The sequence below is a fragment of the Chiloscyllium plagiosum genome, unplaced genomic scaffold (assembly GCF_037043375.1).
Source record: "Chiloscyllium plagiosum isolate Xiang-an unplaced genomic scaffold, Cpla_swu_hap1 HiC_scaffold_39, whole genome shotgun sequence".
Classification (NCBI taxonomy): domain Eukaryota; kingdom Metazoa; phylum Chordata; class Chondrichthyes; order Orectolobiformes; family Hemiscylliidae; genus Chiloscyllium; species Chiloscyllium plagiosum.
The window spans coordinates 49,213,942-49,286,030 of NW_028270177.1; the positions used below are offsets into that span (position 1 = coordinate 49,213,942).

The 72,089-nt window shown below is 45.5% G+C and overlaps 1 long non-coding RNA gene across 1 annotated transcript; it reads left to right on the forward strand.

Moving 5' to 3' along the window:
• Window positions 1-29,432: 29,432 nt before the first annotated feature.
• Window positions 29,433-53,263, forward strand: LOC148138680 (uncharacterized). Its single transcript, XR_015753823.1, has 3 exons — window positions 29,433-29,532; window positions 37,815-37,949; window positions 53,177-53,263. It is a non-coding gene; the product is annotated as an uncharacterized LOC148138680 (long non-coding RNA).
• Window positions 53,264-72,089: the final 18,826 nt, after the last annotated feature.

A 72,089-nucleotide genomic window follows, 5' to 3' on the forward strand; every position in this document is an offset into this window, starting at 1 on the left:
GCATTCTCTCACCCACAAACGCATTTTATCTCGTGCGCATTCTCTCTCTCAGGGACACAAGCATTTTTTCACGCACACACACACACACATTCTCTCTTGCACACATGCATTCTCTCTCTCTCTCACACACTCTTTCTTTCCCACACACATGCATTCTATCTCACACACAGGCATTCTCTGCCGCACGCATTCCCTCAGGGACACAAGCATTCTCTCTCACACACATGCACTCATTCTCTCTCTCGCACACGCTTTCTCTCGCACACACGCATTCTCTCTTCCTCTCGCACACACGCATTCTCTCCCTCACACTCTTTCTCTCTCGCACACGCATTCTCTCTCATTCGCACAGACGCATTCTCTCTCTCAATCACGCATTCTCTCACGCACACAAACACACATTCTCTCACACACACATGCATGCTCTCTCTCTCTCACACGCATTCTCCCTCGCACGCATTCTCTCAGGGACACAAGCATTCTCTCTCTCACACACACACACTCATTCTCTCTCTCGCACATGCTTTCTCTCACACACAGGCATTCTCTCTCTTGTACATAAGCATTCTCTCTCTAACTCACTCACACACGCATTCTCTCTCACACACACACTCATTGATTCTCTCACATACGCATTCTCTCACGCACAAAACACATTTTCTCTCACACGCATTCTCTCTGTCAGGGACACAAGCATTTTCTCGGTCACACACACGCACTCATTCTCTCTCTTGCACACACACATGCATTCTTTCTCACACACATGCATTCTCTGTTGCACGCATTCTCTCAGGGACACAAGTATTCTCTCTCACACACATGCACTCATTCTCTCTCTCGCACACGCTTTCTCACACACACACACATTCTCTCTCTCATACACAACCATTCTCTCTCACACACATGCATTCTCTCTCTCTCACACACACGCATTCTCTCCCTCACACACACTTTCTCTCTCGCACATGCATTCTCTCTCATTCGCACAGACGCATTCTCTCTCTCTCAATCACGCATTCTCTCTCGCACGCAGACACACATTCTCTCACACACACTTGCATTCTCTCTCTCTCAAACGCATTCTCCCTCGCACGCATTCTCTCAGGGACACAAGCATTCTCTCTCTCACACACACACACTCATTCTCTTTCTCGCACATGCTTTCTCTCACACACAGGCATTCTCTCTCTTGTACATAAGCATTCTCTCTCTATCTCACTCACACACGCATTCCCTCACACGCACACTCATTGATTCTCTCACATACGCATTCTCTCACGCACACACTCATTCTCTCACGCACACACGCATTCTCTCACGCACAAAACACATTTTCTCTCACACGCATTCTCTCTCTCAGGGACACAAGCATTTTCTCGGTCACACACACGCACTCATTCTCTCTCTTGCACACACACATTCTCTTTCTCACACACAATCTTTCTCTCTCACACACATGCATTCAATCTCACACACACGCATTCTCTGTCGCACACATTCTCTCAGGGACACAAGCATTCTCTCTCACACACATGCACTCATTCTCTCTCTTACACACGCTTTCTCTCACACACACGCATTCTCTTCTCATACACAAGCATTCTCTCTCTATCTCACACACGCACACATTCTCTCACACACACACTCATTGATTCTCTCACATACTCATTCTCTCACGCACACACTCATTCTCTCACGCACACACGCATTCTCTCACACACACACTCATTGATTCTCTCACATACTCATTCTCTCACGCACACACTCATTCTCTCACGCACACACGCATTCTCTCACACACAAACTCATTTTCTCTCGCACGCATTCTCTCTCAGGGACACAAGCATTTTCTCGCGCACACACACACACTCATTCTCTCTTGCAAACATGCATTCTCTCTCACACACACACTCTTTCTCTCCCACACACATGCATTCTATCTCACACACAGGCATTTTATCTCACAGCCATGCATTCTGTGCCGCACGCATTCTCTCAGGGACACAAGCATTCTCTCTCAGAATGATAATAATAATCCAGTGGCCTAAGGATAGTCAATACTGTGTGTGAATAAGGCTGTAGCCTGTGAATAGTCAATACCGTGTGTGAATAAGGCTTTCGCCTGTGAATGGTCAATACTGTTGTGAATAATCTTGTGGCCGGAGGATGGTTAATACAGTGTGTCAATAATCTTGTGGTCTGATGATGGTCAATACTGCATAATTCTGTGCCCTGAGGATGTTCAATGTTGTGTGTGAATAATCCTGTGGCCTGTGATGGTCAATACTGTGTGTGAATTATCCTTGGACAGTGAATGGTCAATACCACGTGTGAATAATCCTCTGGCCCGTGAATGGTCAATACTGTGTGTGAATAACCCTTGGCCTGAGGATGGTCAATAATGTGTGTGAGCAATCCTGTGGCCTGAGAATGGTCAAAACTATGTGCGATTAATCCTGTTGACTGGGGCTGTTCATTGCTCTGTGTGAATAATCCTGGATCTGTTAACAGTCTATGCTGTCTGTGAATAATGCTGTGAACTGTGAATGGTGAATACTGTGTGCGAATAATCCTGCGGCGTGAGGCTGGTCAATATTATTTGTGAACAATTCTGTGGCCTGAGGATGGCTAACACTCTCTGGGAATTATCCCGTGGCCTGAAGATGGTCGGTTCTGTATGGGAATAATCCTTTGATCTGAGGAAGGTCAAAACTGTGTGTGAATAATCCTGTGCGCGGTGAATGCTGAATACTGTGTGTGAAGAACCCTTGGATGGTCATTACTGTGTGTGAACAATCCTGTGACCTGAGGGTAGTGAATGCTGTCTGTGAATAATCCTGCAGCCTGAGGGTGATCAATACACTGTGTGAACAATCCTGTAGCCTGAGAATGGTCAGAACTGTGTATGAATGAAACTGAGACCTGTAAATGGTCAATACTGTGTTTGAGTAATCCTGTGACCTGAGAATGTTTAATTTTTTTTTAGTATCCCTGTGTACTGAGGATGGTCAATAATGTGTGTAAATAATCCTGGGAACTATGAATGCTTAATACTGTTTATGAATACACCTGTGGCCTGAGGTTGGTCAATACTGTGAGTGAATAATCTTGTGGCTGGAGGCTGGTCAGTAATGTGTGAAAATAATCCTGTGGTCTGCGGACTGTGTGTGAATAATCCTGTGACATTAGAGTGGTCTATACTGTGTGAGAATAATTCTTTGCGTGAGGATGGTCAATATTGCGTGTGAATAATCCTGTTGCCTGAGGATGTTCAATAATGTGTAGGAATAATCCTGTGGCCTGTGAACGGTCAATACTGTGTGTGAATTATCCTTGGACAGTGAATGGTCAATACCACGTGTGAATAATCCTCTGGCCTGTGAATCATCAATACTGTGTGTGAATAACTCTTGACCTGAGGATGGTCAATACTGTGTGTGAACAATCCAATGGCCTGAGGATGGTCAAAACTATGTGATTAATCCTGTTGCCTGTGGTTGTTCAAAACTGTGGATGAAAAATCCTGTGGCCTGTGGATGGTCATTTCTGTTTGTTAATAATACTGTGGCCTGAGGATGGTCAATACTGTGTGTGAATAATCCTGTGCACTGTGACTGCTCAATACTCTGTATGAATAAACCTGTGGCCTGAGAGTAGTCAATAAAGTGTGGGAATAATCCAGTGGCCTAAGGATAGTCAATACTGTGTGTGAATAAGGCTGTAGCCTGTGAATGGTCAATACTGTGTGTTAATAATCTGTGGCCTGTGGATGGTCAATACTGTTGTGAATAATCTTGTGGCCGGAGGATGGTTAATACAGTGTGTGAATAATCTTGAGGTTGAGGTCTGATAATGGTCAATACCGTGAATAATCCTGTGCCCTGAGAATATTCAATATTGTGTGTGAATAAACCTGTGGCCTGTGATGGTCAATGCTGTGTGTGAATTATCCTTGGACAGTGAATGGTCAATACCACGTGTGAATAATCCTCTGGCCTGTGAATCGTCAATACTGTGTGTGAATAACCCTTGGCCTGAGGATGGTCAATACTGTGTGTGAACAATCCTGTGGCCTGAGGGTGGTCAAAACTGTGTGCGAATAATCCTGTGGCCTGTGAACCGTCAATACTGTTTGTTCGTAATAGTGTGGCCTGTGGATGGACTATACAAAGGGTTGAATAATCCTGTGCACTGTGAATGCTCAATACTGTATGTGAATAGTCCTGTGGCCTGAACATGGTCAATACTATGTGTGAATAATCCTGTGCATTGTGAATGTTCAATAATGTGTGTGAATAATACTGTGGATTGTGGATGGACAATACTGTGTGTGAATAATCTTGTTGCCTGAGGATAGTGAGTCCTGTCTGTGAATAATCCTGTGACCTGTATGTGTTCAAAAAGTGTGTCCATTAATCCTTTGGCCGGAGGATGATCAATACTATGTGTGATTAATCCTGTGGCATGTGAATCATTCTCCACTCCAGAGAGACGCAGCAGCACAGGCCAGGGATGGAAACTCAGATTTTCCAGATCTCTGTGGCACACAGTGCCATTTTCCATGTGTAACCCTCACAGCATCAGTCTATTCCCTCCTCAGGCGACTCTCTGTTTGGAGTTTGCACATTCTCCCCGTGTCTGCGTGGGTTTCCTCCGGGTGCTCCGGTTTCCTCCCACAATCCAAAAATGTGCAGGTTTGGTGAATTGGCCATGCTAAATGGCCCGTAGTGTTAGATGAAGGGGTAAATGTAGGAGTATGGGTCTGGGTGGTATACGCTTCGGCGGGTCGGTGTGGACTTGTTGGGCCGAAGGGCCCGTTTCCACTCTGTAAGTAATCTAATCCAATCTAATCTAATCTAATTTCCCATTCTGTCTATCTCTCTGTCTCCTACACGTACTCAGGAAAGTCCTGACTCAATCGACTTCCCAACTGCTGGGTTTCTCGTCAATCAACACATTGAAGATGTTTGGTCAGCCAGAGAGACAAAGGGCAGGGAGATCTGGAGCCTTCAATAAATCCTGGAATGAGGTAAGATTACTCACAGTGCACAGAGCAGAGAGCAATGAGTGGGCTCCAAACATCGGCCAACAGTACATGACATAGATACAGTGCTGGAGGGGGAGCACAATACAGACATACCCCAGGCTCAATCCCTGCCCATAATGTAAGGTCTGTTGGACTAAGACTAACCACACTGCAACACTGAATCTATGTCATATCTTGGTGACCAATGTCTTCAATATTTTTTTTAAAATCCTATAACAGTTGCTATCTTTGTAGCCTCCTCCCTTCCTTATAGTCACTTCACTAATTTGCAACGTACTTCATTCCAGCCTACCATCCTGATCGCTGTAGCTTGCTTCAGTGTCTACAACATGCCTTATCTCAGTAGTCTCCTCCTCTTTAACTGGATACAGAGTCATGTAGCACGGAAACAGAACCTTCACTCTAATCCATCAATGCTGACCATGATTCTGATACTAAACGTGTCGCATATGCCTGTGTTTGGCCCTTATCTCTTCAAACCTTCTCCTCTCCATGTATCTCCCCAAATGTCTTTTCCATGTTGTAATTGTACACGTTCCTCCCATTTCCTCTGGCGGCCCGTTCCGTCTATGCGCCATCCTCTGTGGCTAATGTTGCTGCTCAGCTCCCTCTTTAAATCCTTGCTCTCTCACCTCACGTTTATACCCTCTAGCTTTGGACTCACCTACCCTTGGCCTTTCACCTTACTGAGGCCCCGCATGGTTTTATAAACCTTTATAAGGTCAATCCGTAGCCTCCTCTGCCTAAGGCAAATATTTAGGACAATGTTACAAATGTCTCCAATTCATATCACAGCTCTGGACAATGAAGGAAAGTGTGTCAAATACTGCTTTCACCACCCTGTCCAACTGCAATGTCACTTCCAGGGAACAATGTAACTGCACCCCTTGGTCTCTCTCTGTTTGACAACACTGTCCAGGGCCAAACCATTAACTCTGTTAGTCCTCCTTGGTTTGTCTCAACAAAACCCAACACCATATGTCAACTGCATCTTTCATTCCTTGGCTCACTGACCCCGTTGTTCAAGAGTCTCTTTGATAACCATATTCACTGCACACGATGCTATTAATTTGATCATCTGCAAACTTACTAACAATGACTCCTATATTCTCAATCAAATCGTTTATGTCGATGATACATATCAGTGGATCCAGCCCCGATCACAGCTGGTCACAGGCCTCCAGTCTGAACAACAATCCCCTTCCACCACACTCTGTCTCCAACTGTCAAGCCAATTTTGTATCCAGTTGGCCAACTCTCCCTGATCCCATGTGATCTAACCTTCTGAACCAGTATATCATGCTGAACCCTGTCAAAGGTCCGGCTGACTTTAGTGGAGACAATGTATGGTCACCACTTCAACAAAAGCAATCAAGTTAGTGAGACCTGACTTTGTACGCACAATGTTAGTGAGACCTGATTTTGTGCTGACTAGCTTTCATCAATCCTTGCCTTTACAAATGCATACAACTCCTGCCTGGCAGAATCACTTCCACAACCTACTCATCACTGACATCTGGTTAATTGGTCTTTAGTTCCCTAGCATTCCATCATAATGTTTCTCAAAAAATGGACCAAAACTATATTCTTGTCATAGTTGTACAGCATGGAAGCAGACCCTACAGTTGGTAGAAAAGATAATCTCAAGCTAAACCCATCCCAGCTGCCTGTTGCTGGCCCATATCCTTCCAAACATTTCCTATTGACGTACTTATCAAAATGTCTGAAAAACGTTGTTATTGTACCGACATCCACCCCTTCCAGCACCACCTCTTCTATAACATGCATTCTTTTCAAGTCATAGAGATGTACAGCATGGAAACAGACCCTTCGGTCCCACTCGTCCATGCTGACCAGAAGATCTAAATACATCCATCCCATTTACCAGCATTTGGCCCATGTACCACTAAACTATTAAAATTCATATTCCCATCCAGATACCTTTTAAATGTTGTCATAGTATCAGTATCTGTTACATTCTCTCTCAGTTCGTTTTATACACGCATCACCTTATGCATGAAAAAAATGTTTCTTCGGTTCCTTTTAAATCTTTCCCCTCTAAACCTAAACTCATGCCCTCTAGGTTTAGACTACCTAATCCCTGGCAAAAGGCCTTGAATGTTACCCTATCCATACCCCTCATGTTTATATAAACGTCTGTCAGGTCACCCCTCAGTCTCCGATGCTCCAGGGAAAATAACCCCAGCTTATTCAGCAACAGCCATGGCAACGAATGTCAATCTTTTCTGAGCACTTTCCAGTTTCACAACGTCATTCCTAGAGCAGGGAGGCTGGAATTGCAGAGAACTCCAATTGTAGTCTAACGTATTACTCTTGTTCCCTGAGTTCCCCAGTCTTTGTCCACAGTAAGTTCTGGAGTGAAAAAGTTGTTTAGGGTCTGAGCAAATATCCTACAGTTCCACACATCAATTGCCTCATTGATCTTTAGGAGCCCTTATTTTGTCTCGAGTTACTCTTTTACTCAATATATTTATACAATCACTTTTGGATTCTCCTTATCCTTCTCTGCCGAGGCTATTTCATGTCCCCTTTCTGCATTCCTGATTTCCACCCACAGTGTATTCCTACAGCCCCTGTGATCCTCGTGGATTCCCTTGAGCCAGCTGGCTATACCTGACATGTGCCCCCTTTTCCTTGACCCTTGACCAGACACTCAATAGACAGCCAGTGTTTCCTAATGCTGTCAGCATTGAGCTGCACACAAACAGGAACATGCTGGCGCTGATCGCTCAATTTATAACACTTTTAAAATATTCTCACTTGCCAGACTTCCCTTTCCCTGCAAATAGACTCCACAGTCACCTTTTGAAAGTTCCTGGTTAAGACTATCAAGGTTGATCATGCCCCATTTTATAATTTGAAATTGTGGACCAGGCCTGTACTTTTCCATAGCTATTTTCAAACTATTAGAACTGTGGTCACTTTTGCTCAGTAAGCCTCAGTCCCTTTCCGTACCTTATTTCCCAAGGGGAGGTCAGGTTTTGCTGTTTCTCTTTTCAGGCCATTTACACATTGATTGGGAGTTTCTGGAACACAATTACCAAATTCCTCCCTTGCAAACACTGAACACTGACAATCCCAGTCTAGGTTTGGAAAGTTCAAAAACCTGTACCATAACATCCCGATCATTATGATTGGTATTTGAGATCTCCCGACATATAGAACATAGAACATAGAACATAGAACATAGAACAGTACAGCACAGATCAGCCCACGATGTTGTGCCGACCACTGATCCTCATGTATGCGCCCTCAAGTTTCTGTGACCATATGCATGTCCAGGAGTCTCTTAAATGTTCCCAATGATCTTGCTTCCACAACTGCTGCTGGCAACGCATTCCATGCTCTCACAACTCTCTGTGTCAAGAACCCGCCTCTGACAGCCCCTCTATACTAGCCTCCAACTGGCTTAAAACTATGACCCCTCGTGTTAGTCATTTCTGCCCTGGGATAAAGTCTCTGTCTATTGACTCTATTTATGCCTCTCATTATCTTGTATACCTCAATTAGGTCCCCTCTCCTCCTCCTTTTCTCCAATGAAAGGAGTCCGAGCTCAGTCAACCTCTCTTCATAAGATAAGCCCTCCAGTCCAGGAAGCATCCTGGTAAACCTCATCTGAACCCTCTCCAAAGCATCCACATCATTCCTATAATAGAGCGACCAGAACTGGACGCAGTATTCTAACTAACGTTTTATAGAGCTGCAGCAAGACCTCACGACTCTTACACTCAGTCCCCCTGTTAATGAAGTCCAAAACACCATATGCTTTCTTAACAACTCTGTCCACTTGGGTGCCCATTTTAAGGGATCTATGTACCTGCACCCCAAGATCCCTCTGTTTCTCCACACGACCAAGAATCCTATTCTTAATCCTGTACTCAGCTTTCAAATTCGACCTTCCAAAACGCATCACCTCGCATTTATCCAGGTTGAACTTCATCTGCCACCTCTTAGCCCATCTCTGCATCCGGTCAATGTCCCGCTGCAGCTACAACAGCCCTCTGTACTGTCAACGACACCTCCAACCTTCGTGTCGACTGCAAACTTGCTGACCCTTCTTTCAATCCCCTCATCCAAGTCATTAATAAAAACTACACACAGTAGAGGCTCTTGGACAGATCTCTATGGAACACCACTCACCACAGACTTCCAGGCAGAATATTGTCCTTCTACTACCACTCGCTGTCTTCTGTTGGCCAGCCAATTCTGTATCCAGACAGCTAAGTTCCCCTGTATCCCATTCCTCCTGACATTCTGAATGAGCTGACCATGGGGAACCTTATGAAATGCCTTGCTGAAGTCCATATACACCACATCCACAGCTCGACCCTCATCAACTTTTCTATTCACATCCTCAAAAAAACTCTTAGGTTTGTGAGGCATGACCTACCCCTCACAAAGCCGTGTTGACTGCATTTAATCAAGCCATGCTCTTCCAGATGGTCATAAATCCTATCCCTCAGAATCCTTTCTAACACCTTGCAGACGACAGACGTGAGACTTACTGGTCTGTCATTGTCGGGGATTTCCCTATTTCCTTTCTTGAAGAGAGGAATTACATTTGCCTCTCTCCAGTCCTCAGGTACGACTCCAGTGGAGAGCGAGGATGCAAAGATCTTCACAAGTGGCGAAGCAATTGCATTTCTCGTTTCCCAAAGCAGCCGAGGACAAATCTGGTCTGGTCCGGGCCTGGCAACTTGTCAATCTTAATGTTTGACAAAATTTTCAGCACATCAGCTTCTTCTATCTCTATCCATTCCAGCATGCACACCTGCTCTTCAAAGGTTTCATTCACTACAAAGTTCGTTTCTTTTGTAAAGACAGAAGCAAAAAACTCATTTAGGGCTTCCCCCTACCTCCTCAAACTCCACACACAAATTCCCTATGCTATCCCTGATCGACCCTACTCTTTCTTTGACCATTCTCTTATTCCTCACATAAGTGTAAAATGCCTTTGTGTTCTCTCTAATCTGTTCTGCAAGCCTTTCCTGTGCCCCCTCCTGGCTCTCCTCAGACCATCTTTGAGCTCCTCAGTTTCTCATATTTGTTCCTCAGTCTCCCACTGATTATTAGGCGTCAGCAGTGCGGTCCTGTCAAAGTGATGACCCATTCTTATTTCTCAGTTCGACTAACATAACTTCACTGGGCGATCCCACGGGAGTATTCTCTCTAAGTACTGCTGTGATGATTCATGCAATCAAAATCCACCACCATACATCCTCTCTTGCCTCCCCTTCGATGCTTCCTGCAGTCCCTCTACCTTGAAACAATGAGTTGCCAGTCCTGCCCCTTCCTCAGCTGTGTTTCTGTGATAACTATAATCTCCCAGTCTGATGTTCCAGTCCATGCCCTGAGTTCATCTTCCTTAGCTGTCAGGCCTCTTGCATTGAAATACATGTAGTTTAATAATCAGTTTTCCCCCATTCCCTGCTGTGTTCTTGCCTGCCTTGTCTTTTGAAATCACTCTCTTTAATTTGTGTACCAGCCTCAATCTTCTTTCTGGCCTTATGCCTGTTTAAGGTCCAACACCCTGCCAGACTAGGTTATATCCTCTCAAGCAGCTCTATCAACTCACCCCACCAGGATGTGGGTCCTTCTCCTGCTCCCAGTTGAGGTGCCTTTCCCACCCTGTCTCCCTGTGCTGACACCTTCAGGGATCTATGGACTTGTCCACCAAGATCCCTGTATTCCTCAGTACTCCGCAAGGACCTACTTTTCATTATGTCTGTTCTTCGTTTATCGTACCTCCCACAGAGTATTACCTCACTTCGATCAGAACTAAACTCTGCTGGGATTAACATCCGATTGACATCGGACTGCAGACTGAGACCATCCAACTCACGGTGAACAACACCCTCACCTTTCATGTCATCTGCAAACCAACTCTTGATACCTTCTGCTTTCACTTCAAAGTTACTATTTGACAGAATAAGCAGCAATGGTTCCTGCACAGATCCCTGTGGTACACCCGCTGGTGAAAGCATGCTATCCACCAATTTTACATCCAATTTGCGAACTTGCCTTGGAACCCAGTCCTTTTGGACGAGCCTTCCACGTTGGATCTTGTTTGAGGACTTATTCAAGTCCGTGTAAACCACATCATCTGCACTTCCCTCATCAATATACTTAATCACCATTTCAAAAAACCTGAACTGAATTCCTCAGACATTATCTTCCTCTGCCAAATCCGTGATGACTAAACCGAGTTGATCCTTACCTTTGCAAGTGTTGATTCATCCTCACAATTGTTTCCAATAATATCCCTTCCCCTGCTGTCAGACTATCTGCTCTGTAATTACCTGGCCTATCCCCTGCTAAACTTCTTGAACAAAGGAACCACATTAGCGATCCTCCAGTCATTCAGCACTTCACCTGTGGCCAGCAAAGTATTAAATATATCCAACAGGGCCCCAGCAATCTCTGGGTAATTAGCATGGGGTCAAAGAATGCTGGTCTAGGCAGTGACACCCACATCCCATGAAAGAATAAATAAAAATACGTCCGTCCCTCCTTACCTCTGACACACCTCACAGCTGCAGCAATCCTTACTGGCTTTGTAACACCGTTCAGGTCCTGACCACTCTCTGTAACACTCTCACCACCTCCAGCATCTTCACCTCTCCCTATTCCTATTGTGTCCTTAAACCCTGACAATGATTCCCCTTCCCACTGCCCTCCCCCTGCTAGCAGACCCTTTACAATCCCTTCAAAATTTACTCCTAAAACACTCTCTCATTTCAGGATTTTAAGTACTTTGTGGTGATCTTCTCAGCCTGATAATCTAATATGATCCATTTTGTCCTGAGTGAGGGACCGGTGGGGATTTCTTGCTGAGGTTTGGTCTGTTTCAGTGGAATGTCCTTTTGAGTGTTTTACACTGTTTCTTCAAATGTTTTCCACTGTTCATTTGCAGACACATGTTTCAGTCTGTTCAGCCTGTTTACCTTGGTCAGTTCTCCTCTCAAACTCATGTAATTGTCTATTTTTTGTTTCTAGTTGTAGTTTGTCCTTTCTGTGATTTACTTTAGAACTTTATATTTCTTTAAACTGCACTTTATCGCAAATTCCCAGAGGATTTCTCCAAGTGACATTATTCATTCACGAAGTGTCATCACACAACTGTCGCTCTGCGATAGTTATGTCTCTGGCCAGTTGCACAATGTATTAATCAAAGAAACACTGAAAAAAAGATTCTCCGAACTCCTCTTCCAATATCGCTCTTGTCAGTCTGATTGTCCCAGATTATGCGAATATTGATGTTTCACTAAATTTGCATAGTGCCTTTATTAAGAATTCTATTGAATTCCTGCTTACTGCAGTGATGGGCAATGAAATACTGTTTGGTGGTCTAAAACTGTTCTGCTGCTTGTGTCCCTGGCAAGTAATAGCCAGAATATACATTCAGTCTTACTCTACTTCATGATCTGAGACCAAATGCTTTCTCTGTAAGGCCTTTGTTATCCATTATTGTTAGCGTTGCCCATTTTGCCTGAGTTTCTGCAAAGTTGTGAACCATTGAATATTTATGTTCCACCTTTTGTTCGCCCTGTAACCACAATTCCCTGGTGATAAATCTCCTTTATCTCTGTCACAAATCCATCTACCTTAATGCAGAAACTTTGTCCATTAAAATAAAACATAATTTACTCTTTCCCACAATTTCCTGTCACAAATCGATTTACTGATGTACAGTTTTAGTTAAACTTTGTCCCATCTGTTCCTTTTTGTTGTCTTCGGTTACATTACCACGCTGCCCTGATGCTTCACCTTTTCTCTTGGGATTTGGAAAGCTCCTTTCACCTGAACCCTGTCCCTGCGTCCTCTCTGTCAGTTTAAAGCCCTGTCCATAAACCTACTGACGTGATTGGCCAGCACATTGGTCCCAGCACGGTTCCAGAGGAACAATCTGAATGGATTTTGTAAAGAAATCTGGTATGGGATGTGGGTGTCTCTGGCTGACCAGCCTTTATTTCCCATCCCTTGCTGCCCTTGAGCTAAGCAGCTGGCTCGCCCATTTCAGAGTGCAATTGAGAGGCAAGCACTTTGCTGTGGGTATGTCCTGCAGACCACGTGAGAGTGAACTGTTGTCTTTCTCTGAAGGTCAAGTGTTTGGATTTTTATCAATACTTATTTATGGATTGTTAATTCCAATTTTTAAAACATATATTCATTTAAAATTCCACCATTTGAAATGGTGGTATTCAAACCTGCCTCCCCTGAACATTAGCTGAGGTTTGGGATACATGCTCTAGCAATAATACCACTAGGCCATCACTTCGCCTGCTCACTGGTTGCTCATTCTTGACCAGTTATACCAGTGCATCATGAAGTAAAACCCATTCTTCCGACACAATTGTGCAATATTGCCATCTTCCTGCACTCTAGTGATATCACTCAGTCACTCTCCATGTGGTATCCTACACTGTGAGGGTCTAATTGCTGCCTCTGTCAGCGCCTCTCACTTTTGCAGCTACTGCAGATCCTGAGCCAACAGAATTCTCCACTCTAGAGTAACGCAGCATCACTAACCATAGATGGAGACTGGGATTTTCCAGATCTCTGTGGAACTCAGTGCCATTCTCCACATGTAACCCTGACTGCATCAGTCTAATTTCCCATTCTGTCTATCTCTCTATCCTGTAGCTACTCCGGAAGTTCCTGACTCAATAGACTTCCCAACTGCTGGGTGTCTCGTCCATCGCCACATTGAAGATGGTCGGTCAGCCAGAGAGGAAAACGTGTTGCTGGAAAAGCGCAGCAGGTCAGGCAGCATCCAGGGACCAGGAGAATCGACGTCGATTCTCCTGTTCACTGGATGCTGCCTGACCTGCTGCGCTTTTCCAGCAACACATTTTCAGCTCTGATCTCCAGCATCTGCAGACCTCACTTTCTCCTCAAAGAGGTCAGCCAGAGAGACAAAGGTAAGGGAGATCTGGAGCCTTCAATAAATCCTGCAGTGAGGTAAGATCATTCACAGTGCACAGAGCAGAGGGCAATGAGAGGGCTCCAAACATCAGCTAACAAGACATGACATGGATATAGTGCTGGAGGGGGAGCACAGTACAGACATACCCAGGCTCAGTCACTACCCCGACTAAGTTTTGTTGTCCTAAGTCGGCACCGAGGGTCTCACAGTTATCAATCCAGGCCTGTGCTGTCTTAGTAAGCATCAGTACAACAGAGGGGAAAGCAGGCTTCCCATGAGTTGGTTGTAATGCTGACTGGGAACGTTCTGTACTCTGCTGTCCCTCCACCACTGTACCTATGTCACGTCTTGTGGACCAAATATCTGACATCTCCCACATATCTGTTGCTCAAATTCCTGCTGACTGCTGAGGACCTGTAGTAGTCATATCTAACTGACGACACATTCTCATTTCTCAATTGCACTAATATAGCTTCACTGAGTGATCGCCAGGAATATCCTGTCTAAATTCTGCAGTGATATTTTCACTGATCAAAACATCCGGTCCTCTTCCTCTTCCTCCTCAAATGCCTCTCCTTCTCTTCTTCCTGTAGCATCTGTACCCCAGAACATTAAGTTGCTTGGCCTATCCTTGCCTCAGCTGTACCTCTGTAATTCCTGTATTATCCCAGTCCCATGTTCCTATCTATGCCATGCATTCATCTGCCTTTCCTGTCAGGAATTTTATATCAAAGTAAATGCAGCTTAATACATCAGTTTTCCCTCATCGCCTGCTGTGCTCTTGCCTGCCTTATCAATTGAAATGACTCTCTTGAAATTCTGATCCAGCCTCAAACTTCAGACCGCAGCCTGAGACCGTCCCCCTCACTGTGGACAACACCCTCACCTTTCATGTCATCTGCAAACCTGCTGATGATACCTTCTGCTTTCACATCCAACTCATTAATGTAGATAATAAACAGCAACGGTTGCTGCACAGATCCCTGTGGTATACCCGCTGGGCAAAGGCTTTCAATCACAAAACCAATCCTCCACCAATTTTGGATTCAATTTGCCAACTTGCTTTGGATCCCATGGGCTCTTCTCTTTTGGATGAGCCCTCCATGTGGGACCTTGTCAAAGACCTTAATGAACTCCATGGAACCCACATCATCTGCCCTACCCTCATCAATATTTTTAATTGTAATTTCAAAGAAAAATTAGCTGAATTCATCAGACAGGATCTTCTCCTACCAAATCCGTACTGAGTATCCTTAATCGATCCCTACCTTTCCAATTATTGATTCAAATTGACCCTCACAATTGTTTCCAATAATTTCCTTCACACTGATGTTGGGCTATACACTCTAAATACCTGGCCTATCCCTGCTGCCCTTCTTGAATTTCACCTGTGGCCAGCAAGGTATTAAATTTCTCTGCCAGGGCCCCAGCAATCTGCTCCCTTACCTTCCACAGCAGCCTGAGACACATTTCATTGGGCACTGAGGATTTCTCCACCTTTGTATGCCTGTGAAAACATTTAATACCTCCTCCTTAGTGATCTTAATATGTTGTGGGACCACACCATTCCACTTAAATCCCTGGCTACAATGTCTTTCTCCTGTGTGAATACAGATGGGAAGTACTCATTGAAGACCTCACCTACTTCCTCTGGCTCCATGTACCGATTGTCCCTTTGGTTTCTAATAGGCACCACTCTTTCCCCAGTAATCCACTTACTCTAACAAGCTGATAAAATACCTTGTGGTTTTTCCTCAATCATATCTGCTAAATATATTTCTTGTCTATTGGTTGCCTTTCATTTTCGACAATCCTCTTTCACTCACTGAAATTTTGAAGAGCTTCACCTGTTTTTATTGCACTGTACTTTCTTTATGAAACTCACAATATCGTTTAATCAGTGATTGCTGGACAGGTGGCCTTTACTATTCACTCGACAGGAATACGCTGGCCCTGAATTCTCACTGTATCACTTTAAAATACTCCCACTTTCCGAATATAGATCCAACTGCAGGTTGGTCTTCACAGTCTCTGTCTAATGATACTGATACTGATAGGTGACTATGTTGTTAGAGGGACAAGCAGGAGACTGTGTGGCTGAGAAGCGACTCCAGGATGGTCTACTCCCTCCCGGGTACCAGGGTCAAGAATATCTCTGAACAGTTGCAGAACATTTTGAAGGGGGAGCATGAACAGCCAGAGGTCATTGTGCAATTGGTACACATACCATCGTTAAACAAAGGGATGGGGTCTTGTGAAATGTGCACAGGTAGTTCGATTAGATTAGATTCGCTACATTATAGAAACAGGCCCTTTGGCCCAACAAGTCCACACCGAGCCACCAAAGAGTAACTCACCCAGACGCATTCCTCTCCCCTATATTTACCCTTGACTAATGCACCTGACACGATGGGCAATTTAGCATGGCCAATTCACCTAACCTGTACATCTTTGGATTTTGGGAGGAAACCGGAGCACCCCGAAGAACCCCACTCAGTTTGGTAAGAAGTTAAAAAGCAAGACCTCAGGAGCAGGGATCTCCGGATTACCCCCAATACCATGTGCCAGTGAGGATAGAAATAGAAAGATAGGCCAGATGGATATGTGATTGAGGAGCTGCTGTAGTGGGCAGGCTTGTCAGTTCTTGGATCATTGGGACCTCTTCTGAGGTAGAGATGACAGGTTAGACTTGAAGCAGAGGGGCACCAGCATCCCTGTGCGGTGATTTGTTCACGTTACCTGCGAGGGTTTAAACTAGTTTGGCAGGGGGTAGGGACTCTGTATAAGAGAGGGACCATCAGGGGAAAATACATCAGCCATCGAGAGCAAGTTTTCTATTCAGGATATCCAGGGACACAGTCAAGGCAGGGAAAAGACTTCTAGTTTAATGGGCATTTATTTCAACGCACGAGGCCTGACTGGTAAGGCAGATGGGCTCAGAGCATGGATTAGCTCTGAGGACTGGGATATTATAGTCATATCAGAAACATGGCTGAGAGAAGAGCAGGACTGGCAGCTCAGTGTTCCAGGATAAAGAAACTACAGGTGTGATAGAAGGACAAGTATGTGAGGGAGTGAAGAGGGAGATTTGTCCTTTTGATAAGGGAAGACATAACCACAGTGTTCAGAGAGGATACTCTTAAGTGGTCATCAAATGAGGTCACATGGTTAGAAGTTAGAAAGAAGAAAGGGGGGTCACTTTGTTGGACTGTATTGTAGACTGTTGTAGACCCAACAGATACCAGAGGAGCAGATGTGTAGAGAGATTACAGATAACTATAGGAATAATAGAGGAGTATTGGTTGGAGATTTTAATTTTCCCTGTATTGACTGGACCAGCCAGAGTATAAAAGACCTGGAAGGAGAGCAATTTTTCAAATGTGTCCAAGAAAGGTTCCTAAATCAATATGCAGAGGGCCCTACTCTACTCAGACAGGTGCAACACTGGACCTCCCCTCAGAAAGCAAAGTCGGGCAAGTGACTGAAGTGTCATTCGGAGAGCACTTTGGGTCCAGTGCCCACAACTGTCTTCATTTTAACATAGTTATGGAAAAAGATCAGCAGGTCCACAATTGAAGAGGAAAACTGGAACAGGGCCAGGTTTGGGGCCATTCTGCAGGATTTGGCCAGCGTCAATGCTGTGAATTTAAAATTGCACAACGCCCAGCTATAATCCAACTCGCTTTGGAAGTGCTGGTGATCACTGAAACAGATGAAAGGCTGAAACTAAATTTGTTTGATATTATATTCCCTGACACTGCCATCCTGTTGCTATAAATTCTGTACCTTAGGATTGTGCTCCACAACCACCTGATGAAGAAGCAGTGCTCTGAAAGCTAGTGCTTTCAAATAAACTGGTTGGACTGGAACCGAGTGTCGGGTGATTTTTAACTTTGTACATCCCCAGACCGACACCGGCACCTCCACATTATGATTCTAATGGATCGGGTGAGTCTGTTTGAAGGAAAAGGAGCAACTGGCAAATGGGAGGCTTTGCAAAGTGTGCTATCAAGAATCCAAGACAGTATGCTCCATTGGGATAAAGGGAAAAGCTGGCAGGTTTAGGGATCCTTGGCTGATGAGGGATAATAAGGCTCTGGTCTTGAAATGAAGACTGCATGCATTGGGTTTAAGATTTCCGTATCTACATAAACTCTTCTATTCTTAAAGACACGATCAATCTATGCAGACCCCACAATCCTCTCAGTCTCTGTAATACTCCCAATCTGCAGAAGACTCTTCCAATCCAGTTCCTACAAGACCCTCTATCTGTGTGATATCTTTTCATTGCCAGCACCCACCCTGTCAATGTAAACTCCTCCAGTGTCTCCATCCATCTACTCATTCCCATAATATTCTCCAGCTCTTGCTTGTGTAAACATCACCCTCCCCTACAACTCTTCCCACTTTGACCAAACTGGAGGAGGTTACTAATGCTCCCTAATCTGTGAAACTGTCTCCAACCAAAATTGCTGTCTTTATCACTTGGAAAATCTGCATGATTCCACACTTTCCATGTCTAAATAACCTGCAGAACCTAAGCCTTCCAGTATCTATACATATCTTCAGTCACGACTACCCTTCATATCTCTGTTTGTGGGTCTGTACAACCCACTCTATCTCTGTAATCTGCTCCATTCACCTGAAACATTCCTGTCTGTGTAAAACACCCCATCCTACCAATGTTCTTATCCTTGTCAACTGATCCATCCCTCCCAACCTCCCCAGCTCCATGAAACCCCTGTAGGCACTACAGCTCTCCACGTTTCTGTAACCTCCTGTGGCTCTATGCTCCTCCCTGTGAAACCACCACCAGTCCCCACAACCCTCTGTCCCTGTTACCTCATACAACCTTAGCAACGCCTCCTCTTTGTGTCTCTTCATTCAGACCCCATCCTCTCCAGCTTCCCGAAATCTCTTCCTGCCATCATAACCCTCGCTATTTAGAACAAGAATAGGACAGCCCAGTACAAGCCCTTCAGCCCTTGATATTGTGCTGACCTTTTATCCTACTCTGAAGACTAAACTAACCTACATACCCTACATTTTGCTAAAATCGCTGTGCCTATGCAAGAGTTGCTTAGATGTCCGTAATGTGTCTGAATCTACTATCACGGCTGGCAGTCCATTCTACGCACCCACCACACTCTGTGTAAATAACGTACCTCTGATATCTAAGCTAAATCTTCCGCCAATTACCTTAAAAATATGTCCCCTTTTGATAGCCATTTTGCCATGGGAAGGTGTCTCTGGTTATCCACGCGATCGATGCCTCTCATTATCTTGTACACATCTATCATGTCGCCATTCTTCCTTGTTCACTCTGATCTGAAAAGCCCGAGCTTTCACAACCTACCTTCAATGGGCATGCCTTCCAGTCCAGGCAACATCTTGCTAGGTATCCTCTGTCCTGTCTTTAAAGCTTCCACATCCTTCCTATAATGAGGTGAACAGAACTGTTCACAGTATTCCAAGTGTGGTGTAACTGGGGCTCTATCAAGCTGCAGCAAAACCCTGGATCTCTTATACTCAAACCCCGCTAATGAAAGCCAATGCACCATACGCCTTCTTAACACCCTCTCAACTTGAGTAGTAACTTCAGGGACACACTGTTCTTGCACACTGCTAAGTATCCTGCCTTTAACCATGTAATTTTTTTTTCTGCAGAATCCTCCAATCTGAAACCATCCCTATCCTTGTAACTTCCTCCAGTCCCTACAACACTCATAAACTGTGAAACCTCCTCAAGTCTCTATATTCCTAATGCCTGCAAAATGCTCCAGGCCCGATATCCCTCCCGAACTCTGTAAATGCCACCGGCCTCCAGCGCCCTTCTGGGGAACACTGCAGAGGAAGGAAGAGTTGTAGAGTCCGGGCCATGTGACAGAGGTAGGAAGGGCTGCAGAACCTGGAGAATGGTACAAACATAGGAAGGGACGTTGGTCCTGTAGGAGTGTAGAGGGAGCGGGATTCATAGAGCCTGCAAGATGGAACCAAGAATGGATTACGGAAACTGAAGGAAGTTCTGATTTGAACCACAGATCATTTTGATTGGACCATTCAGCCCCTCTTAGAGTCAAAGAGATGTACAGCATGGAAACAGACCCTTCAGTCCAACCCGTCCATGCCGACCAGGTATCCCAACCCAATCTAGTCCCACCTCCCAGCATCTGGCCCATATTCTTGCAAACCCTTCCTATTCATATACCCATCCAGATGCATTTGTATCAGCCTCCACCACTTACTCTGGCAGCTCATTCCATACACGTAGCACCCTCTGCAGGAATAAGAATGCTCCTTAAGTCTTTTCTATATCTTTCCCCTCTAACCATAAACCTATGGCCTCCAGTTCTGGACTGCCACATTGTAGGGTAAAGACTTTGCCTCTTTACCCTCTCCATGCCCCTTATGATTTTATAAACCTCTATAAGGTCATCCCTCATAATTTTGTAAACCTCTATAAGGTCACCCCTCAGCCTTGAGGCTCGGGGCAAAACAGCCCCAGCCTGTTCAACCTCTCTCTACAGCTCAACCCGTCCAATCCTGGCAACATCCTTGTAAATCTTTTCTGAACCCTTTCAAGTTTCACAACATCCTTCCGATAGGAAGGTCACCAGAATTGCACACAATATTCCAAAACTGACCTAACCAATGTCCTGTACAGCCACAACATGACCTCCCAACTCCTGTACTCAGTGCTCTGACCAATAAAAGAAAGCATACCAAATGCCTTCTTCACTAACCTATCTATCTGCGACTCTGCTTTCAAGGAGCTATGAACCTGCACTCCAATTTCCCTATGTTCAGCAACACTCTGTCAGACCTTACCATTAAGTGTATAAGACCAGCAAAGATTTGCTTTTGTAAAATGCAGCACCTCGCATTTATCTGAATTAATCTCCACCTGCCATTTCTCAGCCCATTGGCCCATCTGATCAAGATCCCATTGTAATCGGATGTAACCTCTTTCACTGACCACTACACCTCCAATTTTGTTGTCAACTCAACATTTACAAAATATATCTCTTATGCTCATATCCAAATCATTTATGTAAACATTGCAAAGTATTGGACCCAGCACCGATCCTTGTGGCACTCCACTGGTCACAGGCCTCCAGTTTGAAAACCAACCCTCGCCCACCAGCCTCTATCTTTGAGCCAGTTCTGTACCAGTTGGCTAGTTCTCCCTATATTCCGTGAGGTCTAACCTTACTAACCAGTCTCCCATGGGGAACCTTGTTGACCGGCTGACTGAAGTCCATATAGATCACATCCACTGCTCTGCTCTCATCAATCCTCTATGTTACTTCTTCAAAAATCTCAATCAAGTTTGAGAGACATGATTTCTCACTCACAAAGCAATGTTGACTATCCCTAATCAGTCCTTGTCTTTCCAAATACATGTACATCCTGCCCCTTACGATTCCCTCCAACAACTTGCCCACCGATGTCAGGCTCAACAGTCTATAGTTTCCTGGATTTTCTTTACTGCCTTCCTTCAATAGTAGCAACACGATAGCCAACCTCCAGTCTTCTGGCTCTGATGTCCTGTTTCTAGAGATCTTTACCGGAATGTGTGAGCACAGCTTCAAATTGCCAGGCTGTGAGATGTGAATTCCGTTGTGAATCTATTTGCCCGTTCTGTCTGTGTGCCTGACACTGACCTGGTGGTGCTCTGGTAGAAAGCACTCTCCGTAATATCCAGATCTATGTTACTGACCAGAGCTCACCTCATCAAAGCCTTCATTTAGAATGTTCTTTATTTTAATATTTTTAAATGGCAGGTTTGTGAGATGCAGGAATTGAGGAGTTGTCATTTTTGAAAGAATGAAACTTTTGTCATTGACCCTGGCCCATGCAATGGGGATTTGTGGATTCTGTTGTTCTCTGCAGACTGTCACTCAGAGGGTTGCATCACCAGGGAATCTTAGTGCAGATGGTCTTTGCCTGGAAAAGTGTGAATTTACCAGTTTATGTCGGCTAGGACACAGTGTTGCTGGAGAATGTATAACTGTGTAAATACTTCACCGACTGGTTCAGGAGTGAGTGCACTGGGCTCTGAGCACCAGGAACTGGGAAACCTCATGCTGTTTGTATGTGGAGCTTGGCACCAGACTGGGTGAGAGCAGCTCCCTGAGTAAATGACGGACACGGAGCTTGGGATCCTTCTGCTGTGTTTGACCTTGTGCCATTACGTTATCTCTCTCTCATGAGTGAGCATGACATGTTCTCCAGTCCTGACAATGTCCACTCCCTGTAAACCCTTCTTGCTGTTGAACATCTCCCTTCTCTCTCACTCCCTCCAGCCCTTCCAACCTGGCCCTCGTCTCAAAGCTCCTGCAGTCCCAAACAACCTTGCTCTTTGTTATCGCATTGCTCTCCTTTGAGCTGTGTGGGAACAAACCTGAAGTGGGTTTGGGCCATTGGAAGAAAAAGATCAGTGCCCATTCTTCGTCTTTGTCAAACAGAGTCTCGTTGTGTGCCTCTCTCCCATAAGGAGAAGGAAGCATCCTTTCAGCATCCACCCTGTCCATTCCCCTGAGGGTCTGTACATTTTAATGAGGAAGACTGTCGTCCTGATGACCCTCAGTGGCACAGCACCGAAGCGACATGTTTATGTTCTATAATTTTTGCGACCACTTCCTTTTGCTCGACCCCTCCATCATTCTGAAGCCTCCCCCAGTCTGGACAGTGCTCCAAACCAATAATTACTGAGAATGCTCCAACCCCCTATTTCTGTCAACTCCTCACATTCCTACAATCCTCCTTTTCTGTGAGAACACCTCCAGCTTCTGCAGTCCATCCAAATTGTTGCATCTCCTCCAGCCCTCACCATCTCCGTACGCTCCAGTCACTACATTTCTCCATGCATCTGTAAACCCCTCCAGCCCCTCCAAATCTACCTATCTTTCTAAAGTCCAACAGTTCCAAAAACTATCCCTCTACATGGAACTTCCACCAGAGACCACTGGCCACCATATCTCTGTAATCCCCTGCGCGTCTCTCTATCTCTGTTTCCAGCTTCAGTCCCTATAACTCTACTTCCATGTACAACATCATCAAGTCCCTGCAATCCTCCCGAACTGTGGAACCTCCAAAAGACCTTACAATTCTATCGGTCTTTAACTGCCTGCAGTGATTTGAAACTTCGGCAATTAAAGTCAGAGAATCATAGAGATGGTACAGCATGGAAACAAACCCTTTGGTCCAACTTGTCCATGACAATCCAGTCGCACCAAACAGCACCCAGCCAATCTCCCTCTAAACCCTTCCTATTGATGTACCCATCCATATGCCTTTTAAGTTTTGCAATTGTACTAGACTCCACCACTTCCTCTGGCAGCTCATTCCAAACACGTACCACCCCCTGTGTGAAAAGGTTGCCCCTTAGGTCTCTTTTATATATTTCCCCTCTCAGCCTAAACCTATGCCCTCTAGTTCTGGACACTTGACCCCAGGGAAAATACTTTGCTTATTTATCCTATACATGCCCCTCATGATTTTATAAACCTCTATAAGGTCACCCCTCAACCTCTGACACTCCAGGGAAAACAGCCCTAGCCCATTCAGCCTCTCCCTGTAGCTAAAATACTTCAACCCTGGCAACATCCTTGTAAATCTTTTCTGAACCCTTTCAAGTTTCATAACATCCTTCTGATAGGAAAGAGACCAGAATTGCACACGGTATTCCAAAAGTGGCCTAACCATGTCCTGTACAGCCGCAACATGACCTCCCAACTCCTGTGCTCAATATTCTGCCCAATAAAGGAATGCATACCAAGTGCCTTCTTTGCTATCATATCAACCTGTGACTACTTTCAAGAACCTCTGTACTTCATTTAAAAAATGGATAGACAGATGGAGTGGCCTGAGGTCTTGTGGGTAAAGCTAGTTCACTCTCAGCTGTTAGGCAGAGCCAGTGAGGTATTTGCAGCACTGTCTCATGAGTGGCCAGGAGATTATGCACATGTCAAACAGGCTATTCTAAGTGCTTATGGATTAGTACCAGAAGCGTATCGACAGCAGTTCAGAATCAAAAAGAAAGAAGCAGGACAGACTTATGTGGAGTTCTATACAATTAAACAGAGTAATCTTTCTGCAACATCTCCAGTCTCCATGAGTCTCTCTGTCATGGTGAGCTGCTCCAACCCCCATAACATTTCCTGCCTGTGTACACCATCAAGTTGATACAACCCTTCTGATTTCTGTCGTGTCCTGCAGACCCATTTTTGTGAATTCTGCCGACCACTAATACTCTCCGCATCTGTGTAAAAGCCCCCAGCCACTGCAATCCCCATTACTTTGCAGCCCCCACCAGACCCGCTGTATCCTCCACCGTGCTGAAACCCGCTCTCAGCATTGCAACCCCCATTATTTCCTAACGTTGTTGAGTCTCTAAAACAATCCCTATCAGTTTAATCTCCTCCACTACATACAACACTCCTAGTCTGTGTAATCTCTTCACATCCTTCAGTTCCTATATACCTATGTATAGGTGTGACTGCTTTGTGGCCATTGTATCCTCGTTTATGTCTGCAAAACGCTCCGCTCACTGTAGCACATCCTATGCTCATAAGTGAATCTGGTCTCTTACAAGCCTCTCTACGACTCTCTCCTCCCATCTCTACAAGCTGTTGTATCTTGCAGCATGAACACCACTCTCTGAAATACCTTTCAGTGCATAAAATCATCTCTCCTTCTAACTTTATCCAGTCTGCAACTTCCTCCCTATCCGTACAACATTCTCCAGTCGATATCATCTTCCATGTGCTTGCAACATTCTCCAGTCAATACCACCCTCCCTTTCCCTGTAATATTCTCCAGTGCATACCATCCTCCCTATCACTGTGATATTTTCCAGACTCCACAACTGTTGTTAAATGTACGGCGTTCTGGAATCCTGTGAATGTTTCTACACCCTGATCAACATTGACCATGTAACGATCCACAGCCCTCCACACATCCCTATCTCTGCAATCTAATCAAAGACGCTTTATCTCTCTAACTTCCTCCAAACAATAAAATGTTTTCTCCTGCGAACATTCTGTAGCAACTGTAACTATGTTTAACCCTGCAACATTGTCGCGCCCCCAAACGTCACTCCCACTCTGTGACCTCTATCCATCCCTCAAAGGCCCTCTCTCGGTGACACGCGCCATGCATTTGCAACAAGGCAGATGGAATGACAGTATTAACTGAAGAGAACAGATATGATCGAACTGTCATTGTGGAGGTGTGACTGCAGCATGACCATGACAGCAATGTGATTATTGAGGGGTTGTAGAGATTTAGGCAGGGTCAGCAACAAACCACACAAGGTCCTGTTTTGTTGTGAAGAAAGGATGCAGTCAGTGCATTAGTGAGACTGCCAAGTTAATCTGGGAATCAAAATATCGAGTCATTTTGAATGGACAGCTTCCAAATAGCAAGGGGTATCTGGAAGATCAAATCACAATCCATGCCCGTTGGTAAGTTGGATACAATATTTTCTTGGTGATAGTAGACAGAGGCATGTGGAGTGGTCAGTTTCTGATTGGACGTCTGTGGCCAATGCTATTTCACAAGGATCAGTGCTGCGGTGTCTGTGTGTAATTTATATCTGTGATTCAGATGAAAAGGTCAGCAGTTTGATTAGTATTTTGCAGACGACATTTGGAAAGGCATGTAATGATTAGGGATAGCTAGGGGAATTGTGGATAATGAGAAAGAGTGTTAAATTTTGCAGCACTATGTAGATCAGCTGGAACGCTGTGCAGAGAAATCGCAAATCGAATTTCATCGGGACAAATATGAAGTTAAATAGAAGAGAGAAGTACACTAATTGACTATATGGAATCATTGATAAACAGATGACCTTGGATGCAAATCCGTAGCTCCATCAAAATAACGACACAGTAGGATGTGGTGGTAAAGGAGGAGTATGGTAGGTTTCCCTTCATTGGTCACAGTATTGAGTACAGGCGTTTGCATGTCATGTTGTGACTGAATGAAACTTCATTCGGCCATGTTTGGAAGGTTGCATGTCATTCTCATCGCCACACTACAGGAAGGAGGTTGCAACAGAGGGTTGACAGAATGTTGCCTGGACGAGAATGTGTTTACTGTAATGAGGTTGGACGCAGTTGGATTGTTTTGCGAGAATATCGGAGACTGAGGGGTGTATAGCCTTAGGAGTGGCGTGAATAGTGTGGCTAGTTGGAATCCTTCTTCCAATGTAGAAATATCAAATATGAGTGTGCCTCAGTTTAAGGTGAGAGTGAGAGGTTTTAAGTGAGATGAAAGAGGCCAGTTTTCTTTACCGAGAGGGTGGAAGCTGCTCAGGAGGTGGGAGAGGTTGCAACGAGAGCAAAGTTTTGAAGTGGCATTTAGACAGAAACATGAACAGGCAGAGAATAGAGGGATATCATCCATGTGCAGGCAGATGGGATTAGTTTAGAATAGCATCATTATCAGCACAGCCATGGTGGGCCGAAGGGCCTATTACTGTGCTGTACTGTTCTAGTTTCTAACTTAACGACATCTAACATGTCAAAGCCCCTCAGAATCCTAGATGTTTCATTCAATTTCTCTCCCATTCTTCAAATCCCCAATGGGTTCAAGGTCTATCTACTCCACCTCTTCTCATTGGAATATCCCGCCATCTCCAAGTTCAGCCGAGTGAACCTTCCCTGGTCTGCCTCCAATAAAAGAATGTCTTTCCTTAGGGCACGCATACTGTTCATTATAATCTAGGTGTGATCTGACTTGTACCTTGCATCGTTTTAGCAAGACTTCCTTATTTTTAAACTCCGTTCCCTTTGTAATAAATGCCAGCATTTGATTTGCGTTCTCTATTACCTGCTGACCCTATTAGCTACCTTTTTCAGATTGGTAAACAAGAACTCCCTCAACCCTTTCTGCTGTCAGTCTGAAACCAAATAGTGTTACCCTGACAGTAAGTCGGGAACGTGCTGGAATGTGTTATAAAGGATATGACAATAAATGGTAACTGGATGCTTAGAAACAATGGGAGACGCATGATTTTATAAAAGGGGAATATTTTTCAATCTGTTGGATTCTATATTTTGGTGTGACCATAAATGCAGAATAGATAAGGGTGGGGGAGGCTAGTTCCGGTAGAGGGATATTTGAAATTTCAGAAGCATTTTGACAAGTTTCAACAAGGGCTAAAAATTAGCTTGGGAGAGAATAGGGCCCCTGAAAGGTCAATGAGGCTGTCTGTGTGGAATCACTGCTGATGGGTGAGATACTGAACAAATATTTTGTGTTAGGATTTCCTGTGGAGAAAGATATGGAAGCTCGGGAACTTGGAAAATACATAGTGATGTCTTGAAAATAATGCACATTGGAGAACAGGTGGAGCTGGATGTCTTAAAATGCAAAAAAGTTAGATAAAACCTTGGGACATGATCAGATGTACCCCAGCGCCTTGTGAGAAGTGAGGGAGGAAATTACAGTGCCCCTCCCAGAGATATCTGTATCATCAACAGCCACTACAGCCCAGTGAGACTGATGGCAGTGGTGGTAAGTTTTGGAGGAGATTCTGAGAGAAACCATCATCATGCATTTGGAAAAACAAGGACCGATCAATGACAGTCAGCATGGTTTTGTGCACGGGAAACCATGTCTCAAATCTCACTGTGGAGGTAGACAAGTGAGAGATCAAAGCAGAGCAGGACGTGATGTCTCCATGGACCTTAGCAAGGCCTTTGACATGGTTCTGCATGGCAGACTGGTTAGTAAGTTGAGATTACACATAACCAGGGAGTGCTCACCAACTGGATACAAAATAGGATTGACAGTAGGAGACGGAGCGTGATCATAGAGGGCTACTGCTCAAACTGCAGGCCTGTGACCAACGGTGTGCCATGGGGTTCGGTGCTGGGTCACTGTTGTGCATCATTTATATAAACAGTTTGGATGATAACACAGGAGTCATGGTTAGCAAGTTTGTGAGTGAGACTGAAAGTGGTGATAAAGTGGACAGTGAAGAGGGTTATCGAAGAGTACAATGGGATCAAAAGTACTGCTGGGCCAGTGAGGTTAGGAATAGCAGGTGGAGAAATGCAAGATGTTGTATTGTGGTATAGCAGACCAGGCTGGACTTGTACAGTTAATGTTCGGGTCCTGGGTAGTGTTGTCAATCAGTGACCCTGGGATGCAGTTATACAGTTCTTTGAAAGTGGTGTCACAGGTAGACAGGCTGGTGAAGCAGGCGTTTGGGATGGTTACCTTCATTGGGCAGAGCATTGACAATAGGAGTTGAGATGCCATGGTGTATCTGTACAGGATATTAGTGAGGCCACTGTATAAGCATTGTTGATTATCTGGTAAAAATCAACTTATTCACATATGTCCTTTAGGGAGGGACATCTGACATTCTTACCTGGTCTGGCTCACATGTGACTCCCGTCCCACAGCAATATGGCTGACTCTGAGCTGCCTCTGGGCAAGTAGCAATGGGATAATGTATGCTGGTCCATCCGGTGACATCCTCAGGCCATGAATGAATCAACGAAAATACAGATGTCCATCCCTACCTCTACAAACAGCTCTAGTTGCAGCAAATCGTACTGGCTTTGTGACATTGTTCAGGCCTTTGCCCCTCTCTGTAACACCCTCACCACCTCCAGCACCTTCACCTCTCCCTGTTCCGATCATCTGATTAAACGCTGACGTTTCCTCTTCCTACTGCACTCCTCCTGCTCGGAGACTCCCTAGCGATCTCTTTAACAAATGTGTCCACATTTCTAAATGTTGGCTTCTTCAGAATTGATAGTTTTTTTTTCATCTCTTAATCAGATCTGGTAAGTCCTGGACCAAGACCGTCCAAAGTGGGGGAGAAGTATTGGGAAAGTGTCGAGGACCTCCAGACTTTCTGTGGGGAAAATGGGAATCCAGGGGAAAACAGCATAAGGAGCGCGTGACCACACCAACGCCCCACCCACCCCCTTCCCATGGCCACCTTCTGCAACATAGTGTAACAGAGTCTGTGGAAAGCCACATCGGTCTGTACAGCCAACTCCAGACCCCGCCCCCGAGAGTGGGAGAGAGTCAGCCTCGTCTGTGACCCACTACCAAAGAGTTGATGAGATAGGAAGGTTGACTTCCCTCACAATTATCCCAGTGCGTTTGTTATAAATTCAAACAATTCCCTGTTAATACAGTGTCTAATAATGTGATATCACTCAGTATCTCTCCATGTGGTATAACTCGCTGTGTCGGTCTATATGCTGCCTCTGTCAGCATTTCTCCCTCTTAGATCCTGAGTCAACAGAATTGTAAATTCCAGAGAGACACAACAGCACAGGCCAGGGATGGAGACTGAGATTTCCGAAATCTCTGCTGGACTCAGTGCCACTCTGCATGAGTTATCCTCATTGCATCAGTCTAATTTCCCATTCTGTCAATTTCTGTCTCGTGCAGGTAATCAGGCTGTTCCTAACTCCTGTCTCATCCATCACCTCATTGAAGCTGGTTGGTCAGCCAGAGAGAGATGGAGAGGGAGATCTGGAGCCTTCAGTAAATCCTGCAGCCGGTAAGATCACTCACAGTAAACAGTACAGGGTGGAGGTAGTAGACTTCTATATTCAGACCTGGAAGACCGGACATAGATACAGAGCTGGGCAAGGAAATGCAACATTCTAGGTTTCATTCCCACCATCTTCTCAGGGTCCTGCTTTCACCTCTGCTATACTGGTCCTCGATGCGACAGCACAGGGGATCGCAGGCATCAATCCTGACCCATGCTGTATTCGTGATCTTTGTAATATCCTCCAGTCCCGATAATCCTTCCTCTATTTGGAATCTCCTCTAGTCCACACCATTCTCTCTGTCTCTGTCTCTGTCAGGTTCTCCAATCCCTAACACACTAATTCCTAAACTTCTCCAGTAGATACTAAATTCCTTCATCCCTGTAAACCCTGACAGTCCTGTCTATCCCTGTAAGCTCCTCCCACCAATCCCACCCTCCATGTCAATATATTTGTCTTTAACCTCTCCATCGGTCCCTACCTATGTAATCTTCTCCAGCTCCTACAACCCTTCCTTAGCTGTGAAAAAATTGTAATCTCCTTATCCTTCACCAATTCTTTGATCTTTATCTTGTTAAATTTCGCCCTCAGTCCCGACACTATACCCCTCCCGACCACAGGAGCCTCTTTCAGTTTGTGTCATCCTCCCCATTTGTGTAACTGTCTCCATCCCAGTAACCTGGCATTCTCCATTGCCTTCCTATCTCTGTAGCCTCCAGAACCTAGAACCCTTCTTATATCTGTAAATGTCTTCAGTCACGACAACCTTCCGTATCTCTGTTAGTATGGCCAATTTTCTCCTAAATGAAATAGCTCCCTGTCTGTGCCTCTCAGTCTGCCTACCTCTTCCTTTCTCCATCCCTATCCCTACCTCTAGAATCTAATCCAACTCCCTCTATCTCTGTAAGTTCCTCCAATCCCCAAACCCCTGTGTCCCACTGCCATTCTGACCAGATGTAACTCTTTTTATCTCTAACATCCTCGAGTCCCTGTAAGTCTTGAGTCTCTGTAACCTCCACCCATCTGTTCAACCCCCCCCCCCCCCCCACTACTGAGGAATGACTCCCTGTATTTGCCATAAGGCAGATGGAATGACAGTGAACAGATATGGTGCTACTCCCTTTCTGGAGATTTAGCTGCAGAATGACCATCGATGGGAGGAATATTGAAGGTTAGTTGGGATAGAGTCATAGAGTCAGAGAGATGTGCAGCATGGAAACCGACCCTTCGGTCCAACCCATCCATGCTGAGCAGATATCCCAACCCAATCTAGTCCCAAAAGACAGACTAGTCAATAAGCCAACAAGTTGTGAAGGAAGGATGAGGTTAATGCATTAATGAGAGAGTCATGTGGATCTGAATATGAAAAGTGGAGCTGAGAATAACCAAGCAGCAGCAACCGTTAACAGGAATTATTTTGTAGGCACCAGACAGTGATGGGAATGTCAATATAGTTAAAGTCAGGACACTGAAGATACTTATGCCAAGGGCAGTACAGTAACTATGTGCGACAGTGGTCTCCATGCCGACTGGTACAACAATGAGCCTGTTGGATTTAATTTGTTGGTGTGAATATAAATGGCAGAATTGTAAGTGTGTAGGAGGGGTGTTGTGGTATAGGGGATATGGTGCATTTGAATTATCAGAAGCCTTTATGCAAGTTTCAATAAGGGCTAATGAGTAACTTGGGAGAGAATAGGGTCCCTTAAAGATCAATAAGGTCACTCATGTGTGGAACCAGAGGAGATGGGTGAGATATTAGACAAAATTAATCTTGTCAGTATTTACTGTGGCGAAAGACATGGAAGCTTGGGAACTTGAGGAAATAAATAGTGATGTCTTGGAAAGAATCCTCACCAGAGAAGAGAAAGTGCTGGAATCTTAAAAAACTAAAGGTAGATCAGTCTTCAGTAGCTCATTGGGTCGATCCTTGAATATTGTGGGAAGCTAGGGAAGAGATTAACAGATATTTATATAATCAACAGACACAGTGAGATGTTGGAAGACTGGAGGTTGGCTAATACTGTTCCATCGCTTAAGGACTGCAGGGAAAAGCCAGGAAATTACAGTCCCATGAGCCCAGTGATGGGGAAGTTGTTGGAGGAGATTTTGAGATAAAGGAACTCCTTACAGTTACAAAGGCAAGGGCTGATTCGAGATGGGCAGCAGGGCTTTGTGAGTGGAAAACCATGTTGCACAAATCGGATTGACTCTTCGAGGAGGTGGCCAAAGATAAATGAAGGCAGATCAGTCAACGTTGTCCACATGGACTTTGGCATCTAGTCAAGAGGAAGAAGGAAGCTTACTTAAGGTTGAGGAAGCAAGGATCAGACAGGGCTCCAGAGAGTTACATTGGATGGCACGGTGTCTCAGTGGTTAGCACTGCGACCTCATAGCACCACGGACTCCATTTCGATTACAGACTCAGGCGACTGTCTGTGGGGTGTTTGCGCATTCTCCCTGTGGGTTTCCTCCAGGTGCCCCGGTTTCCCCCCCGCAGCCCAAAGATGTGCCAGTTTGGTGGCTTAGCCATGCTAAATTACCCATAATGTTCAGGGATGGGTAGGTTTGGCGCATTAGTCAGGGCAAATGGAGAGTAATAGGGTGGGGGAATGGGGCTGGGTTGGATACTTTTGGAGGGTTGGTATGGAGTTCTTGGGTCAAACGGCCTGTTTCCACACTGTAGGGATGCTCTGAAGGTACCAGGAAGGAACCGAGAGATGGACTGAGGGCAACTAGAAGGGGGCATGAAAAAGCATTGTTGGGAAGGATTAAGGAAAATCGCGAGGCATTCTCAACTTATGCGACAAATAAGAGGATGGTCAGAGTGAGGATAGGGCCGGTCAGGGATAGTGGAAGGAACTTGTGCCTGGAGTCACAGGAGGTAGGGGAGGTCCTTAATGAATATTATGTCTCAGTATTCACTGCTGAGAAGGGTCTTGTCGTTTGTGAGGACAGCGTGAAACAGGCTGATGTCCGTGAACAGGTGGATGTTAAGAAGGAGGTTGTGTTGAGAATTTTGGAAAAGATAAGGATAGAAAGTCGCTGAACCAGACTGGATGCGTCCAAAGTAACTATAGGAACCGAGGAAATGGATTGCTGCTCACCTGGTGATGACCTTTGCGCCCTCACTGTCCCCTGGAGTCGGACCAGATGATTGGAGGCAGGAAAATATTCTTCCCTTGTTCAGGCAAGGGAATAGGGATAATCCTGGGAATTGCACGCCTGTCAGTCTTCTGTCTGTGGTGTGCAGATTACTGGAGAGGACTCTGGGAGACAGGATTTATTATTCCTTTGGAAACCATAGTTTGATTAGAGATAGTCAGCATGGTTTTGTAAGGGGCAGGTCATGCCTTACAAGTCTTATTGAATCTTTTGAGAATGTGACAAAACATCTTTATGGCTCATTCAGAAAGTACGGAGACATGGGATACAGGGAAACCTGTCTGTCTGGATACAGGATTACTGGCCCACAGAAGACAGAGGGTGATGATAGATGGAAAGCATTCATTCTGGAGCTCAGTCACCAGGGGTGTTCTGCAGGGAGAGGTTACAGGACCTCTGCTCTTTGTGCGTTTATGAATGACTTGTATGTGTGATTGAAAGAGGGGTTAGTAAGTTTCCCAATGACACTAAGGTTGGTGGAGTGGTTGATAGTATGGAGGGCTGCTGTAGGTTGCAACAGAACATTGACAGGATGCAGAGTTGGGCTGAGAAGTAGCAGATGGAGTTCAATCTGGGAAAAGTGTGAAGTCATTAATTTTGAAGTTTGAATTTGAATGCAGAATACAGAGTTAAAGGCAGGATCTTTGGCAGTGTGGAGGAACAGAGGGATCTTGGGTTCCAAGTCCATAGATCCCTCAAAGTAGCCGCCCAAGCTGATTGGCTTGTTAAGAAGCAATATATTGTGTGGGATTTCATTAGTTTGGGGTTTGAGTTTTAAAGCCGTGAGGTTATGTTGCAGCTCTATCGAGCCCTAGTACGACCCCACTTGGAATATTGTGTTCAGTTTTGGTCCCTTCATTGCAGGAAGGATGTAGAAGCTTTAGAGAGGGTAAAGAGGAGATTTGCCAGGATGCTACCTGTACTGGAGAGCATGTCTTATGACGAAAGTTTGAGGGAGCTAAAGCTTTTCTCATTGGAGTGAAGAAGGGTGAGGGGTGACTTCGCAGAGGTGAACAAGTTGATGAGAGTCGTAGATAGAGTGAATAGAGAGAGATATTTTTTACCCTCATATAAATAGTTATTACAAGGGGGTATAATTTTCGGATGATTAGTGGATGGTTAAGGGGAGATTTCAGAGGTAGGTTCGTTACATACAGAGTGGTGGCTGAGTGGAATGCACTGCCAGCGGTGGCGGTAAAATTAGATGTATTAGGGACATTTAATATACTTCTGGATAGGCACATGGATGATAATAAAATGAGGGGAATGGAAGTTAAGAGTCATAGAGATGTACAACATGGAAACAGATACTTCCATCCAACCTGTCCATGCTGACCAGACATCCCAACCCAATCTAGTCCCACCTGCTAGCACCCGGTCCATATCCCTCCAAACCCTTCATATTCATATACCCATCCAAATACCTCTTAAATGTTGCAATTGTACCAGTCTCCACCACTTCCTCTGGCAGCTCATTCCATACACATACCACCCTCCGCATGAAAATGTTGCCCCTTAGGTCTCTTTTATATCTTTCTCCTTTCATCCATAACCTATGCCCTCTAGTTCTGGACACCACAACCCCAGGGAAAAGACTTTGTCTATTAACCCTATCCATGCCCCTCATAATTTTGTAAACCTTTATAATGTCACCCCTCAGCCTCCGACACTCCAAGGAAAATAGCCCCAGCCTGTTCAGCCTCTCCCTGTAGCTCAAGTCCTCCAGCCCTGGCAACATCCTTGTAAATCTTTTCTGAACCCTTTCAAGTTTCGCAACATCTTTCCAATAGTAAGGAAACCAAAATTGCACGCAATATTACAACAGTGGCCTAAGCAATGCGTTGTACTGTCGCAACATGACATCCCAACTCCTGTACTCAATACTCTGACCAATAAAGGAAAGCATACCAAACGCCTTCTTCACTGTCCTATCTATCTGCGACTCCACTTTCAAGGTGCTATGAACCTGCACCTCAAGGTCTGTTTGTTCAGCAACACTCCCTCGGACCTTACCATTAAGTAAATAAGTCCGGCTAAGATTTGCTTTCCCAAAATGCAGCACCTCGCATTTATCTGAATTAAACTCTATCCACTTTTTTTTTTGATCTTACGGTCGGATAAAAGATTGGCATGTCATCACGGCCGAAGGGTGTACTGTTGTGTTCTACATGTCGTATGGTAAACTGGGTAATAAGTTCAGATCAGTGTAAAAGGATATGGCATTCAGGAGGAGCTAGTCAACTGGACAGAATATTGGGCTTGATGGTAGGAGACAGAGGGTGATGGGAGACAATTTGTTTTCTGACTGGAGGTATGTGACCAGCGGTGTAGTGGGTCCCCTGTTGTTTGTCATTTTGATAAATGGTTTGGATGGGAATATTGTTAAGTAAGTTAAGTAAGTCTTTTGGGTGACACTGAAATTGGTGGTAAACTGGACAGTGATGAAATTTATCTGTGACACAACAGGATGAACAGTACGCTGGGGTAGTGGGCTGAAGAATAGCAGATGGAGTTTAATTAGATAAATGTGAAGTGTGCCATTTTGGTGAAACAAGCCAGAGTGGGACTTGTTTCACCAAATGTTCGGGCCCTGGGTAGTGTTGTTAGTCAGTGACCCAGTGATGCAGGTACACAGTTCTTTGAAAGTGGTGTCACACGCAGACAGGCTGGTGAAGCAGGTCTTTGGGATGGTTACCTTCATTGGGCAGAGCATTGAGAGTAGGAGTTGGGATGTCATGTCGTGGTGGACATTGGTGAGGCCACCATAAAAGCATTGTTGATCAGTGGGAAGAACTCATCTGGTTCACTGACCTCCTTTTGTGTAGAACATCTGACATTCTAACCTGGTATGGCTAACATGTGACTCCAGACCCACAGCAACATGGCTGACTCTGAGCTGTCCACTGGGTAATTAGCAGTGACACCCACATCCCATGAATGAATAAATAAAAATACATATGTCCCTCCCTACCTCTGCAAACTTCTCCAGCTGCAGCAATCCGTACAGGCTTTGTAACACCGTTCAGGCCCTGACCACTCTCTGTAACACTCTCACCACCTCCAGCACCTTCAGCTCTCCCGGTTCCTTTTGTGACATTAAACCCTGACAATGATTCCCCTTCCCACTGCCCTCCTCCTGATAGCAGACCCTTTGCAATCCCTTTAAAACGTACTCCTAAAACACTCTCTCACTTCAGGATTTTAAGTATTTTTTGGTGATCTTCTAAGCCTCCTAATCTAATATGGTACATTTTGTCCTGAGAGAGGGGCCGGTGGGAATTTCTTGCAGAGGTTTGGTCTGTTTCAATGGAATGTCCTTTTGTTGAGTGATTTACACTGTTCCTTCAAATGATTTCCACTGTTCATTTACAGGCACATGTTTCAGTCTGTTTAGCCTGTTTAGCTTGGTCACTTCTCCTCTCAAACCCATGTAATTGCCTGTTTTTGTTTCTAGTTGTAGCTTGTCCTTTCTGTGTTTCACTTTAAAACTTTATATTTCTTTAAACTGCACTTTCTCACAGTTTTCCTGAGGATCTCTCCAGGTGACATTACTCAGTCACTAAGTTTCATCACACAACGGTCGATCTGAGATAGTTACGTCCCTAGCCAGTTCACAATTTGTTATTCAAAGAAACACTGAAAACCAATTCTCTGAACTCCTCTTCCAATATCACTGTCAGTGTGACTGTCCCAGATCATGTGAATATTGAAGTTTCCCAAAATTATCACAATGTGTTTGTAAAAAAAATCCAATGAGTTCCTGTTTAATGCAGTGATGAGCAATGAAATGCTGTTCGGTGGTCTAAAACTGTTTTGCTGCTTGTGTCCTTTGCAAGTCGTAGCCAGAATTTGCATTCAGACTGACTCTACTTCATGATCTGAGGCCAAATGCTTTCTCTGTAATACCTTTGTTATCCATTATTGTTAGGGTCGTCCATTTTGCCTGAGTTTCCACAAGGTTGTGATCCATTGAATATTTATGTTCCACCTTTTGTTCGCGCTGTAACCACGTCACCCTGGTGTCTAAATCTCTTTTATCTCGGTGTCACAAATCAATCTACTTTATTGATGAGACGTTATCCATTCCAAAACAAAAACATAATTTACTCTTTCCCACAATTTCCTGTCACAAACCGATTCCCTGAAGCACAGTCTTAGTTAAACTCTGTCCCTTCCTGTTCCTTTCTGCTTGTCTTCAGTCACATTCCCATGCTGCTCCCATACTTCACCTTTTCCGTTTGGATTTGGAAAGCTCCTTTCACCTGAACCCTGTCCCTGCATCCTCTGTCAGTTGAAAGCCCTGCCCATAAACCTACCGACATGATTGGCCAGGACACTGGTCCCAACACAGTTCCAGTGGGACCATCATAATGGATTATTTTTTTTAAATCAGGTATGGGCTGTGGGTGTCTCTGGCTGACCAGCCTTTTTTGCCCAGCTCTAGCTGCCTTCGAGCTGAGTAACTTGCTCGGCCATTTCAGAGGGTAATTGAGAGGCAAACATTTTGCTGTGGGTATGTCGTGCAGACCACGTGTGGATGAGCTGATGTCCTTATCTGAAGGACAAGTGTTTGGTTTTTTTTTTACATCAGCAATGGTTTCATATTTATTTATGGATTGTGAATTACTATTTTTAAAATTATTGATTTCAAATTCCACTATTTCTGATGGTGGGATTCAAACCCACTTCCCCTGAATATTAGCTGAGGTTTTGGACACATGCTCTAGCAATAATACCACTTGGCCATCACTTCGCCTGCTCACTGGTTGCTCATCCCTGAGCACTGATACCAACCAGGGCATCATGAAGCTAAACCCATTCTTCCAACATGACTGTGTGATCCTGAGGTCTTCCAGCACTCTAATTATATCACTCAGTCTCTCTCCATGTGGTATCCCTCACTGTGTGGATCTTATTGCCGCCTCTGTCAGCGCCTCCTGCTCTTGCAGTTACTCCAGATCCGGAGCCAACAGAATTCTCCACTCCAGAGAGATGCAAGAGCACAGGCCAGGGATGGAGTGGGATTTTACAGATCTCTGTGGGACTCATTTCCATTCTCCATGTATAACCCTCACTGCGTCAGTCTAATTTTCCATTCTGTCTATTTCTCTGTCTCCTGTAGGTACTTAGGAAGTTCCTGACTCAATAGACTTTCCAATTGCTGGGTGTGTCGTCCAACACCTCATTGAGGATGATTGGTCAGCCAGAGAGACAAAAGGCAGGGAGATGTGGAGCCTTCAATAAATCCTGCAGTGAGGTAAGATCACTCGGTGCACAGAGCAGAGAGCAATGAAAGGCCTCCTAACATTGCTAACAAGACATGATATAGATGCAGTGCTGGAGGGGGAGCACAGTACAGTACAGACACACCCCTTGCTCAAACACCACGTCTACATTAACTTACGTTGCACTGGGACAGCATGGGGAATTCATAGTTATCAAACTGGGCCTGTGAGCATCAGGACAACAGAGGGGAAAGCAGGCCTCCGATGAGAGGTTGGGAATGCTGCCTGCGATCTTTCTGTTCTGTGTTCTCCCTCCATCACTGTACTAAGACTCATTACTCTGCAACTCTGTACCTATGGCATGGCTTGTGCACCAGTGTCTTCAGTCATTTTTAACTCCTGTAACAGTTCCTGTCCCTGTAACCTCCTCCCTTCCCGATAGTCCCTCCACATATTTGAAACATACTGCATTCCAGACTACCATCCCTATCGCTGTAACTTGCTTCAGCGTCTACAACATGCTTTATTTAGGTACTGTAATCCTCTTTAGCTGGATACAGAGTGATACAGCGCAGAAACAGAACCTGTGTCCAACTCATCAATGCTGTCCATGTTTCATATAATGAATGAGTCTCATTTGCCTGCGTTTGGCCCTTAGCTCTTCAAACCTTCTCCTCTCCATGTTCCTGCCCAAATGTCTTTTCCATGTTGTCATTGTTCTTGTTTCTCCATGTGCCCCTGGCAGTCCGTTCTGTCTGAGCACCATCGTCTGTGGATAATGTTGCCCCTCAGCTCCCTCTTTAAATCTTTGCTCTTTCACCTCCCGTTTGTACCCTAGAGTTTGGACTCCCTTACCTTGGCTATTCACCATTCTTCGGATCAAACCTTGTGGCACTCCACTGGTCACAGGTCTCCAGTCTGATAAGCAACCCTCCACCACCACCCTCTGTCTTCTACCTTTTGAGCCAGTTCTGTATCCAAATAGCTAGTTCTCCCTGTATTACGTGAGATCGAACCTTGCAAGTCAGTCTCCCATGGGAAACTTGTCGAACGCCTTACTGAAGTCCCTATAGTTCACATCTACCGCTCGGCCCTCATCAATCCTCTTTGTTACTTCTTCAGAAACCTCAATCAAGTTTGTGAGACATGATTTCCCACTCAAAAGCCATGTTGACTATCCCTAATCAGTCCTTGCCTTTCCAAACACATGTACATCCTGTCCCTCAGGATTCCCTCCAACAACTTGCCCACCATCGACGTCAGGCTCACTGGCCTATACTTCCCTGGCTTGTCTTTACCACCCTTCTTAAACAGTAGCATCACGTTTGCCAATCTCCAGTCTTCCGCCACCTCACCTGTGACTATCGGTGATACAAATATCTCAGCAAGAGGTCCAGTAATCACTTCTCGAGCTTCCCACAGAGTTCAAGGGTACACCTAATCAGGTCCTGGGAATGTACCCCCCCCTCCTTTATGCATTTCAAGACATCCAACACTTGCTCCTCTGTAATATGGACATTTTGCAAGGTGTCACCATCTATTTCCCTACATTCTATATCTTCCATATCCTTTTCCACAGTAAGTACTGATGCAAAATACTCGTTTAGTATCTCTGTCTTTTAAACGTTGTAATTGTACCCACATCCACCCCTTCCTCAGGAGGTTCACTCCACAATCAAAACATCCTCTGGGTAACAATTTGCCCCCATGTCTTTTTTTTTGAACATCTCTCTCTTCTAACCTTAAAAATGTGACCCCTTCTCTTGAGACTCCCCCATCCTGCAGAAAAGGCAACCACCACTAAATCGATCTATGTACCTTATTTTTAAAAATAACCTTTTATAACATCACATATCAACCTCCAGGCTCCAGTGAAAAAAGACTCAGCCTATCCAGCCATTTTTCAAGCCTTCCATGTCCAGCAACGTCCTGGTAAATCTCTTCTGAACCCCTGCAGCTTAATAATATCCTCCTATAATTGGGCGACCAGAACTGGATGGAGTATTGCAGAACAGGCTTCACCAATGTCTGCGCAATCTCAACATGACGTCCCAAATCCTACACTCAATGGACTGAGCAATAGTCAGGCATGCCAAGCACTGCCTTACCCATCCTGTGATGCAAGCTTCAATAATTATGTACCTGAACCCGGAGGTCACTCTGCTCTGAAACACTAACCGAGGCCAGAACATTAATTGTATAAGCTCTACCTTGTGTGTTTTACCAAGTGCATTACCTCGCATTTGTTCAGATTGAATTCCATCTACAGCTTTTCAGCCCATTCACTCATCAAGATCACTTTGTAATCTCAAAAAACCTCCTTCACTGTCCACTATGCCACCCTCCAGCCTTTCCAGCACATCACACATGGCTGTCAATGGTACAAATACCTTTGCTCAGGGCTCCACAATTTCTTCCCTAGCATCGCACAATGTCCTGTGATACACTTAATCAGGTCCTGGGGCTTTCCATACCTTTGTGTCTTAAAACCTCCAGCACCCCCTCTTCTATAAACATGCACTCTATGCAGGTCATAGAGATGTACAGCATGGAAACAGACTTTTCGGTACAACTCGTCCATGCTGACCAGAAGACTTAAATAAATCCAACCCATTTACTAGCATTTGGCCCATGTACCTCTAAACCCTTATTATTCATATACCCGTCCAGATATCTCTTAAATGTTGTCATAGTATCAGTATATGTTACTTTCTCTCTCAGCTCATTCCATACATACATCACCGTGTGCATAAAAAAACTGTCCCTTCAGTGCCGTTTAAACATTTCCCCTTTAACCTGAAACCTGTGCACTCTAGTTTTGGACTCTCCAACCCCGAGAAAAGACCTTGAATGTTTACACAATCCATACCCCTCATGTTTATATAAACCTCTGTCTGGTCACCCCTCAGTCTCTGATGCTCCAGGGAAAATAACCCCAGCTTATTCAGCAACAACTCTGGCAACATCTTGTAAATCTTTTCTGAGCACTTTCAAATTTCACAACATCCTTCCTATAGCAGGGATAGTGGAATTGCAGAAAACTCCAAATGTGGTCTAACATATTACTCTTGTTCCCTGAGTTCCCCAGTCGTTGTTCACAGTACGTTCTGGAGTTAAAAATTGTGTTTAAGGTCTTAGCCATATCCTGTGGTTCCACACATCAATTGATCTTTAAGGGACGCTACTTTGTCTCGATTTACTCTTTTACTCAATATATTTATACAATCACTTTTGGATTCTCCTTATCATTCTCTGCCAAGGCTATTTCATGTACCCTTTCTGCAATCCTGATTTCCACCCAAAGTGTATTCCTACAGCCCCTGTATATCCTCAGAGGTTCCCTTGGTCCAGCTGGCTATACCTGACATGTGCTCCCTTTTCCTTGACCAGCCCCTCAGTAGACAGCCAGTGTTTCCGAATGCTGTCAGTATTGACCTGCACATAAACAGGAAAATGCAGGTGGTGATCGCTCAATTTATCTCACGTTTAAAATATTCTCACTTGCCAAACTTCCCTTTCCCTGCAACTAGACTCCCCAATCACATTTTGAAAGTTCCTGCCCATTACGATCAAGATTGGTCTGGCCCCGTTTTATAACTTGAACTTGTGGACCAGACCTGTCCTTTTCCATCGCTGTTTTCAAACTAATAGAACTGTGGTCACTTTGACAAAATGCTTTCCCACTAATACCTCAGTCCCTTTTCCTACCTTGTTTCCAAAGGGGAGGTCAAGTTTTGCCCCTTTCTCTTTTCAGGCTATTTACATATTGATTGGGAGTTTCTGGAACACAATTACCAAATTCCTCCCTTGCAAGCGCTGAACACTGGCAGTCCCAGTCTCAGTTTGGAAAGTTTAAAAGTCCCTACCATAACAGCCCTATTATTATGATTGATATTTGAGATCTCCCGACATATTTGTTCCTCAGACTGCCACAGATTATTCGGGGTTAGTGGGACAATCGTGTCAGAGTGACGACCCATTCTTATTTCTCAGTTCCACTAACATAGCTTCACTGGTTGATCCCACAGGAATATCCACTCTAAGTACTGCTGGGATAATTCTTGCAATCAAAACCCACGACCACGCATCCTCTCTTTCCTCCCCTTCGATGCTTCCTGTAGCATCTCTACCTTGAAACATTGAGTAGCCAGTCCTGCCCCTCCCTCAACTGTGTTTCTGACATAACTATAATATCCAAGTCCCATGTTCCCATCCATGCCCTGAGTTCATCTGTCGGGCCTCTTTCATTGAAATAAATGCAGTTTAATCATCAGTTTTTCCTCATTCCCTGCGATTTTCTTGCCTGCCTTGGCTGTGGAATGTTCTCTCCTTAACTTGTGCACTGGCCTCAATCTTCTTTCTGGCCTTACGGCTGTTTAAGGTCCAACATCCTACCAGTTAAGTTTATATCCTCTCAAGCAATTCACCCAACCAGGGTATGGGTCCCCCTGCTGCCCCCAGTTCAGGTGCCTTTCCCACCCTGTCTCCCTGTGTTGACACCTTCAGGGATCTAGGCACCTGTCCACTAAGGTCCCTGTGTTTCTCAGTACTCCACAAGGATCGCGCATTCATTATGTCTGCCCTTCGCTTATCATACCTCCCACAGGGTATGACCTTACATATATCAGAACTAAACTCTGCTCAGATTATCATCTGATTGTCATCAAACTGTAGCTAGAGACCATCCCCCTCACTGTGAACAACACCCTCACCTTCCATGTTACCTGCAAACCGACTAATGATACCTTCTGCTTTCATATCAGAGTTATGATTACACAGAATAACCAGCAATGGTCCCTGCACATACACCTGTGGTACACCCGCTGGTGAAAGAATTTCAAACACGAAGACGTTTATACCTCAATTTTGTATCCAAATTACCAACTTGCCTTGAATCCCATGGGCTGTTCCCTTTTGGATCAGGCTTCCACTTGGGACCTTGTCAAAGGCCTTATTCAGGTGCATGTAAACCACATAATCTGCACAGCTCTCCTCAGTATTTTGAAAGACCAATTCAAAAAACACAACTGAATTCTGAGGCGGTATCTTCCTCTACCAAATCCGTGATGACGCAGCCGAGTTGACTTTTGCCTTTGCAAGTGTTGATTCATCCTCAGAATATTTTCCAATAATTTCCCTCCTCCTGCTGTCAGACTATCTGCTGTGTAATTACCTGGCCTATCCCTGCTGCCCTTTTTAATCAAAGGAAACAGATTAGCGATCCTCCAGTCATTCGGCACTTCACCTGTGGCCAGCAAAGCACCCACCAGGGCCCCAGCAATCTACTCCCTTACTTCCCATAGCAGCCCAGGATATATTTCATTGGGTACTGGCGTTTCGTACCTCCTCCTTATTGGTCGTCACATGTTCGAGAACCTCACCATCCTCGACTGAAATCCCTGGCTACAATGCTTTTCTCCTGTGTGAATAAGGACAGGAGGTATTCATTGAAGACCTCACCTACTTCCTCTGGCTCCATGTACAGATTGTTCCTTTGGTTTCTAACAGGCGTAACCCTCTAACTATACTGATAAAATACCTCGTGGCCTTTCCTTAACAGTATCTGCCAAGGATATTTTATGTCCATTCTTTGACCCTCAATTTGAAGGAACCCCTTGGACTTTCTATACATTTGAAGGGCTTCGCCTGTTTTCATCGCAGTGTACTTTCTTTATCAGGATCACAACATCGCTTGATCAATATTCGCTGGAGTTACTGCCATTGGCATTCACTCATCGAGGACCACACCGGACCTGAATTCTCACTGTTCCACTTTAACATACTTCCTTTTTCCGAATATGAGCCCAATTGCAGATAGTTCCTCCCAGTCTGTGTTTGCCAGGTGCTGTATCATGATCATGACAATGCCCAGTGACAGTGATATTCTAACGATAAGGGGGCTTTCCCAAATTTGGAATCTTCACTTCTGCACTATCATTATCTCTTTGCAAAATGACTCTGACACTTAGTGTAATGTCCACTATCCGCAAAACGCTACAAAATCATTGTGTGTCATCTTGCCCAGCACCTACAGCCCACAATGTCTGTAACTTCCAGCCCTTACTGAGGGCTCCAAACATCGGCTAACAAGACATGATATAGATACAGTGTTGGAGGGGGAGCTCAGTACAGACGCACCCCAGGCTCAATCACCACTCCTATTGTAAGTTCTGTTGTACTAAGACTCACTACTCTGCAACACTGTATATGCGGCATGTCTTGTGGACCAGTATCTTCAATAGTTTGTAACTACTGTAACAGTTCCATTCCCTATAACCTCCTCCCTTCCTGATAGTCCCTCCACATATTTGAAATATACTGCATTCCAGACTACCATCCCTATCGCTGTAACTTGTTTCAGTGTCTATAACATGCCTTATCTCTTTAAAAATCACACAACACCAGTTTAAAGTCCAACAGGTATAATTGGAAGCACACTAGCTTTCGGAGCAACGGTCCTTCATCAGGTGATAGTCACGTGATGAAGGACCGTCGCTGCGAAAGCTAGTGTGCTTCCAATTAAACCTGTTGGACTATAACCTGGTGTTGTGTGATTTTTAACATTGTGCACCCCAGTCCAACACCGACATCTCCTAATCATGCCTTATCTCGGTAGTCTCCTCCTCCATTAACAGGAGACAGGGTCATGCAGCACGGAAACGGTTCCTTCGATCCAACTCGTCCATGCTGAACAGAGTCCCTGAATGAGTCACGTTTCCCTGCATTTGACACAAATCCCTTCAAACCTTCTCTCTCTGTACCTACCCAAATGTCTTTTATATGTTGTTGTTGTTGTTGTTGTTGTACATTTCTCTACCACTTCCCCCAGAAGCTCATTGCATACCTGTACCATCCTCTGTGTGAAAAATCTTCTCCTCTGATCCCTTTTTCAGTTTTTTCTCTCCCATCTCACACTTATGCCTTCTAGAAGACAGAACATAGAACATGGAAGCGCGGTACAGGCCCTTCGGCTCTCGATGGTTCCACAGGTTGGCGCAACAATGTGAAGTCCATCTAACCTTCCCTATTCCATTCTCATCCATATGCCTGTCCAATGACCGTTTAAATGCCCTTAAAGTTGGCGAGTCTACTACTGTTGCAGGCAATGCATTCCATGGCTCTACTATTCTGAGTAAAGAACCTACCTCTGGCATCTATTCCATATCTATTAATTAATATTAATATTAATTACTACCTTAATTTAAAGCTATCTCACTTCGTGCTAGGTATCGCCATCCGAGGGAAAAGTCTCTCACTGTCTAGGAGAAAGTGAGGTCTGCAGACGCTGGAGATCAAAGCTGAAACTTTATTGCTGGAACAGCACAGCAGGTCAGGCAGCATCTAGGGAACAGAAGATTCGACGTTTCGGGCACATGCCCTTCTTCAGGAATGAGCAGAGAGTGTTCAGCAGGAGAAGATAAAAGGTAGGGAGGAGGGACTTGGAGGAGGGGCGTTGGAAATGTGATAGGTGGAAAGAGGTCAAGGTGAAGGTGATAGGTCGGAGGAGGGTGGAGGCGGAGAGGTCAAGAAGAAGACTGCAGGTCAGGAAGGCGGTGCCGGGCTGGAGGGATTCGGCTGAGACAAGGTGGGGGGAGGGGGGATGAAGAAACTGGTGAAGTCCAAGTTCATCCCCTGTGGTTGGAGGGTTCCCAGTCGGAAGATAAGACGCTCCTCCTCCGACCGTCGCGTTGTTGTGGTTTGGCGGTGGATGAGTCCAATGACCTGCATATCCTCGGTGGAGTGGGAGGGGGAGTTGAAATGCTGTGCTACAGGGTGATTGGGTTGGTTCGTCCGGGTGGCCCAGAGGTGCTCTCTGAATCGCTCCGCAAGTAGGCGGCCTGTCTCCCCAATATAGAGGAGGCCACACCGGCTGCAGCGGATGCAGTAGATAATGTGGGTGGAGGTGCAGGTGAATCTGTGGCGGATATGGAAGTTTCCTTTGGGGCCTTGGAGAGAAGTGAGGGGGGAGGTGTGGGCGCAAGTGTTGCACCTCCTGCGGTTGCAAGGGAAGGTGCCAGGAGTGGAGGTTGGGTTGGTGGGGGGTATGGATCTGACAAGGGAGTCGCGGAGGGAGTGGTCTCTACGGAACTGTATCGGCGCTACCTCGTGCTCCCACGAGGAGGTTGAACAGTTCATCCACTACACTAACACCTTCCACCCCGACCTCAAATTCACCTGGACAGTTTCGGACTCCTCCCTCCCCTTCCTAGACCTTTCTGTTTCTATCTCAGACGACCGAATCAACACGGACATCTACTACAAACCGACCGACTCCCACAGCTACCTGGACTACACCTCCTCCCACCCCGCCCCCTGTAAAAACGCCATCCCATTCTCCCAATTCCTTCGTCTCCGCCGCATCTGCTCCCAGGAGGACCAGTTCAAAATACGCACAACACAGACGGCCTCCTTCTTCAAGGACCGCAATTTCCCCCCCGACGTGATCGACGATGCCCTCCACCGCATCTCCTCCACTTCCCGCTCCTCCGCCCTTGAGCCCCGCCCCTCCAACCGCCACCAGGACAGAACCCCACTGGTCCTCACCTACCACCCCACCAATCTCCATGTACAGCGCATCATCCGCCGTCACTTCCGCCACCTCCAAACGGACCCCACCACCAAGGATATATTTCCCTTCCCTCCTCTATCAGCTTTCCGTAGAGACCACTCCCTCCGCGACTCCCTTGTCAGATCCATACCCCCCACCAACCCAACCTCCACTCCCGGCACCTTCCCTTGCAACCGCAGGAGGTGCAACACTTGCGCCCACACCTCCCCCCTCACTTCTCTCCAAGGCCCCAAAGGAAACTTCCATATCCGCCACAGATTCACCTGCACCTCCACCCACATTATCTACTGCATCCGCTGCAGCCGGTGTGGCCTCCTCTATATTGGGGAGACAGGCCGCCTACTTGCGGAGCGATTCAGAGAGCACCTCTGGGCCACCCGGACGAACCAACCCAATCACCCTGTAGCACAGCATTTCAACTCCCCCTCCCACTCCACCGAGGATATGCAGGTCATTGGACTCATCCACCGCCAAACCACAACAACGCGACGGTCGGAGGAGGAGTGTCTTATCTTCCGACTGGGAACCCTCCAACCACAGGGGATGAACTTGGACTTCACCAGTTTCTTCATCCCCCCTCCCCCCACCTTGTCTCAGCCGAATCCCTCCAGCCCGGCACCGCCTTCCTGACCTGCAGTCTTCTTCTTGACCTCTCCGCCTCCACCCTACTCCGACCTATCACCTTCACCTTGACCTCTTTCCACCTATCACATTTCCAACGCCCCTCCTCCAAGTCCCTCCTCCCTACCTTTTATCTTCTCCTGCTGAACACTCTCTGCTCATTCCTGAAGAAGGGCATGTGCCCGAAACGTCGAATCTTCTGTTCCCTAGATGCTGCCTGACCTGCTGTGCTGTTCCAGCAGTAAAGTTTCAGCTCTCTCACTGTCTAACCTATCTAACCCTCTGATTTTCATATATGTCTCAATTAATTGGCCTCAAATGTCTTCTCTCTAACAAAAACAGATTCAAGTCCCTTAGCCTTCCTCATAAGACCTTCCCTCCAGACTTGGTAAAATCCTAGTAAATCACCTCTGAACCCTTTCCGAATCTTTCATATCCGTCCTGTAATACGGTGACCTGAGCCATAGGCAACACTCCAAATGTGGACGCACCAGCGTTTTGTACAACTGCAGCATTACCTCATGGTTCCAAAACTTAATGATTGTACCAATAAAAGCTCATGCGCCGAATGCCTTCTTAACAACCCTATCAACCTGCGTGGCAACTTTCAAGGATCTATGTACATGGACGGAGAGATGTCTCTGTTCACCTACACTACCAAGAACCTTACCATATCCCAGTACTCTGTGTTTCTGTTACTTCTTCCAAAGTGAATCACCTCACACTCTCAGTCCAGTTCTGCAGCTTATCTATACTTCTCTATAACCTACAACATTCTTCGTCACTATCCACAACTCTACCGACCTGAGTGTTATCCGCAAATTTGCTAACATATCCTTCAATGCCCTCACCCAAGTCATTTATATAAATGACAAACAATAATGGTTCCAAAACAGATCCTGGCAGTTCCAACTAGTAAGTGAACTCTAGCCTGAGTATTTCCCTTCAACCACAACCCTCTGTCTTCTTTCAGCAAGCCAATTATCCAATCCTCACAGCGAAATCACCCTCAATCCCATGCCTATGTATTGTTGGCAATAGCCTACCGTGGGAACCTTAACAAACACCTTACTGTAATCCATATACACACCAACTGCTTTACCCTCATCCACATCTTTGGTCACCATCTCAAAGAACTCAATATGGTTTGTGAGGCATGTCCTACCCTTCAGAAAACTGTGCTGACTATCCCTAATCAATGTATTCATCTCCTGCTGATTATAAATGCTAGCTTTTACAAGCCTTTCCAACACTTTACCCAGAAACGAAGTAAAGCTCACAGCTCTATAATTACCAGGGTTGTCTATACTCCCCTTCTTGGACAAGGGGACAACATTTGCTGTCCTCCAGCCTTCTGGCACTATTCTTGTACACAATGATGTCTTAAAGATCAAAGCCAAAGTCTTGGCCATCTCCTTCCTGGCTTTCCAGAGTCCAAGGATAAATCCCATCTGGCCCAGGGAACTGTTTTTTTTTTACACTTTCCAGAATTGCTAACACCTTCTCCTTCTGCAGTTCAATCCCATCTAGTTATGGACTCCACTACCCTGGGGTAAAGACGTTGGCTAATCAACTTACCTGTACCCCTCATGGTTTTCTAAACCTTTATAAGGTCATCCCTCAGCCACTTACGCCCAATGGAAATGCGAAAAACAATATTAAAAATATCTCTGCTCATGTCCCTGCCACTACTTTGTCACAATGTTCTGGGATACGCTTGTTTAGGATCTAGCACTTTCTCTACCTTTGTGTTCTAAGATCTCTACTGTAATGGGGACTCTTTACAAGTCATCACTGTTTATTCCCTTTGTTTCCTCGTCTTTGACCACAGTACGTTCTGACATGAAATGCTCATTTCGGGTCTCGCCCATCTCCTGTGGTTCCACACATGGATGGTCACATTAATCCATATTCTACCCCTACTTAATCTTCTGTTGTTAATATACTTGTAGACTGTCTTTGGATTTTCCTCAACCTGATCTGCCAACACTTTCTATGGTCCCCTTTGGTCCTTCCTGATTTCCCTCTTAAGTGAATTACTCCACCCGCAATGTTTATGACACGTGCACCCTTTTTCTTGACCAGAGACTTAATAACCCCAGTCACCCAGTGTTTCCTACTTGTGATCGGCATTGTACTTCACACTAACAGGAATATGCTGGCCTTGAACTCTCATTTTATCTCCCTTTTGAATGCTTCCCGCCTGCCTGACGTCCTTTACCTGTGAATACCCTCAACAATCAATTGTTAAAACCTCTTGACAGGAGGGAGATTTGCCAGTGTTATGCAGTGAGGATTTAAACTAGTTTGACAGGGGGTTTGGACTCTGAATAAGAGAGGTACCATCGACCAGTCAAGGGAAAAATGCATCAGCCATCAAGAGCAAGTTTCCTATCCAGGATATTCTGGGGCACAGTCAAGGGAGAGAAAAGACTTCTGGTCTAAAGGGCATTCATTTCAACGCATGAGGCCTGACTGGTAAGGCAGACAAGCTCAGATCATGGATTAGCTCTGGGGACTGGGATATTATAGCCATAACAAAAACATGGCTGAGAGAAGGGCAGGACTGGCAGCTCAGTGTTCCAGAATACAGAAGCTACAGGCGGGACAGAAGGACAAGTAAGTGAGGAGGGGGAGCTGCCCTTTTGATAAGGGAGGATATAACAACAGTGCTTAGGATACTCTTTCGACGTGATCAAATTAGGTCATATGGTGAGAAGTTAGAAACAGAAAGGGGATGGTCAGTCTGCTGGGATGGTGTTCTCGACCCCAAACAGCCAGCGGGTACTACAGGGGCAGATGTGTAGAGAGATTGCAGGTACCTATAGAAATAGTAGGATAGTATTGGTTTGAGATTTTAACTTCCCCTCGATTGACTTGGCCACCCAGAGTGTAAAAGGCCCATATGGAGTGGAATTTGTCAAATGTGTCCAAGAAAATTTCCTAAATCAATATGCAGAGGGCCCCACTCTACTCAGGCGGGTGCAACACTGGACCTCCCCTCAGAAAACGAGGTCAGGCAAGTGACTGAAGTGTCAGTCGGAGAGCACTTTGGGTCCAGTGAACACAACTGTCTTAGTTTTAACATAGTTATGGAGAAAGATCAGACAGGTCCATAGATTAATGTTTTTAACTGGAGCAGGGACAGGTTTGGGGCCATGAGGCAGGAACGAGCAGAGGTCGATTGGGTGAATTACAAATCTCACAACACCAGGTTATAGTCCAACAGGTTTATTTCAAAGCACTAGCTTTCAAAGCGCAGGTGATCAGCCTAAAAGATAAAACTTCCACTAAATGTGTTTGTTATTACATTCCATTACACTGCAATCCTGTTGCTACAAATTCTGTGCCTTATGATTGTGCTCCACAACCACCTGATGAAGCAGCGCTCTGAAACCTAGTGCCTTCAAATAAACCTGTTGGACTGTAAGCTGGTGTTGTGTGATTTTTAACTTTGCCCCCCCCCCCCCCCGCCCCCATCCAACATAGGCTCCTCCACATCATGCTCCCATCAACTGGGTGAGTCTGTTTGAAGGAAATGGAATGACTGGCAAATGGGAGGCTTTTAAAAGTGTGATCTCAAGAATCCAGGGCCAGTGTGTCCCTGTTAGAGTGAAGGGAAAAGCTGGCAGGTTTAGCGATCCCTGGCTCATGAGGGATATTGACGCTCTGTTGAAGAAAAAGAAAATAGCATACATTGTCTTCAATGTTTCCGTATCTACGTAACCTATTCCAGTCCTAAAGACAATTTCACTCGCTGGAGACTCGACAATCCTTTCAGGTGCCTGCAGCATTCCTGATTTGCAGAACCCACTGAAAGCCTGTAATTCTCCCGATCCAGTTCCGACAAGACTCACTATATGTGTGACATCCTCCTGTCGCCAGCACCCACCCTATCAATGTAAGTTCCTCCTGTATTGCCATGCATTTACTCATCTCCATAACCTTCTCCAGCTCTTACACCCCTATCTGTGGAAATGTCACCCTCCCCTACAACCCTTCCCACTTTGACCAAACTGGAGGAGGTTACAAATGCTCTCTTATCTTTGAAACTGGCTCCAACCAAAATTACTGTCCTTCTGGAAAATCTGTCAGACTCCACACCCTCCATGTCTAAATAATATGCAGAAGTAAACCTTCCTATATCTATAAACATCTTCAGTTACGACTACCCTCCATCTCTGTTTGGTCCTCCAGTCTATACAACCCAGTTTATCTCTGCAATCTGTTCCATTCACCACACTCTGGGGGGGAAAAAGCTTCTTGTTATCCACCCTCTCTGTACATCCCATGATTTTGTAGACCTCAATCAGGTCCCCAGTCAACCTTTGTCTTTCTAATGAAAATAATCTGAATCTATTCAAACTTTCTTCAAAGCTAGCCCCTTCCATACCAGACAACATCCCGGTGAACCTCCCCTGCACCCTCTCCAATGCATCCACACCCTTTTGTTAATGTGGTGAACAGAAATGTACGTAATATTCCAAATGTGGTCGAACCAAAGTCCAATACAACTGTAACATGACCTGCCAACTCTTTTACTCATTATCTCCTCCAGTGAAAGAAAGCATGTCGTATGCCGCCTTGACCGCTGTACTGACCTGCGTTGTCACCTTCAAGGAACAATGGACCTGAATATCCAGATCTCTCTGTACGTCAGATTTCCCCAGGACTTGTCCATTTAGTTTGCTCTTGAATTGGATCTTCTGAAATTTGCCCGGATTGAACTCCCCATCTACCATTTCTCTGCCCATCTCTTCAATCTATACACTGCTGTATTCTCTAACAGTCCCCTTCACTGTCTGCTATTCCGCCAATCTTAGTGTCATCTGCAAACTTTCTAATCAGGCAACTGATATCTTCCTCCAAATCATTTATGTATATCACAAACAACAGTGGATCCAGCACGGATCCTCGTGGAACACCACAGGGCACAGGTCTCCATTTTGAGAAATTCATTTTACTCTCATCCATATGCATATCCAAAAGTTAATGAAATATCCCTAATGTAACTGTTTCTACCACCAACACTGTCAGTGCATTCCACATACCCACTACTCTCTGTGTAACGTACCTACCTCTGACATTTCCCATAAACCTTCCTCCAATTACCTTAAACTTATGCCCAAGGTTATAGCCATTTTCACAATGGGAACATTCTCGGGCTATCCACTCTGTCTGCCTCTCATCATCTTGTACACCTCTATCAAGTCAGGTCTCATGCTTTTTCATTCCAATGAGAAAAGCCCTGGATTACCCAACATTTCTCCATTAGATCTGCCCTCCAATCCAGAAATCATCCTGATGAATCTCTTATGCACCCTCTTCAAAGTTTCCACATCTTTCCTATAATGAGGCGACCAGAACATAACACACTATTCCAAGTGTGGACTAACCAGGGCTGTATGGAGCTGCAGCATAACCTCACAGGTCTTAAATTCCATCCCCCTGCTAATGAAAGCTAACACATCACACGCCTTCTTACCACCCCTATCAACATGGCTGGCATCTTTGAAGGATCTATGGACGTGGACCCCATGAAACTTCTGTTGCTCCACACTACCAAGACTCCTGCCTTTAACCCAGTAGAGGTTTTCTGCAGAATCCTTCAATCTTTAACCCTCCCTGTTTTGGTACCTTGCTCCAGTCCCCACAAAACTCATAAACTGTGAAGCGTCTTACGGTCTCTATAATCCTCCTTAGCTCTGTAACCTCCTTTATTGATGTGAACCCTCAAAACTACCAAAGCCAATTTTAGCCACTTCAATATTACTAATAACTGCAAAATCCTCCAGTCCTGATATTCCTCCTAACTCTGTAACCCTCACCATCCTCCAGTACCCTTCTGGGGAACATTGCAGAGGAAGGAAGAGTTGTAGAGTCCGGGTCATGTTACGGAGGTAGGAAGGGCAGCAGAACCTGGAGGATGGTACAAATGTAGGAAGGGACGGGGATCCTTCAGGAGGTTAGAGGTAGCGGGATTCATATAACCTGCAGGACGGGACCGAGACTGCGTTGTGGAACCTGAAGGATATTTTAGTCTGAATGATTCATTTTTTTTTTTATTAGACTATTGGGCCGATCTTGATGACCTAATTTTGCTGATGTTTACCAGAATTGGCTGTGCACAGCTTCAGATTCCCAGGCTGGGAAATGTGAGTTCAGATGTGAATCTATTTGCCCATTCTGTCTGTGTGCCTGACACTGACCTGGTGCTGCTCTAATAGAAAGTACTCTCCGTGTATCTGGTAACCTCCAAATCGACAGGACTGACCAGAGCTCACCTCATCAAAGTCTTCGTTTAAAATGTTCTTTTTTTATTATTTTCAAGTGACAGTTTCATGAGATGCAGAATTGGGGTGATTCCATTTTAAGAGAATGAAACCTTTATTATTGGAGATTGGGAAGCCTTCAAAAATGAGATAACGGCTTTCCAGAGACAGTACATAGTATTTCTGTTAGGGTGGAAGGAAATGCTGGTGGGTGTAGGGTATGCTGGATGACGAGAGAATGAAGATTTTGGTTAAGAAAAAGAAGAAAAAGATTGTCAGGTATAGACATGAGAAATCAAGTGAATTCTCAGAATATAAAGGCAGGAGGAGTATACTTAAGAGGGAAATCAGAAGGGTAAAAAGGGGACATGAGATAGCTTTGACAAATAGTGTTAAGGAGAATCCAAAGGGTTTTTATAAATACATAAACGACAAGAGGGTAACTAGGGCGAAAATAGGGCCCCTCAAAGATCAGCAAGGCAGCCTTTGTGTGCAGCCGGAGGAGATGGTGGCGATACTATATAAGTATTTTGCATCAGTGTTTACTGCGGCGAAGGAAATGGAGGATACAGAATGTGGGGAAGCAGATGGTGACGTCTTGAAAAGCGTCCATATCGAACAGGAGGAGGTGCTGGATGTCTTGAAATGCATAAAAGCGCATAAATCCCCAGGCTCTGATCAGGTGTACCTTGGAATCTGTGGGAAGCTAGGGAAGTGATTAATGGGCCCTTTGCTGAGAAATTTGTATCATTGATTATCACAGGTGAGGTGCTTGAAGACTGGAGGTTGGCTAACTTGGTGGTAAGAAAGGTGGTAAGGGAAAGCTAGGGAACTACAGACTAGTGAGCCTGACATCAGTAGTGGGTAAATTGTTGAAGGGAATCCTGCGAGATAGGATTTACATGTATATAGAAAGGCAAGGAATGACTAGGGATAGTCAGCATGATTTTGTGTGTGGGAAATCATGTCTCAAACAATTGATTGCGTATTTTGAAGAAGTAACAAAAAGGATTGATGAGGGCCAATCATTGGATGTGATTTCTATGGACTTCAGTGAGGTGCTTGAAATAGTTCCTCATGGGAGATTGGTTAGCAAGGTGAGATCTCATGGAATACAGGGAGAACTAGCTGTTTGGATACAGAACTGGCTCGAAGGTAGAAGACAGAGGGTGGTGGCGGTGGGTTGCGTTTGTGGGCGGCACGGTTGCGCAGTGGTTAGCACTGCTGCCTCACAGCGCCAGAGACCCGGGTTCAATTCCCGCCTCAGGCGACTGACTGTGTGGAGTTTGCACGTTCTCCCCGTGTCTGCGTGGGTTTCCCCCTGGTGCTCCGGTTTCTTCCCACAGTCCAAAGATGTGCAGGTCAGGTGAATTGGCCATGCTAAATTGCCCGTAGTGTTAGGTAAGGGGTAAATGTAGGGATATGGGTGGGTTGCGCTTCGGCGGGTCGGTGTGGACTTGTTGGGCAGAAGAGCCTGTTTCCACACTGTAATGTAATGTAATCTAATTTAATCACACTGGAGGACGATGGTGTGCCACAAAGATTGGTGCTGGTGCCACTATGTTTCGTCATTATATTAATGATTTTGACATGAACACAGGAGGTACAGTTAACAAGTTTGCAGATGATGCCAAAATTTGAGATATAGTGGGTAGTGAGGAAGGTTACTTCAGATTACAACGGGATCTGGATCAGATGTGCAAATGGGCTGAGGAGTGACAGATGGAGTTTAATTTCGATAAATGTGAGGTGCTGCATTTTGGGAAAGCACATCTGAGCAGGACTTGTACACTTAATGTGAAGGTCCTAGGGAATGTTGCTGAACAAAGAGACCTTGGAGTTCATAAGTCCTTGAAAGTAGAGTCGCAGGTAAGCGGATAGTGAAGATGGTGTTTGGTATGCTTTCCTCTATTGGCCATAGCATTGATTATAGGAGATTGGGGGTCATATTACAGCTGTACAGCACACTGGTTAAGACACTTTTGGAATATTGCGTGCATTTTTGGTCTTTTTCCTATTGGAAGGATGTTGTGAAACTTGAAAGTGTTTAGAAAGGTTTTACAAGGATGTTGCCAGGGTTGGAGGATTTGAGCTATCGGGAGAGGCTGAAATGACTGGGACTGTTTTCCCTGGAGCGTCAGAGGCTAAGGGGTGACATTCTTGAGGTTTATAAAATCATGAGGGGCATGGATAGGATAAACAGACAAGGTCTTTTCCCTGGGGTGGTGGAGACCAGAGCTAGAGGGCATAGGTTTATAGTGAGAGATGAAAGATTTAAAAGGGACCTAAGGGGCAACCTTTTCACGCAGAGTGTGGTTATGTCGGGAATGTACTGCCAGAGGAAGTGATGGAGGCTGGTACAATTGCAGCATTCAAAAGGCATCTGGATTGTATATGAATAAAAAAGGGTTTAGTGGGATATGGGCCAAGTTGGGACGAGATTGCGATAGGATATCTGGGTGGCGTGGACAAATTGGACCGAATGGCCCATTTATGTGCTGTACGTCTCTAGGACTCTCTGGGTCTAAATGTTTTCCACTGTTCATTTACAGACTGACATTTCAGTCTGTTTCCCCTGTTTACCTTGGTCAGTTCTCTCTCAAAATCATGTAATTGCCTTTGTTACTGATGCTCGGGTGTGCTTTATGGTCACTTTAAAGTGTCATAATCTCTTTGAATTCCGATATAATTTCTTGGAGGATCTCGGTGTGATATTACTCATTCACTCAGCTTCATCACCCAATGGTCGATCTGAGATAGTTACATCCCTAGCTATTTGCGCAATGTGTTAATCAAAGAAACACTGACAAAAACATTCAAGGAGGATCTCGGATAATATCACTCTTGCCAATGTGTCTGTCCCAGATTATACAAAGATTGAAGTCTCCAAAAATTATCTCACCACCTTTGCTACAACTTCTGATGAATTCCTGTTTAAGGCAGGGATGAGCAATGAAGTACTGCAAGGCAGCATAAAAACTGTTCTCCTGCTTGTGTTTTTGACACACAGCACCCAGAATTTGCATTCAGGCTGATTCAGCTGCATAATCTGAGGCCAAATGCTTTCTCTGTAATGCCTTTGTTATCCACTAGTGTCAGGGTTCCCATCTTGTTTTTCCATTCTGCCTGAGATCCTGTAAGGTTGTTTACTGTTGAATATTTATGTTCCACCTTTTGTTCAACCTGTAACCACGTCTGTCTGGTGACTAAGTCTCATTTTTCTCTGTGCCACAAGTCTATTACCTTATTGTAGATACTTGGCCCATTCCAAAAAAATGATAATTTCCTCTTTCCCACAATGTCCTGTCACAAACTGATTCATTGATGTACAGTTTTCGTTAGACTCTGTCCCTTCCTGTTCCTTTCTGCTTGTCTTCAGCCACATTCCCATGCTGTTCCGAGGCTTCACATTTTCCCTTTGGATTTGGAAAGCTCCTTTCACCTGTACCCTGTCTCTGCACCCTCCATGTCAGTTTAAAGCCCTGTCCATTAACCTACCCACATGACTGGCCAGGACACTGGTCCCAGCAGTGTTAGTTTTAATTCACTCGTGAGATATTGCTGTCTCTGGCTGGCCAGCATCTCATGCCCACCCTGACCAGCCTTAGAGCTGAGTGGCTTGACAGACCATTACAGTGGGCATTTGAGAGTCAATCCCATTGCTCTGGGTCTGGATTCATATGTAGTCTAGACTGGCAGCCTATAACAGATTTCCTTACTTAAAGGGTATTAAGTAGTCAGATGGGTATCCCTGCTACCGGCATTAAATTCTGGATGAACGGTCTAGTGAGAGTAACACGAGGCCATTGCCTGGCCCACTGATAGCTCGCTCAACCCTGAGTACTGATCCCAGTGCATCTTCTTCCTGACCGTGATTTGATCCTGATAACTTCCTGCACTCTGGTGATATCACACAGTCTCTCTCTCCATGTGGCATCTGTCACTGTGAGGGTTTAATTGATGCCGCTGACTGCACCTTTTGCAGCTACTCCAGATCCTGAACCAACAGAATTCTCCACTCCAGGGAGACGCAGCAGCACAGACCAGGGATCGAGACTGGGATTTTCCAGGTCTCTGTGGGACCCGGTGCCATTCTCCATGTTTAACCATCACTGCATCAGTCTGATTTCCCATTCTGTTCATTTCTCTGTCTCCTGTCGGTACTCAGGATGCTCCTGAATCAGCAGAATTCCCAATTCCTGTTTCGTCCACCGCCACACTGAAGACAGTTGGTCAGCCAGAGAGATGGAGAGTGAGATCTGGAGCCTTCAGTAAATCCTGCAGTGAGGTAACATCACTCACAGTGAACAGAGCAGACTGTATTTAATACATCGAACTTTGGTCCAGAAGACATGACACAGATACAGTGTTGAAGCACGAACACAGAGCATGATGGTCCCAGGCTCAATCCCCACCCTCTTGTTTACTTTCATCTCTGCTGTGCTGAGCCTTCCTGTGTCAATATATGAAGTTGACAGTTATCAATCCAGGCCTGTGCTGTCTTCGTGAGGATCAGTACAACAGAGGGGAAAGCAGTTCTCCCTCAAGGAGATGGTATTGAACCCTGGGATCTTTCTGTTCTATATTCACACATTGTCTCTTGTCGTGTGATAGAGCCATACAGGAAGGAAACATGCCTTTCGGTCCAACTCATTTGTGCCAGTGTCTGGAATACTTGTAATTCCCAGAAAATTTCCTGTTTCTATAACCTCCACCCCTCTCATATTCCCACTGTATATTTCAAACCTACTCCGATGCTGACGACTCTCCCTATGTGTAAATTGCTCCAGTGTCGATAACATGCCCAATCTCTAAAATCTCATCCTTCACTCAGTACAATAATTCCTATTTCTGTAGTCTTGCACAATACTTACGTGCCCCCGTTTCTGTGCACTCCTCCAGCCTGGACCAAAATACCCTCCTGTGTACCTTCCTCAAGCCCCAAGAGAACAGAATATCACTGTAACCTTCTGCAGGCCCTATAACACTCCTGCCTACTGACCTATAGCACCACATGACCTCAGTAACCTGCTCCCAACCTTACTGAGTACCTTATCTGCATAAACACCTCCAGACACTTTTCAAGCCACAACAACACTCCACATCTCTGTTTGCTCCTCCACTCCCTATAGTCCTCCCAACACCTCAAACATTGTCTCTGTGTAATTCTGCAATTTGGGGCAGCACGGTGGCTCAGTGGTGAGCAATGCTGCCTTACAGCGCCAGGGACCCAGGTTCGATTCCAGCGTTGAGTGACTGTCTGTGTGGAGTTTGTACATTTTCCCCGTGTCTGTGTGGGTTTCCTCCGACACTCCAAAGATGTGCAGGTCAGGTGAATTGGCCATTCTAAGTTGCCCATAGTGTTAGGTGCATTGTCAGAGAGAAGTGGGTCTGGGTGGGTTACTCTTTGGTGGGTCGGTGTGGACTTGTTGGGCCGAAGTACCTGTTCCCATGCTGTAGGGTTCCTAATCTAAACTCTCCCTCTGCGTTCCATATTATTGTCCCTAAATATATCCCTCTATCCATAAACAGCCCCAAACCCTTCAAGCCTCCAAGTCTGTGTGAACTCCCACAGCTCCAACATCCCTCCTTCACTGTGTCACCTTTTTCAGTTGTGAAACACTCTGAAAATGTGGACATCCTACAATCCTCCCTATCTGCATAATCCTCTCATGTCCCTGCAATACTCTCGATCTGTGGAAACAACTCCAATGCTTGTGACTCACCCGATCAGTTTCTACAAGACTTATGTAACATCCTCCTGTCGCTCTCACCAGCCCTGTCAATGTAAGCTCCTCCAGTCTCCCCACCAATCTAATCATCTCCATAATCTTCTCCAGCTCTTACACCCCTATCTGTGTAAACGTTACACTCCCCTACAACCATCCCTAAAGCAGAAACCTCCTCCAGTGTCTGCAATACTCCTTATCTGTATTAGTGTCTCCAGGCTCTATTGCTGTTCCTGTCTCTGTAAGTTCTGACAGATTGTCCAGCTTTCCGGTCCATATAATTTCCAGAACCTCAGCATCCGACATCAACAAATGAATTCATTAACTACAGCCTTCCATATCTCTGTTCGTCCCTCGATTCCATACAACTTCATAGTCTCTGTAAATAGCAACATTCCATAAAATACTCCCTGTCTGCGTAAGCTACCCAAATCCTATACTGAGAAGCCTCACTGTCCTTTTGATCACCTGTGGTCCCTTCAGATCTCCCTGTATCTTCCCTGACTCCAATGAATACAGCTCATCTCATGTTATAACTCCTCTAACTCAAATGTTACTCCCCATCTCTGTGATATTCTTCAGTTACTGCAATTCTAATTCTTTATCCCCAGAGCTTCCAATCGTCCTGATCGATGTAAGGTTATTGATCTCCTACAGCATGGTTAACACCTCTAGCAGCCTCCAACTCCTCAATGCATCCTGTTGCTGTAACCTTCTCAAATGCTACAGCTCACTGTCCTTGTAATATCTTCCAGTATCTGCAAACCTGTTGATTTTTGTAACCTCCTCCAGAATAGCACTCCACATCTCAGTGTAACTGATGGGAATGCTGTAAACCTGCCTTCACAGTCCTCAGTATCTCTCTGAACTCCTGCAGCCCTACAACCCTCAGTATCTCTGGTTCCTCCAATCCCTACAATTCTCCCTGGCTGTGTGAACTGATCCAGCCCCTTCAACCCTCCCTATCCCACTCACTCCTGCAGCTCCAACTACTGTCCATTTCAGTGTAATTCCCGGCACCGACAATCCTCCCGGTCTCTATAAACTCCTGCAGCTCCAACTACCACCCCAATCTGTGTAATCTCTAGTGCGTCCAAACCTCCCTTTCTGTAGCTCCAAATACCACCCAATCTGTCTAATCTTCAGTGCCTCCAACCGTCCCTTTCTCTAAAATATTCTATAGTTCCAACTACCACCAATATCTGTGTAATCTTCAGTCCCGACAACCCTCCCAGTCTCTGTATCTCCTGAATCTCCAACGACCACCCTTATCTGAGTAATCTCTAGTCCCTATATTCCTCCTGATCTCTGTAACTCATTCAGGACTGATAACCCTGTAACTCTCCTTGACATCTTTCAACCCGACAACCGATCAGAAATATAATCACCAACAGTGATCTCAAACCACCCGAGCTCTGTAACATTCTCCAGTCTCTACAACCCAGCTTTTCTCTGTTAGTTTCTCTGGCAACTGTATTCCCTTTTATCTCCAGTTACAGATCCTTGCTCAGGGAAACAATGTCTCAGTACTGAATCTGTAAGAACACACGAATCTTCGTTGTATCAATAAATTTGCCTCATTTTCTAAAATTTAATGACTGCAAGTTCAACCTTCTCCACCTCTTCTTATCAATATCCCTCCATTTTGAAGAACAGCCTGGTGAACCTTCTCTGGGCTTCCTCCAATGGAAGGACATTTTCCCTCCAGATAGGGGACCAAATCTGTTCACAGTATTCTCACTGTGGGCTGACAGGAATCCTCTATAGTTGTTACAAGCCTTCCCTATTTTTATTCTCCATTCCCTTTGGAATCAATGCCAGCATTCTATTTACCTTCTCTTTGTCCTGCTTGCCCTGTATACCACCTTTCTGAGATTTATACACAAGGATTCCCAAGTTACTCTGTGATGTAGCTTTCTGCAGTTGCTCTGAAACCAAGAAGTGACATCAATAATCAGGAAGGTGCTGGAATGTATGGTAAACAATATGCCAGAAATGCGAACTGCACAGTTAGAAACCTATGGAAAGAGCGCAGTCCATACGACCATCATTTATAGGAGTAGAATTAGGCCATTCGGTCCATCGGGTCTATTTCACTATTCGATTATGGTTGAATTGTTTCTCAACCTAGTTCTCTCAATCACTCCCTGTAACCCTTGATCTCCTTACTCATAAAGAACCTAGCTATCTCTGAATCACTTAGCACCCACAGCCCCATGAGGTAGTGAGTTCCACAGATCTGTCACCCTCTGGCTGAATAAATTCCTCCACATCTCTATTCGAAAGGGTCGTCCCTTCACTCTGAAGCTGTGCCCTTGGCTCCGAGTCTCTCCTGGTCATGGAAACATCTTGCCCACGTCCACACCATCCAGGCCCCTCAGTATTCTGTAAGTTTGAATGAGATTCTGCCGCTGCCTATGAAACTTCATCAAGTGCAGACCCAGAGACTTCACCTGCTCCTCATATGACACAAATTTCATCCCTGGGATTGTTCTTGGAAACCCATTTCTCGTACCCATTCACTTCCTTTGTCCAGACTCTTAATATATAACGCGTGGAGTGTAGTCCCAACACTGACCCCTGCGGAGCTCCCCTCATCACCAGTTCCCATCATGTAAAAGACCCCTTTCTTCACACTCTCTGCCTTGTGCCAATCAAACAAATCCTCTACCCATGCTTCGCATGTTGTTCTGAAATGGAAATTTCATTTCACACCCACTGCAGGATTTATTTTTCAGTCTGGCTGTAAACAGCAGAGTTTCACCATTACCTTCCCATCTGTAATTCCCTGGAGAAGGTGGTGGTGAGCTGCCTTCCTGACCCATTGTAGTCCTTTGGGTATAGGGACAGACACAGTGCTGGGAGGATGGTGCGTGTCTTGGAGGGCACCTTGGAAATGCTGGTGTTCCCGTGTACCTGGAGCTCCTGTCCTTCCAGGGTATAGTGGTTCCAGGTTTATGAAGGGCTGTTGAAAGACCCTGCCTGAGTGACCTCTATTCGAAAGTGTCTGAAGAAGGGCTTATGCCCGAAACGTCGAGTCTCCTGTTCCCTGGATGCTGCCTGACCTGCTGCGCTTTTCCAGCAACACATTTTCAGCTCTGACCTCAGTGCTACCTGTAGATCTTTTATTCCTTCATTCATTAATGAACACGAGCTTTGTTGGCTGACTCGGCATTTATTGTTGAGTTTGAGTTGTCCCTGAGAAGGTGGTGGTGAGCTGCCTTCCTGAGCCACTGCTGTTGTTATCTGTGTACCCTCCAGCAGGCACTACAACACTCCTCATGTCTGTAACTGCATACAGATAATGCAGGTCTCCCTTTCATATCTGACATCCTCCCCGCCATATAAATCTGACGGTTCCTCACAATATCTCACCTCCTCCAATCCCATCTGTTCTAGAGATCACTAAAATTTCTTTATTCTTGTTTAAACTTCTGATCACCAAAAATCTCTCCCTTTTTAAAATTGTAACTCCTTTAGTTTCTGTTACTCTCCATCTAACTGTAATCAATGACAGCACAGGTTCCCTTCCTAAATGTCTATAATTATAATGGTTGTATGTGTTAAATTGGTGCTTTTCTTCCTCATTATACATCTCAGGACTTCCAGCCCCTACAATCCCACTATTTGGAATGCTCCCATTCTCTGCACCTCCTCATGTTCTGAGGGTCCTTGAAAACCACCAGTGCCCCAAAGGTTTATGTTCCCCCCAGTTACTGCAAGTCTTCTCACTCTGTCACTTGCAAGTCTGTCACAACCAAGCCTCCATCCAAGTCTCCAGGACCAGACAACATTTGCTGGATGTCAATTTCCTTTTATTGAAGTCTACACATCACCGTAACCAATTCAGAAAAAGACCTTTAGACTGTACAAAGCTCCGTCACGAACAAGCCACCATCTCTCTATTTCCTTTGCCTTTTTCAGTGTCTGAAACTCTCACAGTATCTTCCAGTAAGCTTCTTTAGTTGCTGCAGGTCTGCCTAGCTCCCCAGATAACTTGGTCCATCCCATATAGCTCGCTCAATCACTGTAAAACCCTCTGCTCTGTCTAATCCTCCTCTTTCCCACTGTCTTCCAGGCACAACAGCGATCCTGTAAGAGTGCAGAGCAGAATGGGATGTTATAAATCTCAGCTGAGGCTTGAGGCCTACCATTACCTGGGAGTCACAAAGGGAGAGAACCTGAGAGAGATCAGCACAGAGCGGGTGAATATAAATCAGCAGCGAGTATCGAGGCCGGCTGGGACTTGGAGTTAGAGAAGCAGCAGAGCAGGAGGCTAGAAATCACGACCGAGTCACAGAGGAAGTGACCATGTGAGGGAGCAACTTGGAGCAGGAGCATGAGGCTAACATACCTGGGAGTTACAGAGACGGTGACCCTGTGAGGGAGCAGAGTGGAGTGGGAGCTGGAGGATTACACGTACCTGGGAGTCACAGAGACGGTGAAGCTGTGAGGGAGCAGAGTGGAGTACAAGCTGGAGTACTACATGCACCTGGGAGTTACAGAGACGGTGACCCTGTGAGGGAGCAGAGTGGAGTGGGAGCTGGAGGATTACATGTACCTGGGAGTCACAGAGACGGTGACCCAGTGAGGGAGCAGAGTGGAGTGGGAGCTGGAGGATTACATGTACCTGGGAGTCACAAAGATGGTGATCCTGTGAGGGAGCGAAGTGGAGTGGAAGCTGGAGGATTACACGTCCCTGGGAGTCACAGAGATGGTGACCCTGTGAGGGAGCAGAGTGGAGTGGGAGCTGGAGGATAACACGTCCCTGGGTGTCACAGAGACGGTGACTCTGTGAGGGAGCAGAGTGGAGTGGGAGTTGGAGGATTACACGTACCTGGGAGTCACAGAGATAACTTTCTGCTGCTGGGACCTACCTGCACTGAGTTTGAAAGAAATGCAAGAGCCATCACAGAAACGGCTGTAAAGTCACTGGCTGATAAATACACTGTTATTAGTGACTGTCAGTTAATTGTTGTAAGTCAGCAAATTTATTTTTTCAACTTCTGAAATAAGGGTTGAACACAGAAATAAGAGGGACAAGTGAAATTGTGAGCCAACATAATAAATTATCCTTAGTAAGCCACAGTTGAATAAGGGACTTAACCACATTGCTATTTCCCGAATGTTAACTTCATTCTAAGTAATTAATTAAGTTACTCCAGACATGTTTTTTTTAAGACATGGTAAGACATACTTGTCAGATGGAAAATGTGTTCTGTTACATAGGGAATTCATAGCCCCCTGCTCGTGTCCTAGATGGACACTGGGTCATGGAGCTCAGACAGTGACTAGAGACCCTATGGGAGATCTGTGATGCTGAGAGTTAGATGGAAAACACACACGCAGAGCAGATCACCCTGCAGACATGACGGCCTGGAAGAAGGAAGGGTCTGGGGAACTAAGCAATCGGAGAGAAACAGTCAGGGAATACAAGAATATCCTGGTGTCTCCCTCCCAATTCAGATTCCCAGTTTGGAAGCTGATGAAGGTTTTGGCTGCTCAGAGGAGTGAAGTCAGAGCCATGTCTGTGGCCCCACAAGCAGCCTGACTGTACAGGAGTGGAGGGAGAAGGGAGGAGAAGCAATAGGCACAGGGGAGTCAGGAAAGTGAAGAAGATGTCAGTGTTTCTGTAATTCCAGGATAGTGGGGTTAAGAATGTCACGGTGGCTGCAGGACATTCGTCTGGGGGACAATGAGCAGTCAAAGGTCATGGCCCTGTTGGTAGGAATGACCTGGGTAGGAAGCGTGAAGTGGTCTGGGAGTCAGAATTTAGGGAGCTAGGTGGATAGTTAGCAAGCCAGTCCGCAAATGTAGCAATCCCTGGAATGCTCCCATTGCCGTGTCCAAGTGAGAACAGGACTCGGAGGTTTAGGTAGATGAGAGTGTGACTGGAACGATCGTGCTGCAGGAAGGGCTTCAGATTCCTGGGACTGGTTCTGGAGAAGGCAGCAACTGTACAAGCTGGATGGGCTAACGTGACAGAGATGGGATTGAATTCCTTACGGGGTGTGTGGGAGGGATTGAAAATAACTTGGTGTGTGCTTAGGATCCAAAAAGGAATAGTAGAGGAGACTACCAGGATTCTCAAAATAATGGGAGATGCAGTTGGTACTAATTTACAACAACAAGTTTATCAGTGGAAGATGGAGTAAGAACGAAAGCCTTAATCTGAGGTACTCTGCATGGACGTGAATACTCGGAATGTGCGGAGTTCCAGTTGCAGATTGTGGAAATCTGATGGACGGATCACCGAGAGCTGGCTCAAGGAATGGCAGGACTGGGTGTTAAATATTCCTGGGTATAAGGGATTCTGAAATGATAGAAGGGAAGGGAAAGGATGAAGGTAGAAGTATTGGTTTAGATTAGCGTTAGTTAAGGAGTCCAAGAGAAAGAGGATCCGTCCAAGAACAGAATGAATTTGGCTGGAGGTACAGAACAACAAGTGTACAATTACACTGTGAGGTACAGTTTGTCAGCCAGGAACCATTGGAAAGGATGGAGCGAATAAATCGGCAGGTTCATTTGAGAGCGATGACAATACTACAGATCGGTTATACTGCGAAACTTAATGTTTCCAGATATAGACAGGGATACTAGTGGTGAAATGGAGGAGGGCTGACTGCAGGAGTATGTTTTCAGCCCAAGAGGGCATGTACTGTTGGACCTGGTCCTTGGGAAAGAGGTGGGGCAAGTGGATCCAGTGTCAGTTGGGGAACGTTTTGGGGCACAGCGATCATTTTATTGTAAAGATCAGGGGGACGGTAGAGAATGATGTGCAATAATTGAGAGTGAGAAACATTAGTTGACTGAGAGCAGCCTTCAATGGGGCAAGAATGAAGCTGGGAACCTTTCAACAAGGCTAGTGAAATTGCAGCTTTCAATAGAGTGAACCAGGTCAGATTGAGCTGGGATTATGGAGATGTTCCTGCAGTGTGACCATGACTGAGATCTGAATAAACAAACGTTTTCCCCATTTTTACAGGTAGGTTAAATAGGCCAACACAGTGAAGTAGCATTGTGTATAAAGAATGGGATCATTATTATCGTGATTCTAATCAATTTACACACTGCTCCTCCCTGCCCTCACCGCTCATCCTTGCGTATTGATTATGTCAAACATTGGCAACCTTTGAAAAATTCAGAAAATAGCACAGTACAGAGGAGATTACTCTGTCCACTGTCTGTGTTGGTAAAGATGTGACGTTGTTTTTTAAAACCCTAGTTCTGTCTCCCCGGACAGTGTAGGACTTTAAGTGCAGATCCAGACACGTTATTAAAATGATTTGAGAGTTTCTGCCTCTACTCCGCTTCCATGTGTGACACCCAGATCCCGACAATACTCTGGGTGAAATAACAACTTTCTTCACCACTTCTCAAATATTTCAATAAATTACATTAAATATTCGCCGCTCGTAACTGAGCTCTTCAACAGGAACAAGGTGTTCTCTCCCTTTCTAACCAGGCTCCTGACAATATGTGCACCCCAATAAAATCTCCTGTCAGCATCCACCATTTCAATTTTTCCTCATAACTGCACTTCCACTGTCACAGGATAACGAATCTCCTCTGTACCCTCTCCAATCCAATTCCATCCTTCCATGTGATGGGGTGACCAGAACTGTACACAGTGCCCAAGCTGTGACTGAACTCATTGTTTATACAGTTCCTGCATAAGCTTGCTGCTTTGAAGTTCCGTATTTTGTCTGATAGAGGAAATAATGCCATTTGCTATATTAACAAGATTATTAATGTTTCCAGCTTCCTTCTGCCCACACTGACTATACTGTCATTTATTGTACATATCTCTCCTTGCACTTCTCTGGGTTCTTTGCTCCATTCACCTGGATCCTATAGTTTCTGTTTTTAAACTATCTGCCATGGAATCTCTCGTCAAATCCGAGTAAGTCACATGCAGTTACAGGTTACTGCCTCAGACCGACACAGTTAGATTAATTACACACGATCTTCCTTGAACAAATCCAGACTGACCATCCTGGAGTCCCAGGGACTTCTTCAGTGACCGTTTATCCACTGTCTCAGAATACCAGCTGCGACCTATTCAGTCATTCCCTTGCTCCACATTAAAGAAAGTTGCGGTGTTAGCCATTCTCCAGTCCTCCGGCACCATCCCTACATCCAGTGAGGATTGGATAATGTGGGTAACTATAAGGCAGGGGATTTTCCCCGGCTCCTTTTAACAGTCTGAAACATTGTGTTACCCCTATTTTAAGGATTTGAATCTCCTGTAAAATTCTCCGCTCCAAGTTTGTTGCTCCCAATATTTCACACTGCATCCCTATTTTAGTTCAGACAGACAGAGGCGTAAGCCATCTAATGATTTGGTCAAGTCTCATTTTAGATGGGTCATGTAGGGTTTCTCTCCACAAGGTGAAGTGCATTTTCTCATGATTCCATCCCCAATCTGTCTCATTGACTACCTTCCCTGCCCACATGGTCTTCCTCTCATCTGACATTAAGCAGATGCTTTTTTTCCCCTTTGTCATAACAACTGCTGACTGCCTGGATATCCCAGAATGCACCAGCCTTCCTGTTACAGGGGCCATCTTTAAAAAGTCATTATACTCTTGGATTGTCAATCCGAAACTGGCCTGGACATGGCAGAGGGGGTAAAACTGGGGTTTCATTTTGATACCAAGCCGCTGAGGTTCTGGTGGATGGCACGGTGCAAGAGAGGGACATTATCTTCCTCCAGGACAGGCAAGGGAGGCCATGACACTACACCCTGCCAGTTTGGTTGGAGGTTAATCCCTGTGTCAGTGAGGTGCCAGCCTTCTTAGTGAATGCCAAGCAGTGTCGGAAGGAGGTCAGTGACCATCTCCACGTCACCATGGTAAGTGCCATCTGCACTTTGTGACCTCGCCCTCACTGTCTCTCTGTTACTGCACCCACCTCCCACAAAGGCTCATGTTCTCCCACTGTCACTGAATGCAGCACCTTCTCTCGGTCTGTACCAACTGTTACAAGCAATTCCACTTCCCTGGAAGGAGCCACCCCACACGAGAGCAGAAAGAGCCAAGAGGAATAGGGGGTTCCCCAACATTAAGCTCCTCACCCCATCACAGGGGAAGGATCCTGACCCTAACAACCATGAAAGGCTGACTGACCGTGTCCAAGCTCCTGGAAAAGAGATCTGAGACACCTCTTGTCTCACTGCACTGGGCACCATGACTGACTGTTGACAATGATATCAAGCTTCCTGGGTTTGTGTCTGTGCTTAACACCAAAACAATGCAGCAGGCGGGTGAGCCTGGTAGCTCTGGCTAAGGGAAACACTGCTGAGGGCAGGGTAAGGCAAGGCAATAATTCTGTGAGTATTCAAGTCAGTTCAAAGTGAGTGTGTACAAACACCGAGTGAGCAGCCCAGAGGGACAGTCCATGAACTGGGTGGGTGTCCCTGAGCACAGTGTCCTTGCAGCAGCATTGAGTGTGTACAAACACGGAGTGAGCAGGCCCAGAGGGACAGTCCATGAGCTGCGTGTGTGTCCTTGAGCACAGTGTCCTTGCAGGAGTATTGCAAGGAGAGTTGTCAGTGCACCCTGAGCTGCAGCATTGAAGTACAGAAGCATACTGTCAGTGTGTCGGAAATGTGCTGGGATGGCATGGTGAGGCTGGCATGTGCCAGATGCCTGCATTGGTGGGTGTGGAGTACATGCAGCTTCTGTCTGTGCAGTGTCCGCCGAGATGTTGGTGTCCAAGATAGAAGACCGTCGGAGCGAGGGGCGAGATGAAATCACCAGTTACCAGCTCGGACTTTCACGTCCAATTCTCCATATTGATTTTCTCTGCTGTGGGTGGGAGGGTATGAAGCTGCAAGTTTTTGAGAGATCCATTGAATGTGGCTGTTGATCATCAGTCATCATTCAGTCAACATCTTGCCATTCCCGCACGCAAATCTTGTTTTAAAGAACAGTCCAGCACAGGAACAGGCCCTTCATCCTAGCAAGCTCGACCTGACACATGATGCCATTCTAAAGTTAAAATAAAAGTTTTTGCTCTGATACCTTCTATGTCATTCTATTCCCTACTTAGTAATACTTGTGCCAACATGCCTCTTAAACCTTGCTATACTGGCTTAGATTAGATTAGATTACTTACAGTGTGGAAACAGGCCCTTCGGCCCAACAAGTCCACACCGCCCCGCTGAAGCGCAACCCACCCATACCCCTACATTTACCCCTTACCTAACACTACGGCCAATTCACCTGACCTGCACATCTTTGGACTGTGGGAGGAAACCGGAGCACCCGGAGGAAACCCACGCAGATACGGGGAGAACGTGCAAACTCCACACAGTCAGTCGCCTGAGGCGGGAATTGAACCCGGGTCTCAGGCGCTGTGAGGCAGCAGTGCTAAACACTGTGCCACCGTGCCACCGTGCCTGGAATGCACTGATAGAGGGCTTCTTCCCCTCTATCAGTGCATTCCAGGCACTTTCACATTCTGTCTGGAACAGCGAAAAAAAACCTTACCTATCACATCTCCTGAACTTTCTCCCTTTTACCTAAAACCGAACTGTCCTTCTATCTATGCCTCTGATAATTTTGTAAATATCTATCAGGTAGCCCCATAGCCAATGATGCCCAGCTGCACACAAACCATGTTTGTTCAATATCTCCTTCTGGCTAATACCCTCCAGACCAGACAAGATCCTGGTAAAACTTTTCCATACAATCTCCAACACTTCCATATCGTTCTGCTGGTGTGGCAACCAGTACTGTACACAATATTCTAAATGTACATCGAACTAAGTTTCCCTACAACTGCAATATGACCTGCTAATGTTCATACTGCATGCTGCGGTGTATGTCTGCAAGTTTGCCGTCAGTCTTCTTGATCACCCTATCCACCCATGTTGCCACTTTCAGGGAACTGAGGAGCTGTACACCTAGATCACTTCGGATGTTGATGCGGCCAGTAATTTTTCCATCCACTTTATACTTTTCTCCTGCATTAAACCTTCTAAAACGCATCACGTCGCAACTGCCCAGATAAAATTACATCCGTGTTTTCTCTGTCCAAGTCTGCAGCTGACCTAAATCCTACTGTATTCTCTGGCAATCAACCTCATAATTTGCAACTCCACCAATCTATTTATACATCTCCAGTCACAAAAACACTGTTCCATCACTACTCTGTCTTCTATGACCAAGCAGTTCTCTATCCATCTTACTAACTGACCGCTGATCCCATTTCACTTCATCTTCTGCATGAGCCTGCCATAAGGAGCCATAAGGAACCATATCAAAGGTTTTGCTAAGGTCCAAACGGCCAATATCGAGCCCCATGCCCTCATCAATCAATTTTGTCATTTCCTCAAAATAATCCATCACGTTTGTGAGACAGGATATTCCCCACACAACTGTGTTGCCTGTTGCTCGTAAGTCCATACTAGGTATGTTGGGCCGTGTGACAGTGACTGTACAGTAGGAGGTATGTCGAGCTGTGATGGTTACTGTACAGTGGGAGGTATGTCAGGCCATAATGGTTACTGTACAGTGGGAGGTATGTCAGGCCGTGATGGTTACTGTACAGTGGGAGGTATGTCAAGCCATGACGGTTACTGTACAGTGGGAGGTATGCTGGGCCATGTGACACTGACTGTACAGTGGGAGGTATGTCGAGCTGTGATGGTTACTGTACAGGTGGAGGTATGTCAGGCTGTGATGGTTACTGTACAGGTGGAGGTATGTCAGGCTGTGATGGTTACTGTACAGTGGGGCGTATGTCAGGCCGTGATGGTCACTGTACAGTGGGTGGTATGTCGAGCCATAACGGTTACTGTACAGTGGGAGGTTTGTTGGGTCGTGATGGTTACAATATAGTGGGAGGTAGGTCAGGCCGGTTTGGTTACTGTACAGTGGAGGGTATGTCAGACCATAATGGTTACTGTACAGTGGGAGGTATGTCAGGCCGTGATGGTTACTGTACAGTGGGTGGTTTTTGGAGCCATGACAGTGACTGTACAGTTGGGCCGTGATGGTGAATGTACAGTGGGAGGTATGTCGAGCTGTGACAGTGACTGTACAGTGGGAGGTATGTTGGGCCGTGATGGTTACTGTACAGTGGGAGGTTTGTCGAGCTGTGACAGTTACTGTACAGTGGGAGATATGATGGGCCGTGATGGTTACTGTACAGTGGGGGGTATGTCGGGCCGTGATGGTTACTGTACAGTGGGAGGTATGTCGGGCCGTGATGGTTACTGTACAGTGGGAGGTATGTCAGGCCATAATGTTTACTGTACAGTGGGAGGTATGTCGAGCCATGACAGTGACTGTACAGTGGGAGGTATGTTGGGCCGTGATGGTTACTGTACAGTGGGAGGTTTGTCGAGCTGTGACAGTTACTGTACAGTGGGAGATATGATGGGCCGTGATGGTTACTGTACAGTGGGGGGTATGTCGGGCCGTGATGGTTACTGTACAGTGGGAGGTATGTCGGGCCATGACTGTGACTGTACAGTATGAGGTATGTTGGGCCGTGTGACAGTGACTGTACAATAGGAGATATGTCGAGCAGTGATGGTTACTCTACAGTGGGAGGTATGTCGGGCAGTGATGGTTAGTGTACAGTGGGAGGTATGTCAGGCCGTGATGTTTACTGTACAGTGGGAGGTATGTCTGGCCGTGATGGTTACTGTACAGTAGGATGTATGTTGGGCCATGATGGTTACTGTACAGTAGGATGTATGTTGGGCCATGATGGTTACTGTACAGTGGGAGGTATGTCGAGCTGTGACTGTTACTTTACAGTGGGAGGTATGTCGGGCCATGATGTTTACTGTACAGTGGGAGGTATGTCGGGCCATGATGGTTACTGTACAGTGGAAGGTATGTCGGGCTGTAATGTTTACTGTACAGTGGGAGGTATGTTGGGTCGTGATGATTACTGTACAGTGGGAGGTATGTCGGGCCATGATGATTACTGTACAGTGGAAGGTATGTCGGGCTGTGATGTGTA